Raw genomic sequence first — 72,089 nt, 5'->3', positions numbered from 1 at the left:
GATTGGTCACCTCGATCATAGCAACGATGGCAGAGTCTCGTTATAGTTCCAACTGCTCATTGTTAATCTACTGCTTGCTGATCACTTATAGGGCGTGGTGCTCATGGGCCCTCAATTCTGTAATCACCCCATCCTACAATAGGTGGAGTGCTTCACCAAGGAGCACTACCAGATTCAACCCTACTCCCTTCAGGATGCTGACAGTGGGCTTATCAGCTTCATTCTCCATGGTCAGTGCTCCATCAGGCAGCACTATCGCACTAGAGGCCTTCGTGCACAACATCTCGGCAGCTTCTAAAGTGTCGATAGAAAGGCTGGTAGACACCGTGCTAGCCTATGACATGCAAGTCTGTAGCTCCTACAGATGTGTCTGGATAGCCCCCAATACTAGTTGTTATTGCTACTCAAACTGTTGCAGTTCTTCCACGGTGACATCTTGCATCGTGTCACCGATGTCATGAAAATCACCCTCGGTGAGGGTGATTGGGTCCAGAAATGTTTTAGTAGCCTTTGATTTATTCCTAGACACCACTTTCTCCTGCTCCCTTCGATGCTTGATGTGGGTGGACATTGCCTGTGGGTCCGCGCCATGATGTTATGTCTACTCTTCCATCTCCTCCTATTTGCTTTCCTTCTTGTTGAGCAGCATCGTGCTTTGCCTAGGCCTTGTTAGTAGCCTCTTCTTTCTCTTTTGGGCCAACTACGTCATCTTTAGCTTGGCCTCCTCCTTCTTTCTTTGCACAGCAAACTTGCTCCCTCCCACCGCTAAGTATATTGTGGTGTGCCACTCTGATAGCCATCGATCAAGTACTACATCAATGGTGTCATCTGTTGCCAGGTAAGGCAATTCATACAATTTCTACACAGGGTCCTTCCACGTGCTAATGGCCACATGGTGAAAATATGCTTTGAACTCTGCGTAGCCCTCCAGGTTGGCAAACATCATAGGAAACAACCGTTGCTTGCATCTCCATCAAGATCTAGAAGATCTTTGGTGAGCTCCAGTATTGCAGCAATAATGCTGCAACTCCTGGGGCTGCCTTCTTTACTTTTATCAACCTGGTAGTTCGTAACAAACTTGGAAGCGACGGTGCTGTATGCACAAGTACTAGCTCTTACTGCAGGCTGTCACTTGGTCAGTTGGCGCAAGATCACTAGGAGCTCAAGCCAACTTCTATGAGTTCTCAGAAGAAGATTTTAACTGTGATGAAAGAAATCTAACTCTACAAAGGCTATTCTATTTGCAGAAAGAGAAGGAAAACTGAAATGAAACGCAAACCCTAACAAACCCTAGTTTACCCACTAACCCTACTTTTGCCAGAAAAGAGCTGGAAACTGATGAAATGAGTGCCATTGACTACTGAAAAGTTAAATTGCATTTATTCAAGCTACTTCAAAAAATAAATGAGAAGAACACATATTTTTGTGCTTTTAAGGGTTTTTATGTGAAAGTATTATGCTTGTGATTTATCTGGTTGTGACTATGCAGATGGTTGGTGGCAAAGGAAGATGGAGTTGGCTTCTGCAGAGGGTGAGGAAGGTATGGAGAGGTCCTAAGAAGCCCCTAGTACCCTTCTGAAGACTTCCATAGCGATCAGACTTTGAAAAATCACTCATAGGAAGTTCTACAGGAGGCTACAGGGGATCTACAGAAGGATCTACAGGAGGAGGCAGGGAGCTATTTTTGGAGTTTTTAAGGTGGAAAAATGATGGGAAAGGGGGACTAAAGGCTAGATGAAGGTGTCTAGGTGTCTAGAACTTGTCAAGGAAGATCAATAATGAACGTGATGGTTGGATTTGTTCAAAGGGAAAGAAAGAAGCATATGAAGAAAACACAGAAATTAGGGCAGATTGGCGAAATGTTGCGAATGACTTGGGAAATCTATGAGAAGTGAATTGGTGCCATCTATTTTATGGATGGATGGTGAGTTGAGATGTCCTACAAGAGATCTGCACATTTACTTATCAAAACTGATCAAAGAAAGAACTAACTATAGCATGAAAACATAACTTTTTCTAGCTTGACCTAATTTTTGACCTACAAACAGAAAATGTTGAATAGTAACTTGTGAACAGAAAAGAATGCAGAGAGAACTATGGTAAAAGATCAGAAAATGATCTAAGAAACTGAATCTGAACCAATATATCAATATTCCCAAATCAAGTTATCACAATAGTAGTTGCATGGAAGAGTAAAAACTGTGTTTTTGGTGGCAACAGAAGTGCCTTGACCTCAAATCATAGTCCCAGGAAGGGAGAAAGGAGATTAGGGCCTACTGTTGGCCTTTTTGAATCTTATTCTATCACTGCAGTAACCTACTTGAGCAACTGAAACAAAAATAACTATACTAACCATCAAAAGCAACCTAATCTAACAAAGTAAAATGAATCTATGCAACAGAAATTAACTGATGAACTGAGGCAGAAACATATAAGTACATAGTAGGAGGTGTCGGGCAGCTTGGGTTGGGCCCTGACCCAAGAGCTTCATCCCTCTGAAAGAGATCAATTCTGGCTCAAAAACTGTTTCATCTTCATTATCAAAAATAGTTGTTACATTACATAAACTGTTCTCAAAAGGAACTCGAAAATGAGCTGAACACAATGCTGCAAAAAAGTGAAAAAATCAACTAATAACTCGCTAACCTACTGAGGCTCTAAGCCTCCTTATTTATACAAATGGATTCCTTCAACAGTCCTCCTAAAATCAAGGAACTCGGCTTTCTAGAACTGGAGATAATTAGCAGTCCTTCTTTACTTGCTCAACTGCCCTTTGGAATCATTAATGTGGACCTTTGTGCTCCGAGTTGCTGATGGAGGATTCAAGGAAAGGGGTCGTAAATGGAGGAGACACCCCCCTACAAATCCTCTTCCCTGTTTTCCTTGAGTTTTGGCTGCCATTTGCTCATAAATCCCTTGACTTTGTCCAAAATTGGCTAAAAAATCTGCATACAACACACATTAGACTACATGGAAAAGTGACTAACCCAATTCACTCTATTAGCATAAATATATTCAAAAACATGCATTAAAGTAATGAGGATGGTGGATTAAGTCGAAATAAGAGGTAGAATGAGCCCATATAATTACCCATTTCTGGGGCTCATCATCATCCCACTGCTGAATGGGTTGCTCATCCTCTGAGCAACTAATCTAACTCTTCATCCTTAATGGCTTTGACAGATTCCCTGACATCCCAAGCCTTTGATATGATGTCTTCCTCTTTATCATGGAAACCTACTTTCCTATCCACTTCTTCCCATTGTTTCTCTTCTTCCTCCTCCTTTACTCTTTCCAGCAGTCCTAGCAGCAGTGGAGCAAATGATTGTCGGGAACTACAAAGTACAGGGGCTGATCTAATGAGGTTACTCAAGCTACCTCTAGGGCACTTAGGATGTTTTCAAGTCAATTGTTCAGTTCATAAACAAACCTAGAGATTGACTGAAGCAGCATTGATCTACTTTGCACTTGCATAGAAAATGCAGTTCGAATGCTAGCTGGGTTAACTTCAGGCTCCGTCTGTGGTTTATGAATCAAACAAATAGAGACAAGAAATCAAACTAATCACTCCCCAGTAGAGTTGCCATTTTGTTACTAGGAAATCTAGTGTCTATTCAAAGCTGCTAGTCCCACTAAGATGGGTAGCTATCTTAGAAATGAACAGATTAAAGTCACTTGTTTTTCGTTTATGAGAGAGAGATGAGAAAGAAGCAAAGAGTACCAACCTCAATCTTCCGCTTGGCTCCTTGCTTGTTTCCTTTCCCCTTTGATAGAATCTTGCCACTGCTTCCTTAGTTGTCCCACTTCAAAAAGCACCCGTAGATTCACAACAGCATAATACCATCAAAGCATAGAGATCTTTCACTGTAAACAATATAGGATCAGATATATATTGACCATACAAATGCATATATCAACACAATATTCAGAGATACAAAAGAATATGGAGGAAAACTCAAATAGCTTTATTAGTAAAAGTAGTAGAAGAGATGATTACAACCACTTGGTTTGACCCAGCGCCATCCTCCCAGCTTTAAATCCCTCTTCACCTCACACAAAGCAAGATCACCCAACAATGTCTTCAAAGAGAAACCAACAACACCTCTTTGCAAATTACCAAATTCTAACCTTTGGATCTCTGGGATGAGGGATCCATTTATAGATATTTGCAGGGGGGTGAGTCAGCTTCTGGGATTTTGATTAGTGTCATCTCTCTGATAGTTCTTGGTTCCTTCAGTGAACTCAGGGAGGCAAGTGTCAAATGAGCAGCTTCTAGAAGAGTCTCAGGTTCTCCACTTAGCAAACTTCTTGTACCATTTTTCTGCTCTTTCTCATCACACACTACAGAAGGGCTTTTCAGTATGCGTCGCACTTTTTGCATGTGGCAGGTGAGATGCATCGTACCCTTTGCACTGGGAAGTCTATATGGTCCTGCTTTGACCAGTTCTGAGTGGTTTCTCATGGAAAACGTCTGGGAGAATATGTAATCAGCTGACCTTGCTCCTTTAGGGTATGAAACAACAGTTTTAGGGACTTAGAAGCCCTTGGTTTATGGACATATGTGATTGGGCTTGTAGTGCCCAAATATGTCTGTAACAGTTGCCCCCTAAAGCATGAGGTCGTAAATCTTTTGATGTCGGGTGAAATGCTTTATAATGAGGATCCGAGGTTTTTCGCACTGGAAGGTGACCTGTAATAAGATACAATACAATACATTATCTTCATAATATTTTCATGATCTAGCTGAGGCAGGCATTCCCATGCTCAGCTTTGATAAATTCATTTTCATGTACATAGGACAGACAACGGTTTGTGTGCAGACTAATGATTCTGGTAGAGCCATCATCCCTTAGTTTGGATGATTATTTGTGCAGCAATGATGTACATTTGATGTTTTTGTTTTCCTGAATATATCGTAGCTCGGATGGATGAAACTAGATCCGAGGTCTTCAAAACTCGTCCAATCTTCGCCCAAAAGTACAAGTCGATCCATGTGAAAAGATGTTTTGATGTCGAACATGGAAGGACATTGCCTGATTACTAGCCAATGGTGTGAGGTGTTAATAGGTGCGAGAGGAATCACCGATAATGATGATGACCCTCAAGGTACTACAGTACAATTCATGTGGTGCGAATACATGAGCTGACGTCGAACACCACACAAAATCTTTCGTTCGAAGGCCATTAGTGTAAACCTATCGCCGGAAGTGAGAAACTTGCCATTGAGGCATACAAGCTTCAAAGTACTGGAAGGATTGTCGCTAGGTCGGCTTCTTGGATAATGAGCTGATGTCGACAAGAAGTGACCCGTCATAGGAAGGAATTAATGGATCCCACATCTATGACACAGAATGGAGCAAATGATTTTGTAGAGGTGAAAACGATCTGATGATACAAGGTTCAGGGTGGCAGTCATGAAAGAATGAAGCGTGAAGGTATTGTAGTAGATGAGACACAAGCTGGGTAGGTGAATTCTCTGAGTGACTTCTATTGAACATATCAACGACACTAAAATGGATTGATAGAGTTAACCCCAAAAGTGGATGGTAGGGTGGATCAATGGTGATATGACCGGTGAACGGAATAACCCAACCCGACTCAATCATGGTGATGGAGTGAAAGTGTCATGTTCAAGAGCGACCCGCTACCAATAAAGTTTCTTCAAGTTTTCTTCCCAATTTTCCCCAGTCATTTCTGACCAGTACCTCTTTATTTTTGTCAAGCTTGAGGAGGATAACATATGATTTTTCTATAATTTTCCCTTCGGACAAACCCGTTGCTATGTTTTAACGAACCTAGCAACAATGAAACTCGCTCTTGTCTAAATGGACAAGTTTTTCACTATTGTTTTAATGAGTTTAATGACAAGGTTAACTCAGTTCTTTTCAATTTTAGAGATTCTGAAAAGAGACGGAAAGAAGACTCCAATATTCCTTTTTCGTAATATAATCCCTTAAGTCCAAAAATGTATAAAACAATGCGAAAGGGATGACTTTTTGATAGTTTTAACGAGCCGAACAAGAGAAATGCTCGATCTTTTTGTGTAATAATCCCTCAAGTCCAAAAAGATTAAAATCTAGACGAGGGATAACACTTCCAATCACTTTAATGAGCTGGAGAGGCCAATTGCTTGGAAATCTTTTCATATTTTATTAGTCAGATGAAAAGAGCTTAAAGGAGACTCATTTTTTGAGGAACGAGTGATGTTTTTAGAAAGTAGCTGGTTCCAGGTAAGGTTTGGAACTTTCCAATCATGGTAGTGTAAAGAAGGTGGCTAATAGGATCACTCGTCGTAGCTGTTTTTCAAAAGGGGTAAACAATCAAATGGAGGCAAATGATTGTCTAAAATAGAGTGGAGGTGATGGTAAGAACACGACCAAGGCTCAAAAGCTGATGATAATCATTCACAATTGTTATTTACTAGAGGTGGGTTCATTTTTTAATGAGCTTAAACTCTAGTGGAACATATGCTCATTGTTAGGTTTAATTTTTAACGAGCTTGAACTTCGCGTAAAACTGCTCATTGTTAGGTTTATTTTTTAACGAGCTTGAACTTCGCGTAAAATAGCTCATGGCCTGGTTCATTTTTTAATGAGCTTGAACCATGCAACAACATGTGCTCAGATTTGGTTTCATGTTTACACAAGCTGGAAATGAGAAACTATGCTTGTTATAAGTTCTCATGCCCCCAGCATAATGATGCAAATCGAAGTTGTTTTCGAACTACTAGATTGATCAATAGCCTTGTTGTTCGACATTTGTGGATTCCCATAATCTTTATTCCTTGTCGATATCAAAGCATCATTTTGTTGTTTTGAAATGGACAGCATAAGGACTTGGGATGGGGAAGCATTGTCACTAGCAACTAGATTGGTTCTTGGGTTTGAAAATGAATCAATCAATATTGCTGAGGTTTTTGAATTCTTAAAGAATTTCTTAACTTCATCTTTATATGGAAAATCTCTCATCCAATGATCCTCATCGCATATGAGGCATGGTTGAGTAGGTTTCCTTTGCCCAGAAGGGTTTACAGAAGATTTTTCAACGGAAAAATCATCCCGTTTCTTCTTTTTTCTCTTCCCTTTATTCTTTCCTCCTGGTTTCTTCGGTTCTGCGAAACCACAGATTTTGGGTTCGATCCCTAGTGGATTCGCCATTTTGTTACTAGGAAATCTAGTGTCTATTTAGACCTGCTAGTCCCACTAAGACGGGTAGCTATCTTAAAAAAATAGATTAAAGTCACTTGTTTTTCCTTTAGGAGAGAGAGATGAGAAAGAAGCAGAGAGTACCAACCTCAGTCTTCGGCTTGGTTCCTTGCTTGTTTCCTTTCCCCTTTGATAGAATCTCGCCACTGTGTCCTTACTTTTCCTGCTTCAAAAAGTACTTGTAGATTCACAACAGCATAATACCATCAAAGCATAGATATCTTTCACTATAAACGATATAGGACCAGATATATGTTGACCATGCAAATGCATATATCAACACAATATTCAGAGATACACAAGAATATGGAGGAAAACTCAAATAGATTTATTAGTAAAAGTAGTAGAAGAGAGGATTACAACCACTTGGTCTGACTCAGTGCCATCCTCCCAGCTTGAAAGCCCTCTTCACCTCACAAAAAGCAAGATCACCCAACAATTTCTTCAAAGAGAAACCAGCAACACCTCTTTGCAAATTACCAAATTCCAACCTTTGGATCTCTAGGATGAGGCATCCATTTATAGATATTTGTAGGGAGGTTAGTCAGCTTCTGGGATTTTGATTAGTGTCATCTCTCTGATAGTTCTTGGTTCCACTTGGAGATTTCATGATCTCTTACCCATCCTTGGGCGAACTCAGGGAGGCAAGTGTCAAATGAGCAGCTTCTAGAAGATTCTCAGGTTCTCCACTTAGCAAACTGCTTGTTCCATTTGTCTGCTCTCACTCATCACACCCTACAGAAGGGCTTTTCGGTATGCATCACACTTTTTGAAGGTGGCAGGTGAGATGCATCACACCCTTTGCACTGGGCAGTCTCTATGGTCCTGCTTTGACCAGTTCTGAGTGGTTTCTCATGGAAAACTTTTGGAAGATGATGTAATCAGTTGACCTTGCTCTTTTAGGGTATGAAACAACACTTTTAGGGACTTAGAATCCCCTGGTTTATGGACATATTTGATTGGGGTTGCAGTGCCCAAATACGTCTATAACAGTTGCCCACTAAAGCATGAGGTCGTAAATCTTTTTATGTCGGGTGAAGTGCTTTATAATGAGAATCTGACGTTTTTCGCACTAGAAGGTGACCTGTAATAAGATACAATACAATACATTATCTTCATAATATTTTCATGATCTAGATGAGGCGGGCATTCCCATGCTCAGCTTTAATAAATTCATTTTCATGTACATAGGATAGACAATCGTCTGTGTGTAGACTGATGATTCTGGTAGAGCCATCATCCCTTAGTTTGGATGATTATCTATAGAGAAATGATGTACATTTGATGTTTTTATTTTCCTGAATATATTGCAGCCTGGATGGATGAAACTAGATCCCGGGACTTCAAAACTCGTCCAATATTCGCCCAAAAGTACAAGTCAATCCATGTGAAAAGATGTTCTGATGTCGAACATGGAAGGACATCACCTGATTACCAGCCAATGATGTGAGCTATTAACAGGCATGAGAGGAATCATCGATAATGATGATGACCCTCAAGGTACTGCAGTACAATTCACGTGGTGCGAATACATGAGATGATGTCGAACACCACGTAAAATCTTTCGGTCGAAGGCCATTAGTGTAAACCTGTCGCGAGAAGTGAGAAACTTGCCATTGAGGCATGCAAGCTTCAAAGTACTGGAAGGGTTGTCCCTAGGTCGGCTTCTTGGATAATGAGCTGATGTCGACAAGAAGTAATCCGTCGTAGGAGGGAATTAATGGATCCCACATCTATGACACGGAATAGAGAAAATGATTTTGTAGAGGTGAAAATGATCTGATGATACAAGTTTCAGGGTGGCGGTCATGAAAGAATGAAGCGTGAAGGTATTGTAGCAGATGAGACACAAGCTGGGTAGGTGAATTCTCTTAGCGACTTCTCTTGAACATATCGGCGACACTGAAATGGATTGGTAGCGTTAATCCCAAAAGTGGATGGTACGGTGGACCAATGGTGATATGACCGGTGAACGGAATAACCCAACCCGACTTAATCATGGTGATGGAGTGAAAGTGTCATGTTTAAGAGTGACCTGCTACTAATAAAGTTTCTTCAATTTTTCTTCCCAATTTTGCCCACTCATTTTTGACCAGTACCTCTTTATTTTTGTCAAGCTTGAGGAGGATAACATATGCTTGTTCTATAATTTTCCCTTTGGGAAAACCCGCTGCTATGTTTTAACGAGCCTAGCAACAGTGAAACTCACTCTCGTCTGAATGGACAAGTTTGTCGCTATTGTTTTAACGAGTTTAACGACAAGGATAACTCGGTTCTTTTCAATTTTAGAGAGTCTAAAAAGAGATGGAAAGAAGACTGCAATATTCCTTTTTCGTAATATAATCCCTTAAGTCCAAAAAAGTATAAAACAATGTGAAAGAGATGACTTTTTGATAGTTTTAATGAGCCAAACAAGACAAACGCTCGATCTTTTAGTGTAGTAATCCCTCAGGTCCAAAAAGATTAAAATCTAGAGGAGGGATAACACTTCCAATCACTTTAACAAGCTGGAGAGGCCAATTTCTCGGAAATCTTTTCATATTTTACGAGTCAGATGAAAAGAGCTTAAAGGAGACTCGTTTTCTGAGGAATGAGTGATGTTTTCAGATAGCAGCTGGTTCCAGGTAAGGTTTGGAACTTTCCAATCACGGTAGTGTAAAAAAGGTGGCTAATAGGATCACTCGTTGCAGTTGTTCCTCAAAAGGGGTAAACAATCAAATGGAGGCAAATGATCGGCTAAAACAGAGTGGAGGTGATGGTAAGGACACGACCAAGGCTCAAAAGCTGATGATAATCATTCACAATGGTTATCTACTAGATGTGGGTTCATTTTTTAATGAGCTTAAACTCTGGTGGAACATATGCTCATTGCTAGGTTTAATTTTTAACGAGCTTGAACTTCGCGTAAAACTGCTCATTGCTAGGTTTATGTTTTAATGAGCTTGAACTTCGCGTAAAACCGCTCATTTATAGCTTTAATTTTTAACGAGCTTGAACTTCACGTAAAACTACTCATTGCTAGGTTTATTTTTTAACGAGCTTGAACTTCATGTAAAACTGCTCATGGCCTGGTTCATTTTTTAATGAGCTTGAACCACGCAACAACGTATGCTCAGATTCGGTTTCATGTTTACACAAGCTTGAAACAAGAAACTATGCTTGTTATAAGTTTGCATGCCCCCAGCATAATGACGCAAAAAGAGGTGCATGCCCCCCAAGCTTCATTGCATTCATCGCGGTGGTTGGAATGAAGAGTTACCTTCGAAATCTTTGAAAGACTTGACTTGGATTTTACGAGATCATAATCAAAGACTCGATTTGGAAAGGGAGTTGTTTCATTTTTTAATGAGGTTGGCACAGTAAAATAACTATCATCATAATTCACCGTATTTACAGTATTTGATAGAAAATCAAAAACTGAGGGATGATTAAGGTTGCTGGAATAATCTTCGCGGTAATCTGGAAGACGGGAATGATGGTGGTAATCTTCGCATGGTGCCCCCCTATGATCATTGACTGAACAATTCCTTCTTCTGTAGAATGTACATGTGACCAAGGATCTGAAGAGGTGCCATATTCCTTAGACTTATCTATCCAAACACTCGATGAGCGTTGATTTGGGTTTGCCCTCCAGGCCAAGAAAATTGATTGCTACAATATTTCTAAAATGGCGATGATCCATGCTGACAAAATGTTCGGGAATCTTCTGAATCTTTTAGATATAGAAGATATCATATTGCAGGTTTCCACCATGGCCACTTCTGCCAGATTACTTGGAGGCGTAAGGGCAAAAGTACCCATCAATGTAGGGTCTTTTAGCAGGCCTACTCCGATATTTTGAAGTGAATGAGAGCTTCCATGGATCATCGAGATGCTTCCCTGTTGTGGGGAAAAATGCCTATGCAGGACGATCCTATCCACCTAAGGTGTGACAGTGCCTTAGCAACAAATAGAGACGGCTATTCTAGTATTCTTCCTCTATGAATTAAGAATGAAGAGAGATGGATGGACTAACCGGTGTCTTCCGTTTGTCCCTCAATCTGGTTTCTCTTCTCTTGGAGAGTTCCCAGCTACTTGCCTTCTCGCTCGCCCAGCTTCAAGAGGTTTCTGCAAGATCACAAGAAGAGAACACTACGCAAGACATTGATTCATATTCATGACTAGTTCAGGATTAGAAATAAACTAAACATACTAATGCAATCATACATCAAAGATACACCAGTATATAGGAGAAACCAAGATAGCTTTATTGATGAATAACAAGGTTCAGGAAGAGATACAACCCAGAGGGCTCCAATCCAGCATCTCCTTCCCAGCAAATGGAATTCCTATCTTCACCCCCTTCAAAGCATTAAGCACCCAATGATTCAAATCTCAAACCAACAACAATTCTTTGCAATAACCAAATTCCAGCCCCTAGATCTCATGGAGGAGAGATCCATATATAGATGTTTGGAGAGAGGATGAGTCAGCTTGAGATCTGACTAGTGTCCTCTCCCTCTGACAGTTCTTGATTCCACTTGGAGGTTCTTGCTTCCACTTGGAGATTTGGAACCTCTTACTCATCACCAATCGAATTCCCTGAGGCAAGTGTCATTTTGGAAGCTTCTTGGGTTTTGACACCTTGTAGAATGAACTTGCCACATGTCCACTCTCGCTCAGCGCAGGTAGCCAGTGTTGCCTTTGACATTCAGCGTAGGTAGCCAGTGTTGGCTTTGACATTCAGCGCAAACAGCTAGTGGAGCCACTGAATTGATCCTGAATTGACTTGTTTTTGAGCAGTTTCTGGTGGAGAACTTCTGTGAATTGCTGTGGTTTGTTAGCCTTGTTCCTATAGGGGTAGGAACAACATGTTTAGGGACTTTGGATCCCTTAGATTATGGACATTTCATGCTCAATGCTGTAAGGCACAAAAATGTCTATAACAGTTGCCCCCTAAAGTATGAGGCTATTTATCGGGTGAAATGCTTTATCAGGGGGATCTGAAATTCATCCAATGCTGGGAGGAGACCTGTAATAAGATACAATACAATACATTATTTTTCATACTGCTTTCATGATCTAGCTGAGGCAGGCATTCCTATGCTCAGCTTTATAAATTCATTTTTCTGTACATAGAACAGACAATCGTCTGATGGTAGACTGATAATTTTGATGAAATTATCATCCTTTGAGTAGGATGATTATCTGCTGCAATGATGTACATGTCAATGTCTTTATCTTTCCTGAATATGTATCGCAGCCCGGATGGATGAAACTAGATTCGGGGTCTTCAAACTCGTTCGATCTTCACTCTAAGTACAAGTCGATCCATGTGAGAAATGTTCTGAAGTCGAACATGGAAAGACATCGCTTGATTACCGGTCAATGATATAAACTGTTAACAAGCGCGAGAGGAATCACCGATAATGATAATGACCCTCAAGGTACTGCAGTACAATTCACGTGGTGTGAATAAAGGACTTGGCGTCCAACACCACGCTAAATCTTTCGGTCGAAGGTCATTGATGTATACCTGTCGCCAGAAGTGAGAAACTTGCCATTGAGGCATGCAAGCTTCAAAGTACTGAAGGGGTTGTTCCTAGATCAACTTCTTGGATAATGAGCTGATGTCGACAAGAAGCGATCCGTCAAAGGAGGGCCTTAATGAATCCCACATCAGTGACACGGAATGGAGCTAATGATTTTAATGGAGGTGAAAACGATCTGTGACATATGATTCAGGGTGGCGGTCATGAAAGGATGAAGGATAATGTATGGCAGTGGATGGGACACGGTTGACTTTTCTGAATGACTTCTCTTGAACATATGGCGACACTGATGCGATGGATCGGTAGCATTACCCCAAATATGGATGGTATGGCGAGACCATGGATGTGACCGGTGAATGAAACAACCCAACCCGATTGTGGTACGGAGGAAAAGTGTCATGTTCAAGAGCGACTTGCTACCATCAAAGTTTTCTTGAGTTTCTCCCAATTTTTCCCCAGTCATTGCTGACCAGTACCTCTTTATTTTTGTCAAGCTTGAGGAGGATAACATATTCTTGTTCTATAACCTGCCCTTCGGGCAAGCCCATCGCTATGTTTTAACGAGCCTAGCGATAGTGAAAGTCGTTCTCGTCTAAAGACAAGTTTGTCGCTATTTAATGATTTTAACGAGTCTAATGACAAAGATAACTCGATCCTTTTCATTTTTAGAGAGTCTGAAAAGGTACATAAAGTTAACTCCAAAAGTCCTTTTTCGTCATCTAATCCCTTAAGTCCGAAAAAGTATAAAACAATACAGAAGGGATGAGTTTTCGATAGTTTTAACGAGCCAAATAAAACAAGTGCTCGATCTTTTTGTGCAATAATCCCTCAGGTCAAAAAAGATTAAAATCTAGAGGAGTGATAGCTCTTCCGGTCGCTTTAACGAGCTGGAAGGCCAAAACTCGGCAATCTTTTCATATTTTACGAGTCAGTTGAAAAGAGCTTAAAGAAGACTCGTCTTTTGAGGAACGAGTGATAAAACAGGTTAGCAGCTGATTCCAGGTACAGGTTGGAATTTTCCAATCACGGCAGTGTCACAAGGATGGCTACGTGAAATCACTCTTCACAGCTGTTCCTCAAAATGGGTAAACAATCATATGGAGGTGAACGATCGGCCAATGGAAAAGTGGAGGTGACGGTGCAAACACGACCAAGGCTTTAATGGCTGATGATATTACATTCACAGTGGTTATTTACCGGGATAGTTCATTTTTTAACGAGCTTAAACGCGGGTGGAAACATTTGCTCGATCTTATGTTTATTTTTTAACGAGCATGAACTATGTGCTAAAACTGCTCGGATCTTGCGTTTATTTTTTAATGAGCATGAACTGTGTGCTAAAACTGCTCGATCTTATATGGTCGAATTTTTTATTTTTACCATGACTAGCTTTGCCCTTTTCAAAGATAGTACTGTATCCTCAATTGCTGCATCAAACTAGTTAGAAATGAATAACATTTGCTTGAAAATGAGATTAAAACCATAATATTTTGCTTTGAACTATGTAAAAAGCAATTAAAAAGTGTTTTTACCTCTCATTTTACCATTTCATTTGAACTTGGTTTGTTGGAGCTTGGGAGGTGCCTCTCCCCCCTTGATTTTCATCAGCTGATTCCGGGAGATTCTGCGGACGATTTTCGGCGCCGTCTGGACCAGGTAGGAGCTAAACCCTAGCTCTTTCTCTTCATGGTTTCTTTTTTCCATTCCGTGCCTGTTTTCCTATTCCCTTGAGCCCCTGGGATTTTGTTAGGGCTCTCTGCCATCAGCACAGGTAGTTCACAGGAAACCTGCATTGAATGTCAAGCTTCATGAAGGCAGTTTGACCTTCAACGCATGTGGAACACTAGCCAGTTGCGTTGGGCATAGAAAAACAGTTTTGTTGCACAGTTTTTGATGAAAATTTTGCCCGTTTCTCATCAAATCCAGGATCTTACTCTTTCTCTTGTTTGTTTTGCAGGGACTTTTGAGCTAAATGACCCTTACATGGCGAGAACGAGAACATGAAGAAGAGGACATGATTGCCCTCCATGACCCTGTCACGGTGAACGCGTTGCGGAACTGTGGCCTGCTGAAGTTCTTCCGTATCTCTAGTATGAGAGCACAGATCTCCTTACTGCAGTATATGCTTGATGCTTGGGATCCTATCAACCAAGTATTTCAGATTAGGGGCAAATCTATCCCCCTGACCGTAGTAGACATTTACTTCTTGACTGGCTTGTCGAGGCGGGGTGCTCCCATTTCTTTGTCAGGTTCGGCCCAAGGGAATGACTCCGTGAGAGATTATGTCTGCCAGTACTGCAGGGAAGGATCTCAGCCGAGCAGAGACGGCAAGGTCGTTATCCATGAGATTGCTGACATATCTCTCAGGTCCATTCTGTATACCATTGGTAGGATGGCCGGTAGCGCATCTCTTCATGTTGCCAACAGGTCCTATGTGCAGCACGCCTTGGAGTGCCTCCAACCGAAAATATTCAACTGGTGTGATGCAGTACTTCTTCAGATGAAAAGTCAGTTGAACAAGGTAAAGGACGGGAAGCTGAAGAACTTTGGATTTGGTTCTATTTTGACTGCCTTTGCCTTGGAGAAAATACCACTGATGCAGCCTCAGTATATCGCACTCGACTTGCCTTCTCCTACCGAGCCACGCATGCAGAGATGGGTTGATCACATGTCTAGGCATGCTGGTCAATCTCAGATTTCTTTCATTGATACCTTCTTCAGGTGGTTTGAGCGTCAGGAGATGGTCTATTCCGAGTATCCATATGTTGGTATGGATTTCCGAGGTGATCCGGACTTGGTATTGCCGGATGGCGAACAGTGGGGCGCTATTGGTAAAATCTTCGACCATATCACTGTTTATTGTTTTTATTTATAATGTCCTTGTGCTTTATTCTATCAAGACTTTAATCGAACTCATGTGTGCATGCAGATGTTGGTCCTGTTCGTCCAGCAGTTCGCCCGAGAGCGCCAGTCGCTGCCCCAGCAGGGGAGACTGCTGGGAGGGTTATTCTCCGCGACCTTGACGTGGCCGAGACCCTTACAGTTGTGCAGGAGCAGGTTGAGAGCCTTACTCTCGGCATTCCCGATGTGAGGATTGATGAGTTACCTTTACAGTTGCAGCGACATACTACTGGTGTGCCTAGACGATGGACTCGTCTCTTACGCATGATTGCACAGGCCGTGACGTGCTATCATGAGCATGACTAGACTAGGGTGCCCCCTAGCATTTTTGAGTTTTTGGGTCATGCGACCGATTTTTGTCTTGGTTACAGAACATTATGTATAAACGATAAACAACTTATATATATATATATATATATTTTGATTTTCGGGGTTTATTTTGGTTGAGTTATATGATCCATATGTACTACATTGATGATGTGTCTCTTTTTATAAATGTCGCAAATGTCTATCTAACACATAGTTTGCTAATGAGTCGGTTAATGTGTTTAAGTTTATGGAAATATGCTGGTATTGAATTAAATCAAATTGTCTTTCCAAAATCTTAACCCTTAGGAACATGCGATAAATAGTTGGGTTGCGGACGGAATATATACCATTGAGTTGTAGTATTACGAGTTGTGAGTCTAGCCTGACGATTAGTCGACGTATACCATGGGTGATGGCATCAGAGAGTAGTTCTATCAACGCGCTATACTCAGTGATGTTATTCGTTGATTTCCCGATACATACACCTCTGAAACTTACTAACTCGTCGCTTGGGTCAAAAATGGCCCAGGCTGCGGAGGACAGGTTCCGCGAACTACGACTTGCTCCGTCGGCATATCCAACACATGTCTCCAGAAGGTTTGACATCTGCAATAAATGTAAAAAGGTGGATTACTCGACCAAAACAAACACTTTAGCGAAAACAAAATACAATAAAAGCATACAGGTTACTATTTAAGCATAGTAACGCTTGAGGTACAACCCATTACGAGGTTGCGCCAGTGGAATTCCGTCATAATCCATTAACTCGTAGGCTCCTTTTGCTAACACTCGTTTAACAATATAGGGGCCCATCCATAAAGAATTAAATTTACCTGCTCCCAATTTATCAGATTCTTGGTCATAAAGCAAGACCAAGTCACCTTCTGAGAAGACACGGGGTTTGACATTTTTGTCGAACTGCGCCTTGACTCATTTCTTATGGGCTTCGTTAGCCAAAGTGGCGTCACGACGGGTTTCATCCAATTGAATTAATTCCAAGAAACGGGCCTCTTCTTCTGAAGTTCCGGGGAGGAGATCAATTGCGAGTTTAAGACACGAAATTTCACACTGGATTGGCAAGACTGCTTCCAGGCCATACACCAGTTGGAAAGGTGTGAACCCGGTCGCATTCCTTACCGATGTTCGGTAAGCCCACAAGGCTGAGTATAGGATTAGGTGCCACCTTCTTTTGTGAACTTCGATCATCCTTTGCAACATACGCTTCAGGACTTTGTTGATTGCTTCAACTTGTCCGTTGGCTTGCGGATAATACGGGGTAGAGCTGTCGTGAGATAGCCCTAGCTTGGCAGCTAATTCAACCATCATGTGATTGCGAAAATGCGATCCATGATCTGTAACTATAGCCTGTGGTACGCCGAACCTGGCGACTACATGATTGAAAAAGAAAAGGGCAGCTGTTTCACCAGTGTTATCTAATGTAGGCATCGCCTCGGCCCATTTGGTAAAATAGTCAACGGCGACTATGATATACCCATGCTCCCCAGTCGAGGTGGGGTTACATGTCATGAAATCGATGCCCCATTTGGCGAAAGGCCCAACAGAAACTATTGGCTGTAAGGGTGCGGGTGGTCTTCTGGTTTTGCTATCAAAAATTTGACAAGCATGGCAACTTCTGACTGCGGTTATGCAATCTTTGAACATGGTTGGCCAGAAGTATCCTGCTCGTAAGATTTTTTGTGCTGTAGCATATCCAGATTGATGCCCCCCACACGCGCCTGAATGACACTCATTCAGGGCTTTTTCGGCCTCCTCATGGGTAAGGCACCTTCTCAGAACTGTATCGATACCACAACGGTAAAGCGTATCATCGACGATCATGTAGTCTTTCGCTTGGTATCGTATACGTTTCTGTTCTGAGTGAGAGGTGTCAGGCCTAAATTTTTGGGTTTGGAGATAAATTATTATATCCCCATACCACTCATTGCTTGCAGATATCAGAAACAAACTTTCGTCCACGATTGATTCTTCGGATGTTTCATCGTTGGACGACGATGGGAGATCGCACAATAATTCTGCGAAAGCTAAAGCTTTCTTTGATTTGGATTTTACAAATTCTAGATCAAACTCTTGAAGGATCGCTATCCATTTTGAATATTTTCCCCCCAGCAACTGTCGCGACAATATATAAGTCATGGGGTTGCAATTTGATAAAATGGTAGTTTTCCGAAAGAGGACATAATGTCAAAATCTTTGTATCGCTTGAACAGCAGCGAGTGCTAGCTTTTCAACGTAAGAATATTTGCTTTCTGTATCATTCAAGTTTTTACTTAAATAATATATTGGATGTTCAGTTCCATCGACTTCTTGAACTAAAACCATCGCAATGGTCGTATCTGCTGCAGCCAGATACAGGTTAAAATCTCTTTGATAGTCCGGGGCATACATTAATGATGCTTTTACTAGAGAATTTTTCAGAGCGTCAAAGGAAGCTTGCGCCACCTGATCCCAGACAAAAGGTACATCCTTTTTCAAAAGACGAGTATAACCTTTAGCAAGTTCTGCGTAATTTGGAATGAACCTCCTCAGAAAGTTTTCTTTCCCTTGGAGTTTCTGAATCTGAAGCAAATTTGAAGGTGGAGGCAAATTAATGATTGCCTGGACCTTGCAAGGGTCGAGACGAATCCCATCCTTAGAGACTACAAAGCCAAGTAAACGACCAGAACCGACGCAAAACACACATTTGTGTGGATTGAGTCTTATCTTGTAGTGTCAGCAACATAGAAATATCGCTCTTAAATGATGCGGATGATCAGTCCGCTTTCGCGAATGAGCCGGAAGGTCGTCGAGATATGGTTGAACGATGTTCTTGATGTCATGGAAGGCATAATTCATTTCCCTCTTAAACGTCGCCCCTGCGTTCTTTAAACCAAAGGGTAATTTTCGATAAGCGAATGTGCCCCACGGACAAATGAATGCAGTCTTTGACTAGTCCTGTGGGCAGATATTTATTTGATTATACCCGGAAAATCCATCCATGAATGAAAAGATTTCACATCCGGCGCATTCATCAATTATCTGGTCGATGAAGGGTGTAGGGTAGTTGTCTTTCGGACAAGCTTGGTTTACATCCCTATAATCGACACACACTCTAATTGTCCCTTGTTTCTTCATAACAGGGACAATATTCGATACCCAATCGGTTAGAGGAACCGGGTAGATGAAACCAGCATGGAGGAGCTTTTCAACTTCTGCTTTAATGGTAGCGCCTTTCTTGGGGTGCACCTACCGAAGCTGTTGTCTTACTGGTTTGACATCAGGATACATCTTAATTTCATGTTCAACGATACTCGAGTCAATGCCTGGCATTTCATCATATGACCAAGCAAAGACATCTATGAACTCGCGAAAAAGAGCGTTATATATTTCCAGTTCTGAAGGAGAACATCCTTTGCCGACATAAATATTCTCTACAACATTTGTTTTAGTCGAGATATTTATGGCTATAGTCTCTTCAATATTGGATAAGTTTCGCTCGGAATCCACCGTATTTACAGTGTTTGATAGGAATTCAAAAACTGAAGGGTGGTAAAGGTCATGTTGAGTATCTTCTTCATATTCTGGAAGAAGGGAACGATGGTGGAAATCACTCCATGGTGCCCCCTCAATGAACATTGATTGTAGGATTCCTTCGTCAGTCCCATGCACTTTCGACCAAGGATCCAATGGGGTACCATATTCTCTAGACCTATCTACCCAAACGCATGACGAGCGTTGATTTGGGTTCGCCTCCCATGCCTGAAACATTGATTGCTACAATATTTCTATAGGGTTTGGGGGCAAAACCATTGCATGATCCATGTCGATATCGTCTTCTGATATCTTCGTGGAAGATATCATGTTGCAGGCTCCTACCAATGCTACTTCTCCTATATAGATTGGAGGTGGAATTGCGAAAGTTCCCATTAATGTGGGGTCTTTCAGTAGGCCTACTCCGATGTCTTGAAGCGAATGGTTGCTTCCATGGATCATGGGAATGCTTCCTGTAACTTTTGAACCATTAGGGAGGAAATATTGTTGGTCGACGATCGTAATCCCTCCTTGAAAAGGGAATGCGATCTTCCTAAAATAAGTCGACACTACATCTACCATGGCATATATCCACGGTCTTCCCAGTAGGATGTTGTAGTCAAGATTCCCATCGATGACTTCAACATCCATTTCTACTGTTTTTCCCCCCATTTCAACTTTCAAGTTATGAAGGATACCACACAGGGTATAGGTCCTTTCGTCGAATGCTTTCAATTTCGTCGAAGATAGCGACAAGGTCGGAGACCCTAAAGTTTTCCAGCAACTCATCGACATAATACATGTAGATGCCCCCTCATCAATGATTGTTCGGTGAACAGTTTTGTTGAGGGCTTTCACTTGGATAAGGAAATCTAGTTGAGCTGGTAACTGAGGATCGTATCCTTTATGGTCGAAGGATACAAGATTTGAATCCTTAGGATCAACCCCACCAATAGCCGATAACAAAGCCTGCCTTTGGGATGGACAATTTTGTAGCACTTCAAGAGTCGACATAGCGGATGGCGATTGGGCCAAATCTTCCACTATGTTATAATGCTGTGCCGCTCTGGCGCGAGGATTAAATGTCGACTTGTGTACTACTCCCTTTGGCAGTTTTATTGTTAATTCAGGAATGATGGCCGGTACAACTTCTGTCGAAGTTGTTGTCGAACTCCTTGGTTGATCTTTATCCTTGCCGTTCGACAGCTGCGGATTCCCGTAATCTTTGTTCCTTGTCGAAATCAAAGCATTATTTTGCTGTTTCGAAACCGACAACATAAGCACTTGCGACGGGGAAGCATTTCCACTATCAACCAGATTTTGACCTGGATTGGGAAACGGATCAGTTAACACAGCTGAGGTTTGCGAACTTTTGAAGAACCTTTTAAGCTCAGCTTTGTATGGACAATCGGCTGTCCAATGATCCTCGTCACATATCATGCATGGACTTTTTGGTTTCCCTTTCCTAGGAGGGTTTGAAGAAGTTTTTTCAGGGGATGACTCACCCTGTTTCTTCTTCTTCCCTTTGTTTTGTTTCTTCTTGCTTCCTGGTTGATTGGTTTCTTTGCCTTTATCTGCTGATACAGCATTTACTTCCGAAGCAAGAATTTCTTCTTTTGCATTTTGATCTGAAGTCTTACGGGCTTTCTTGGAGTTGGCCTTTGTCGACTTCGCGTTTGTCGTGCCCATCACGCCATCACCGGCATGAGAGTCACTATTTGATTTAGGAGGAGGAGGAATTGAGAATTCCGGTCTAGGGGCGTCAGGTATTTTATCGTAGAGCGTGCCAGATTGAGTGTAGACTAAGTCTAGATATTGTGCACGAGCAATAACTTGCTCCTCCGTTACGACTCCCCCCTTGGCCACATCTTCTGTTATGGCAGGAAGTAACGACTCGATAAACCATTCAGCTAATAGCTGATAGGGAACGTATGTTTTCACCATCCTACGACGACGACGCCACTCATGTATATGATCGGATATATGAGTGGCCGTTATCTGCTTGAAGTTGGTTAAGATTTCCGTTCCCATTTCATACCTTATCGGTAATTGAAAATGGGTTAAGAAAGTCGTGGCTAGGGAGCTGAAATTGTCGAAAGAGGCTCTAGGTAATTCAATATACCATTTTTCCGCTGGACCCGTTAACTTCCTCTGGAAAAGGCGAAGCCTTATCGAATCATCGTTTAAGGTGTTTGATGAACACTATAGATGAAAGGTCATCACGTGATTCGATGGGTCTTCACCCGGATTTCCATTAAATTTAGGAATGTCCGAAGGAAGTTTGTGAGGAATTGTTGGCCACCAAGGGGCGTAAGCAATTGGATCGTTTGTTAACCAGTGTAAATCGGGTAACTCTAAAGTTGCCACGAATGGTAACTGTTGATTCAGGTTAGGTGAAGCATACCCAGGGTACGATGGAATTGCCTGAGCAGTTGGCCTTTGCATACCAGCATAATGTAATTGATGTTGGTACGACTGATACGGTTGGTGGACTTGACCACTGTAAAGCGGTTGGTTTTGACCGTTTTGAATGTAAGGTTGTCCACTGTTCGCAAAGATCTACTGCTCAGAACCTTGGTACACTTGCTGGAATTGTGGTTGTTGGTATTGCAGCAGCCACGGTTGTGAAGCCATGTTATGTTGTGCTATACTAACCGTTGGACCAAGGTGTGGGGTAATTGTACCCGTTTGGACTTGTGTCGCCCCACCAGTTGGCGATTGTGGTTGTGTCATAGGGTCAAGGGGCTGTTGCATTACAACCTGAGAAATTTGAGGTTGACATACAACAGGCAACGTTTGAACTTGCGACACTGTCACAATAGCCGGTGTGGTCGGGATGTTTGACATAGGTACACATTGTTGCATAGAATACACAACCCTTGGTTGTTGAGGTAGCATAGGTACCCAACCACTTGATGTAACTCCAGTATAACCTGAATACTGTTGTGAACTCCCGTATGGATACCCTCCCGGACCGGGTAATGAAAGGGCATACTGCCCCCCATACGGTAGCAATCCAGAACTCAAGGGGATTGTTTGTCCTTGGGGACTGGATTGCCCAAATTGACCTCCAAATGGATCAATCTGGCGAGTTTCAACATAAGAGTTTCCGGATATTATTCCGGAGGAACAAACTGGAACGGACCACACTGTCGAAATAGTCCCTTGGTGGACTCCTTCTAGCGGTTGTGAGCTAGTCGGGACAGATGGTATGCCGACAAACATTGTCAGAGTGACGGCAGGGGCTTCTGCTGTCGCTGTGTCATTTGACACAGTCCTAGATGTTGACGGTTGTTCAGACATTTTGAGTCTATCCAATAGATTGCCTAGCGATTCTACAGGAACTTCCACTGGTGATAGACTAACTTCTGATGTCGAAGGAAATAGAGTGACCCCGACCCCAAAATGAGTTGGAGTACTTGCTTGCGGATCTTCTACAATTTCCTCTATCGCAATCAAACCAGGTGGAAGAGGAAGACCGTCAGGTCCGTAAAATATTTCTGGTGCCGAAGAAGGGGTTGAATTGACAGCGAAGTTGTTTGAGGAGCAAGACTCTCTGAACCGGTTACAGAAGGAACTGGTTCAGTAACGCAAGTATTTGCTCCCAGACTAGGATCAGTGTTACTATCCCTCTGTGGCTGTTGAACTTCTTTTATAGAGGCAGGGTTTCCAGAAATGTTTGGAGTAACCGGAATCTCAGATGTCGTCGGAACACTTGTTCTAACTTTGATAGGAGATTTTGAACCGATTAAACAAGTTCACTTTGTCGGTACTGTTTTCGATTCTGAAGACAAAGACGGTTGACTCGTAAGCCTCCGAGAACGACAGGGTTTCAATTGACTTTCTTCCACGATTGCGGATTACTCGATCAACCAAAATACAAAAGGGGAAAGTGTGTTTCCGAATTAAATGAATTTTTTAGACGCTTTTAGACACAACTTGCTTTTTCACTTTTAAAGAGTCGAGAAAAAGCTAAAGATGACTCTAGTCTCCTTCGATGTTTTAACGAGCCCGAAGTGACAAATGCTCGGATGGAATTTTTCCATTATAGAGTCTGAAAAAGGCCAAAAGGAACTGCTCTAGAGTTCTAGGCAGAGGGTGTGCCAAACTTTTCGCAAAACCGCAGAATACTTTTTAGGGTACGGGCGGTCGATCATCTTGAATGCTGTGTTCAGTGCATTGCGATCAGTAGGGCGGCCGACACGGCTTCCTAAGGATAAAGGTTTTATGCCTATAGGGGTCTCCCAATATATACGCGATGGTACATGGGAGCACAATCCGTACTGGCGCTATCGTCCCTCAGGAGGAATCACCCACCATCCACGAGATCGACAGTCACCAGGCTTTACGACGCCGGAACATGTCTCTAGCCTAGACCTCTATGTTGTGCGTTATGTTGCAAAGTGTTGTTAAGTTCATTCAATTTATTTTAGGTTGATCTTTTTAGAAGTTTTCCTTTTGAGGTTCACCACGAGATGTATGATACAATTCCTAAATGCAGTCTAAAGATGATAAGCAAGCTTTATATCTTTTCAACTTTGAAAATCCTAGCTACTAAGGGAAAAGAAAGACACCATCTTTTCTCAAAGAGCAATCAGCACAAGCTAATGCACTTTTCCTAAATCAAACATGCAAACTATCAAGATGCAAATGCAAAATGCAGGTGTTTGTTTTCCACTTTCTTAGTATTGATGCCTACAAAAGAAAGCTTTTTGTACAACTTTGAATTCGCTTTTAAATGACAAGTACAAACAAGTTTATTTTTTCGAAATCAGAGAGGGTAGAAGAGATTACAACACTTAACTATTTCCGAAATGAACACTTGTTTTGACACTTAAAAGAGACAAACTCAAACCAGTAAGCAAAAGCAAATGTATAATCAACTGCAAACAGCCAATGAACTCTCTCCTAAGATCACAATCAACAGATCTGAATCAAGGGCTACAGGATGATTATTTCACTCATGCAAAGGAAAACTGCAAATGATGCCACAAACACATAAAAACACTCACAGTCTTTTTGTAAAAAAGGAGGCAGAATTTAAGCAGAGAAAAGGAGTTATCAGACTGGTACCTATGCTGGTTACAGGCTGCAAAAATCAGAGATCAAAACAAGGCAAAACAGAGCAGAGAACCCCAGCTGCACAAGGCCAAACTGGTTCAGTGCAACCTCAACACAGGGGTTTTGACATTCAGCGCAGGTAGCCTTCACGGGACCTGCGTTGAAATGTAGAACCTCTTCACAGCTGTCGCGCTGAAGGAGAAACTCTCGTTTCTCACTGGGTTCTGGGTCACAGATTGCTATTTAATCTACTGTTTCAGGCAAAATAAAAGCAACAAGCAAGGTACAATCAAAGGGATGCTTTGAGGGAGTACTAAGATCTATCACAAAGGATCATCAAATCATTTGTGAGTCCATTGTTCAGATCATAGACAAGTCCAGTGATTGGATCAAAGCAACAACTGTCTACTTTGCATCTGGGAATAGCAGATGCAGTTCGATTGTTGCTGTCAAGTCTATGAAACAAACAATGATAGAAACACAAATAAAATGACTAAACAGATCTCCCTAGTGGAGTTGCCAATTTGTTGTGGGAAAAATGCCTATGCAGGATGATCCTATCCACCTAAGGTGTGACAGTGCCTTAGCAACAAACAGATACGGCTATTCTAGTATTCTTCCTCTATGAATTAAGAATGAAGAGAGATGGATGGACTAACCGGTGTCTTCCGTTTGTCCCTCGATCTAGTTTCTCTTCTCTTGGAGAGTTCCCAGCTACTTGCCTTCTCTCTCGCCCAGCTTCAAGAGGTTTCTGCACGATCACAAGAAGAGAACACTACGCAAGACATTGATTCATATTCATAACTAGTTCAGGATTAGAAATAAACTAAACATACTAATGCAATCATACATCAAAGATACACCAGTATATAGGAGAAACCAAGATAGCTTTATTGATGAATAACAAGGTTCAGGAAGAGATACAACCCAGAGGGCTCCAATCCAGCATCTCCTTCCCAGCAAATGGAATTCCTATCTTCACCCCCTTCAAAGCATTAAGCACCCAATGATTCAAATCTCAAACCAACAACAATTCTTTGCAATAACCAAATTCCAGCCCCTAGATCTCATGGAGGAGAGATCCATATATAGATGTTTGGAGAGAGGATGAGTCAGCTTGAGATCTAACTAGTGTCCTCTCCCTCTGACAGTTCTTGATTCCACTTGGAGGTTCTTGCTTCCACTTGGAGATTTGGAACCTCTTACTCATCACCAGTCGAATTCCCTGAGGCAAGTGTCATTTTGGAAGCTTCCTGGGTTTTGACACCTTGTGGAATGAACTTGCGACATGTCCACTCTCGCTCAGCGTAGGTAGCCAGTGTTGCCTTTGACATTCAACGCAGGTAGCAAGTGTTAGCTTTGACATTCAGCGCAAACAGCTAGTGGAGCCACTAAATTGATCCTGAATTGACTTGTTTTTGAGCAGTTTCTGGTGGAGAACTTCTGTGAATTACTGTGGTTTGTTAGCCTTGTTCCTCTAGGGGTAGGAACAACATGTTTAGGGGCTTTGGATCCCTTAGATTATGGACATTTCATGCTCAATGCTATAAGGCACAAAAATGTCTATAACATTCCCGTAACTTGTGAACTGTTGCGGAGAAAGGTTTGTTGGTCGGCGATTGTAATTCCTCCTTGAAAAGGAAATGCAATCTTTCTGAAGTATGTCGACACAACAGCGGCCATAGCATAAATCCAAGGCCTTCCCAGTAGGATGTTATAATCGAGATTTCCATCGATAACTTCAACATCAATTTCTACTGATTTTCCCCCCAATTCAACTTTTAAGTTACTCAAAATCTCGTATGGAGTGTATGTTCATCCATCAAATGCTTTTAATGTCGTCGATGATCGCGACAAGGGTAGTGAGCCTAGGTTTAATTTTTAACGAGCTTGAACTTCACGTAAAACTGCTCATGCAGTCGTATAATAAAGATGTCTCATCGATAGGTTCATTTTTTAGGGAGCTTGCACCATTCGAAATTATGCTCTCGCGCCTGTTAACAGCTCACATCATTGGCTGGTAATCAGGCGACGTACTTCCATGTTCGAAATCAGAACATCTTTTCACATGGATCGACTTGTACTTTCGGGCGAAGATTGGACGCGTTTTGAAGATCCCGGATCTAGTTTCTTCCATCCAGGCTGCGATATATTCAGGAAAATAAAAACATCAAATGTACATCATTGCTGCACATATAATCATCCAAACTAAGGGATGATGGCTCTACCAGAATCATCAGTCTGCACACAGACGATTGTCTGTCCTATGTACATGAAAATGAATTTATCAAAGCTGAGCATGGGAATGCCTGCCTCAGCTAGATCATGAAAATATTATGAAGATAATGTATTTTATTGTATTGTATCTTATTACAAGTCACCTTCTAGTGCGAAAAACCTCAGATCCTCATTATAAAGCATTTCACACGACATCAAAAGATTTACGACCTCATGCTTTAGGGGAAACTGTTATAGACGTATTTGGGCACTACAACCCCAATCACATTTTTCCATAAACCAAGAGCTTCTAAGTCCCTAAAAGTGTTGTTTCGTACCCTAAAGGAGCAAGGTCAGCTGATTACATCATCTCCCAGAAGTTTTCCATTAGAAACCACTCAGAACTGGTCAAACCAGGACCATACAGACTGCCCAGTGCAAAGGGTGTGATGCATCTCACCTACCACATGAAAAAAGTGCGATGCATACTAAAAAGCCCTTCTATAGGGTGTGATGAGCGAGAGAAGACAAATGGAACAAGCAGTTTGATAAGTGGAGAACCTGAGAATCTTCTAGAAGCTACTCATTTGACACTTGCCTCCCTGAGTTCGCCCAAGGATGAGTAAGCGATCATGAAATCTCCGAATGGAACCAAGAACTATCAGAGAGATGAAACTAATCAAAATCCCAGAAGCTAACTCACCCCCCCTGCAAATATCTATAAATGGATCCCTCATCCCAGAGATCCAGAGGTTGGAATTTGGTAATTTTCAAAGAGGTGTTGCTGGTTTCTCTTTGAAGACATTGTTGGGTGATCTTGGTTTGTGTGAGGTGAAGAGGGCTTTCAAGCTAGGAGGATGGCACTGAGTCAAACCAAGTGGTTGTAATCCTCTCTTCTACTACTTTTACTAATAAAGCTATTTGAGTTTTCCTCCATATTCTTGTGTATCTCTGAATATTGTGTTGATATATGCATTTGTATGGTCAATATATATCTGATCCTATATTGTTTATAGTGAAAGATCTCTATGCCTTGATGGTATTACGCTGCTGTGAATCTACAGGTGCTTTTTGAAGTGGGACAAATAAGGAAGCAGTGGCAAGATTCTATCAAAGGGGAAAGGAAACAGGCAAGGAGCCAAGCGGAAGACTGAGGTTGGTACTCTCTTCTTCTTTCTCATCTCTCTCTCGCAAACGAAAAACAAGTGACTTTAATCGATTTGTTTCTAAGATAGCTACCTGTCTTAGTGGGACTAGCAACTTTCAATAGACACTAGATTCCTGGAAACAAAATGGTGACTCCGCTGGGGAGCGATTAGTTTGATTGCTTGTCTCTAATTTTTTAATTCATAAACCATAGACGGAGCCTGAAGTTAAGCCAGCTATCCTTTGAACTGCATTTTCTATGCAAGTGAAAAGTAGATCAATGCTGCTTCAGTCAATCTCTGGGTTTGTTTATGAACTGAACAATTAACTTGCAAACATCCTAAGTGCCCTAGAGGTAGCTTGAGTAACCTCATTAGATCAGCCCTTGTACTTTGTAGTTATTAACTATCATTTGCTCGGCCTAAATCCCTGGACTAAGTTGCAAAATGTGACCAAAAAAAAAGTTAAAGTCTCGTCCCTAGACCATCACACCTTGTCTTCTTAGAAATCTAGATGCATCGCACTTCCTGTGTGCAGTAGGTGGGATGCATCCCTATTTCCCTGTCTTATAGGTGCGAGGATCAGACAAGACTAGATCTACCTCTAGATTTTGGTTTTTTCTTCATTCTCTTCAGCTTTATTCAGGATTTTTTCTGTCTGTGATCAGTAGACCACTGTTGAAACCCCCTTTCTTTACATCATCCAACCTCCATTGTGCAAAAATTTGTGAATGTTTTTATGTATTTTTCAGCATTCACAGTTCTCATTTAGAAAATGGTAGCTTAATCGAACTATCGTCTTTGGATTCGAAAGTGTTGCAAGTTTCGTTTTCAGTCAAGGAAAAGAATCCTTCACTTTTTGACAGTCAATGACACTGTTACTCTTGTATTTGATCTGAATTAGTAGTATTTCAAGTGTCGAAAGTAGTTTTCAATTCAAAAGCATAAAGTGTCGTCTTGTCTCCTTTTCATTTTTTGAAAACAAAATCGTTAGTATTGTCGCTTTCGAAAAAGGAATAATTAAGATTTGTACTTAGCATTCTTTTTATCATTCACACATTAAGAAAGCGAAAACAAATACATTGCATGTGCATTTTCATTTAGACTGCTTGTTGATTGTGATTTAGGACAATGCATCTAGTGTGTGCTCTTTGCTCTATGTTGAAAAGATTTCATTTCTCTTTCCTTAGTAGCTAGGATTTTCATTGCAAAAAAAAGATTAAACGACTGTTTATCATCTTAGATTGAATTTTAGGAATTGTATATCTACATCACACGGTGAACCTTAAAGGTAAACTTCTTAAGAAAGATCAACTATAAAATAAATTCAACGAACATAAAAATGCTTTGGAACCTAAAGCACAACATTTAGAAGTCTAAGCTAGAGATGTATTCCAGCGTCGTAAAGCCTGGTAACTGTTGTTTTCATTGTTGGTTGGGTGATTCCTCCTCTTTGAGATGATAAGTGCTAGTACAGACTTGTGCTCCCACGTACCGTCGAGTATATATTGGGAGACCACAATAGGCTATATCCTTTATCCTTAGGAAGCCATGTCTGCTGCCCTATCGATCGCAATGCACTGAACACAACATTCGGGAAGATTGACTGCCGTACCGTAAAAAGTATTCTGTAGTTTTGTGATTGGTTTGGTAATCCCTCTGTCTAGATTTCCAGAGAAGTATCTTTCGTCCCTTTTCAGACTCCTTAAAGGAAAAGGTCCATCTGAGCACTTGTCACTTCAGGCTCATTAAAAATCGAAGGTGACTAGAGTCTTCTTTAGCTTTTTCTCGACTCTTAAAAATTGAAAAAGCAAGTTGTGTCAAAGCGTCTAAAATTCATTTAATTCAGAGTAACATTTTTCCCTCTTATTTTGAGTTGATTGAATAATCTACAGTCGCAGAAGAAAGTCAATCAAAACCCCCTCATTCGTGGAGACTGACGAGTCAACCGTCTTTGACTCTGGAAACAAAACCATTTCGGGCCAAGTGAACTTGTTTAATTGGGTCAAAGTCTCCTGGTTTGTTTGAGACTTGTATTTCAACATCCTCTGAGACTCTGGTTACTCCAACCATTTCTGGTGTCCCTACCTCTATAGAAGAAGTTCCACAGTTACAAGAGGACATTGGAACTGATCCCAGTGTAATAGTAAACACTTCAATTCCTAAACCAGCTCCATCTAGAATCGATTCAGAAGGTGTTACCCCTCCAGCATCTGTCGCTACGGAATCTGTACCTTCTTTGACACCAAAATATTTTACAGACCTGACGGTCTGCCTCTTCCACCCAGATTGACTGCTATAGAAGAGATTACGGAGGATCTCCCATCCAGTATTCCATCGCATTTTGGGACTAGGATCCACCTATATCCTTCTACTTCAGAAGTTAATACCCCTTCATCGCAAGTTCCTGTAGAATCGCTAGGAAGTCTTTTGGATAGACTCGATATGTCTGGACAACCATCAACATCTAGGACTGTGTCATCCAATACAGCAGTAGCAGAACCTCCTGCCACCACTCCGATGATGTTCAATGGTATACCATCTGTCCCAACTAGCTCTCAACCGCTAGAAGGAGTCCACCCAAGGACTGTCTCGATAGTATGGTCTATTCCTGCTTGTTCATCCGGAATAGTATCTAGAATCTCTTATGTTGAATCTCAACAAATTGATCCTTCACAACAATATCAATTTTGGTAGTTTGGTCTCCAAAGGCCAATCATTCCTTTGAGTACTGGATTGCCACCTTATGGAGGGTACTACACCCTTTCATTGTTCCCTCCGGGAGAACAACCATATGAGAGTTCACAACCGAATTCAGGTCAAACTAGAATCACATCCAGCGGTTGGGTGCCAATACTGCATCAACAACCAAGAGTTGTATACTCAATGCAACCAAGTCTACCTGTGTCAAATATCCCCACTACACCGGCTATTGTGACAGTGTCACAAGTACAAGAATTGTCTGTTGTATGCCAACCTCAAGTTTCTCAGGTCATTGTACAAAATGGTTATCACCAATCATCTCAAATTGGTTATGCCCAACCACCTTATCAAAGTTATCAGCATGAAATGCATTATGCTGGTATGAAAAGACCCACTGCGCAGGAAATCCCATCTTATCCTGGGTACGCTTCGCCGAACCTGAATCAACGGTTTCCCTTCATGGCGACTCTAGAATTACCAGATCTAAATCGGCTAATGAACGATCCAATCGCTTATGCCCTTTGGTGGCCGGCGATTCCTCATAAACTTCAGTCAGATATTCCTAAATTTAATGGAAATCCAGGTGAAGACTCGTTGAATCATGTGTTGACCTTTCATCTGTGGTGTTCGTCCTACACTCTCAATGACGATTTGATTCGACTTCGCCTTTTTCAGCGAACGTTAACTGGGCCAGCAACAAAATGGTACATCGAATTACCTAGAGCTTCATTCGATAACTTTAGCACCCTTGCCACAACCTTTTTAACCCATTTTCAATTACCAATAAGGTATGAAACATGGACAGAGCTTCTTACCAATTTCAAGTAAACGACGGCCACTCACATATCCGATCATATTCATGAATGGTGACATCATCATAGAATGGTAAAACCATATGTCCCTAATCAACTACTAGCTGAATGGTTTATTAATTCTTTGTTACCTTCTATAACAGAAGATGTGGCGAAGGGAGAGGTTGTCACTGAAGAGCAGGTCATTTCCCATGTGCAATATCTAGACTTGATCTACACTTTGTTTGGCACGCTCTATGACAAAATCCCTAATGCTCCGAGACCAGAATTTTTCGTTCCTCCTCCTCCTATATCAAACAAAGACTCTCATGTCGGCGATGGCGTGATAGGTACGACGGGCACGAAATCGACAGAGGCTACATCTAAAAAAGCTTGTAATATTTCTAATCAAAATACAAATGAAGAAATTCTATCCTCAGAGGTTAATGTCGTGTCAATTGACAAAGGCAAAGAACCAAAGCAACCAGGGGGCAAGAAGAAAGAGAAAAGCAAAAAGAAGAAACATGACGATTCGTCTCCTGAAAAATCTTCTGCAAACCCTTTTGGGCAAAGGAAACCTCCTCCGGGATGTCAGATATGCGATGAGGATCATTGGACGAAAGACTGTCCCCATAAAGCTGAGATTAACAAATTTTTCAAGAACTCAGAAACCTCACCGGTATTGATTGATCCATTTCCAAACCCAGGAACCAATATGGTTGCTAGCGACAATGCTTCCCCATCCCAAGTCTTTATGTTGTCCATTACGAGACAACAAAATGATGCTTTGATATCAACAAGGAATAAATATTACGGGAATCCACAACTGTCGAATAACAAGGCTACTGATCAACCTAGTAGTTCAACAACAACTTCGACCGAAGTTGTGCCACCCATCATTCCTAATCTAACGATAAAGCTGCCAAAGGGAGTAGTACACAAATAGACATTTAATCCTTGTGCCAGAGCAGCACATAATTATAATATAGTAGAGGACCTAGCCCAATCGCCATCCACTATGTCGACAATTGAAGTACTGCAAAATTTCCCCTCCCAAAAGCAAGCTCTATTATCAATAATAGGTGTGATTTAACCGACAGATTCCAATCTTGTGGCCTTTAGTCATAAACGATATGAACCTCAGTTACCAGCTCAACTCGCTTTCCTCATTCAAGTGAAAGCCCGCAACAAACTATTCATCGAACAATTACTGATGAGGGGGCATCTACATGTCTTATGTCAATGATTTGCTCAAAAACTTTAGGATCACCACCCTTTTCGTGATCGTCAATGATGTTAAAAGCATTCGGTGGATGAACATACACTCCATACATGATTTTAAGTAACTTGCAAGTTGAACTGGGGGGCAAAACAATAGAAATTGATGTTGAAGTTATCGATGGAAACCTCGATTACAACATCCTACTGGGAAGGCCCTAGACTTATGCTATGGCCGCTATTGTGTTGACATACTTCAGAAAGATTGCATTTCCTTTTCAAGGAGGAATTACAATCATCGACCAACAAACCTTTCTCCCCAACAATTCACAAGTTACGGGAAGCATCCCAATGATCCATAGAAGCTCTCATTCGCTTCAAAATATCAGAGTAGGCTGCTAAAAGACCCTACACTGATGTGTACTTTTGCCCTACCACCTCATAGTAATCTGGCGGAAGTGGCCACAGTGGAAACCTGCAATATGATATCTTCTATATCTAAAAGATTCAGAAGATTCCCGAACATTTCGTCAGCATGGATCATTGCCATTTTATAAATATTGTCGCAATCATTTTTCTTGGCCTGGGGGGCAAACCCAAATCAACGCTTAATGAGTGTTTGAATAGATAGGTCTAAGGAATATGGCATCTCTTCAGATCCTTGGTCGCATGTACATTCTACAGACAAAGGAATCATTCAGTCAATGATGATAGGAGAGGAACCATGGGAAGATTACCACCATCGTTCCCATCTTCCACATTACCACGAAGATTATTCCAGTGACTTTAATCATCCTTCAGTTTTTTATTTTCTATCAAATACTATAAATATAGTGGATACCGAGGACAATTCTTATCTCATGTCGACCTCACTAAAAAATGAAACAAGGAGTAATGAGGATAGTTCTTTTACTATGTCAACCTCATTAAAAAATTAAACAATTCCCTTTCCAAATCGAGTCTTTGATTATGATCTCGTAAAATCCATGTCGATTCTTTCAAAATCTTGAAAGTGAACCTTCATTCCAACCACCTCATTGAATGCAATGAAGCTTGGGGGGCATGCACCTTGATTTGCATCATTATGCTGGGGGCATGCGAACTTATAACAAGCATAGTTTTTTGTTTCAAGCTTGTGTAAACATGAAACTGAATCTGAGCATATGTTGTCGCATGGTTCAAGCTCATTAAAGAATTAACTAGGCCATGAGTAGTTTTACGCTAAGTTCAAGCTCGTTAAAAAATAAACCTAGCAACAAACAATTTTACACGAAGTTCAAGACCGTTAAAAATTAAACCTAGCAATGAGCATATGTTCCACCAGAGTTTAAGCTCATTAAAAAATGAACCCACCTCCGGTAAATAACAATTGTGAATGATTATCATTAGCTTTTGAGCCTTGGTCGTGTTCTTACCATCACCTCCACTCTCTTTTAGCCAATCATTCCCCTCCATTTGATTGTTTACCACTTTTGAGGAACAACTGCGATGAGTGATCCTATTAGCAACCTTCTTTACACTACTGTGATTGGAAAGTTCCAAACCTTACCTGGAACCAGCTGCTATCTGAAAACACCACTCATTCCTCAAAAAATGAGTCTCCTTTAAGCTCTTTTCATCTAACTCATAAAATATGAAAAGATTGCCGAGAAATTGGCCTCTCCAGCTCGTTAAAGTGACTGGAAGTGCTATCCCTCCTCTAGATTTTAATCCTTTTGTACCTGAGGGATTATTACACAAAAAGATCGAGCGTTTGTCTTGTTCGGATTGTTAAAACTATTGAAAATTCATCCCTTTTGCATTGTTTTATACTTTTTCGAACTTAAGGGATTATATTACGAAAAAGGAATATTGGAGTCTTCTTTCTGTCTCTTTTCAGACTCTCTAAAATTGAAAAGAACCAAGTTATCCTTGTCGATAAACTCGTTAAAACAATAGCGACAAAGTTTTCCATTCAGACAAGAGCGAGTTTCACTGTTGCTAGGCTCATTAAAACATAGCAACGGGTTTGCCAAAAGGGAAAATTATAGAACAAGCATATGTTATCCTCCTCAAGCTTGACTAAAATAAAGAGGTACTGGTCAGAAATGATTGGGGAAAATTGGGAAGAAAACTTGAAGAAACTTTATTGGTAGCAGGTCGCTCTTGAACATGACACTTTCACTCCATCACCATGATTGTGTCAGGTTGGGTTATTCCATTCACTGGTCATATCACTATTGGTCCACCGTACCATCCACTTTTGGGGTTAACGCTGCCAATCCATTTCAGTGTCGCCGATATGTTCAAGAGAAGTCGCTCAGAGAATTCACTTGCCCAGCTTGTGTCTCATCCGCTACAACACCTTCATGCTTCATTCTTTCATGACCGTGACCCTGAACCTTGTATCATCAGATCGTTTTCACCTCTACAAAATCATTCTCTCTGTTCCATGTCGTAGATGTGGGATCCATTAATGCCCTCCTACGACGGGCCACTTCTTGTTGACATCAGCTCATTATCCAAGAAGCCGACCTAGGGACAACCCTTCCTGTACTTTGAAGCTTGCATGCCTCAATGGCAAGTTTCTCACTTCTGACGATAGGTTTACACTAATGGCCTTCAACAGAAAGATTTTGCATGGTGTTCAACATCAACTCATGTATTCGCACCGCGTGAATTGTACTGTAGTACCTTGAGGGTCATCATCATTATCGGCAATTCATCTCGCGCAACCCCAATCACATATGTCCATAAACCAAGGGCTTCTAAGTCCCTAAAAGTGTTGTTTCATACCCTAAAGGAGCAAGGTTAGCTGATTACATCATCTCCCAGAATTTTTCCATGAGAAACCACTCAAAATTGGTCAAAGCAGGACCATAGAGACTGCCCATTGCAAAGGGTGTGATGCATCTCACCTGCCACATGCAAAAAGTGTGATGCATACTGAAAATCCCTTCTGTAGGGTGTGATGAGTGAGAGCAGACAAATGGCACAAGCATTTTGCTAAGTGGAGAACCTGAGAATCTTCTAGAAGATGCTCATTTGACACTTGCCTCCTTGAGTTCGCCGAAGGATGAGTAAGAGATCATGAAATCTCCAAGTGGAACCAAGAACTATCAAAGAGATGACACTAATCAAAATCCAAGAAGCTGACTCAACCCCCTTGGAAATATCTATAAATGGATCCCTCATCCTAGAGATCCAAAGGTTGGAATTTGGTAATTTGCAAAGAGGTGCTGCTGGTTTCAACAGTGGTCTACTGATCACAGACAACAAAACTCCTGAATAGAGCTGAAGAGAGTGAAGAAAAAACCAAAATCTGGAGGTAGATCTAGTCTTGTCTGATCATCACACCTGTAACTTAGGGAAACAAGGATGCATCCCACCTACTGCACATGGGAAGAGCGATGCATCCAGATTGCTAAGAAGAAAAGGTGCGATGGTCTAGGGACGAGACTTTAACTTGGTTTTTGGTCACAATTTTCAACTTAGTCTAGGGATTTAGGCCGAGAAAATGATCGTCAGTAACTACAAAGTATAGGGGCTGATCTAATGAGGTTACTCAAGCTACCTCTAGGGCACTTAGGATGTTTGCAAGTCAATTGTTTAGTTCATAAACAAACCCGGAGATTGACTGAAGCAACATTGATCTACTTTGCACTTGCATAGAAAATGTAGTTCGAAGGCTAGCTGGCTTAACTTCAGGCTCCATCTGTGGTTTATGAATCAAACAAATAGAGACAAGCAATCAAACTAATCACTCCCTAGCGGAGTCGCCATTTTGTTACTAGGAAATCTAGTGTCTATTCAAAGCTGCTAGTCCCACTAAGACGGGTAGATATATTAGAAACAAACAGATTAAAGTCACTTGTTTTTCCTTTACGAGAGAGAGATGAGAAAGAAGCAGAGAGTACCAAAGTCAGTCTTCCGCTTGGCTCCTTGCTTGTTTCCTTTCCCCTTTGATAGATTCTCGCCACTGCTTCCTTACTTGTCATGCTTCAAAAAGCACCTATAGATTCACAACAACATAATACCATCAAAGCATATAGATCTTTCACTGTAAACAATATAGGATCAGATATATATTGACCATACAAATGCATGTATTAACACAATATTCAGAGTTACACAAGAATATGGAGGAAAACTCAAATAGCTTTATTAGTAAAATTAGTAGAAGAGAGGATTACAACAACTTGGTCTGACCCAGTGCCATCCTCCCAGCTTGAAATCCCTCTTCACCTCACACAAAGCAAGATCACCCAACAATGTCTTCAAAGAGAAACCAACAACACTTCTTTGCAAATTACCAAATTCCAACCTTTGGATCTCTAGGATGAGGGATCCATTTATAGATATTTGCAGGGGGGGTGAGTCAGCTTCTGGGATTTTTATTAGTGTCATATCTCTGATAGTTCTTGGTTCCACTTGGAGATTTCATGATCTCTTACTCATCCTTGGGCGAACTCAAGGAGGCAAGTGTCAAATGAGCAGCTTCTAGAAGATTCTCAAGTTCTCCACTTATAAAACTGATTGTGCCATTTGTCTGCTCTCACTCATTGCACCCTATAGAAGGGATTTTCAGTATGCATCACACTTTTTGCATGCGGAAGGTGAGATGCATTGCACCCTTTGCACTAGGCAGTCTGTATGGTCCCGCTTTGGCTAGTTCTGAGTGGTTTCTCATGGAAAACTTATGGGAGATGATGTAATCAGCTGACCTTGCTCCTTTAGGGTATGAAACAACACTTTTAGGGACTTAGAAGCCCTTAGTTTATGGTCATATGTGATTGGGTTTGTAGTGCCCAAATATGTCTATAACAGTTGCCCCCTAAAGCATGAGGTCTTAAATCTTTTGATGTTGGGAGAAATTCTTTATAATGAGGATCCGAGGTTTTTCGCACTGGAAGGTGACTTGTAGTAAGATACAATACAATACATTATCTTCATAATATTTTCATGATCTACTTGAGGCGGGCATTCCCATGCTCAGCTTTAATAAATTCATTTTCATGTACATAGGACAGACAACCGTCTGTGTGCAGACTGATGATTCTGGTAGAGCCATCATCCCTTAGTTGGGATGATTATCTATGCAAAAATGATGTACATTTGATGTTTTTATTTTCCTAAATATATCACAGCACAGATGGATGAAACTAGATCCGGCGTCTTCAAAACTCATCCAATCTTCGCCCGAAAGTACAAGTCGATCCATGTGAAAAGATGTTCTGATGTCAAACATGGAAGGACATTTCCTGATTACCAGCCAATGATGTGAGCTGTTAACAGGAATGAGAGGAATCACCAATAATGATGATAACCCTCAAGGTACTGTAGTACAATTCACGTGGTGCGAATACATGAGTTGATGTTGAACACCACGCAAAATCTCTCGGTCGAAGGCCATTAGTGTAAACCTGTTGTCGGAAGTGAGAAACTTGCCATTGAGGCATGCAGGCTTCAAAGTACTGGAAGGGTTGTCCCTAGGTCGACTTCTTCGATAATGAACTGATGTCGACAAGAAGTGACCTGTCGTAGGAGGGCATTAATGGATCCCACATCTACGACACAGAATGGATCAAATGATTTTGTAGAGGTGAAAATTATCTAATGATACAAGGTTCAGGGTGGCGGTCATGAAAGAATGAAGCGTGAAGGTATTGTAGTGGATGAGACACAAGCTGGGTAGGTGAATTCTCTGAGTGACTTCTCTTAAACATATCGATGACACTAAAATGGATTGGTAGCGTTAACCCCAAAAGATGATGGTACGGTGGACCAATGGTGATATGATCGGTGAATGGAATAAACCAACCCAACTCAATCATGGTGATGGAGTGAAAGTGTCATGTTCAAGAGCGACCTACTACCAATAAAGTTTCTTCAAGTTTTCTTCCCAATTTTCCTCAGTCATTTCTGACCAGTACCTCTTTATTGTTTTCAAGCTTGAGGAGGATAGCATATGCTTGTTCTATAATTTTCCCTTCGGGCAAACCTACTGCTATGATTTAACGAGCCTAGCAATGGTGAAACTCGCTCTTGTTTGAATGGACAAGTTTGTCGCTATTGTTTTAATGAGTTTAACAATAAGGATAACTCGATTCTTTTCAATTTTAGAAAGTCTGAAAAGAGACGGAAATAAGGCTCCAATATTCCTTTTTCTTAACATAATCCCTTAAGTCTAAAAAAGTATAAAACAATGCGAAAGGGGTGACTTTTCGATAGTTTTAACGAGCTGAAGAAGACAAACGCTCGATCTTTTTGTGTAATAATCCCTCAGGCCCAAAAAGATTAAAATCTAGAGGAGGAATAGCACTTCCAATCACTTTAACGAGCTAGAGAGGCCAACTACTTGGCAATCTTTTCATATTTTATGAGTCAGATGAAAAAAGCTTAAAGGAGACTTGTTTTCTAAGGAACGAGTGATGTTTTCAGATAGCAGCTGGTTCTAGGTAAGTTTTGGAACTTTCCAATCATGGCAGTGTAAAGAAGTTGGCTAATAGGATCACTCATCGTAGCTGTTCCTCTAAAGGGGTAAACACTCAAATGGAGGCAAATGATCAGCTAAAACAGAGTGGAGGTGATGGTAAGAACACGACCAACACTCAAAAGCTGATGATAATCATTCACAGTGGTTATTTACCGAGGAGGTGGGTTCATTTTTTAATGAGCTTAAACTCTGGTGGAACATATGCTCATTGCTAGGTCTAATTTTTAACGAGCTTGAACTTATCGTAAAACTGCTCGTTGCTAGGTTTATTTTTTAACGAGATTGAACTTCGTGTAAAACTCCTCATGGCTTGGTTCATTTTTTAATGAGCTTGAACCATGCAACAACATATGCTCAGATTCAATTTCATGTTTACACAAGATTGAAACGAAAAACTATGCTTGTTATAAGTTCGCATGCCCCCAGCATAATGATGCAAATCGAGGTGCATGCCCCCCAAGCTTCATTGCATTCAACGAGGTGGATGGAATGAAGATTCACTTTTGAGATTTTTGAAAGACTCAACTTGGATTTTACGAGATCATAATCAAAGACTCGATTTGGAAAGTGAGTTGTTTCTTTTTTTAATGAGGTTGACACAATAAAAGAACTATCCTCATTACTCCTTGTTTCATTTTTTAACGAGGTCAATATGAGATAAGAACTATCTTCAGTATCCACCGTATTTACAGTATTTGATAGAAAATAAAAAACTAAAGGATGATTAAGGTCATTGGAATAATCTTCGTGGTAATCCGGAATATGGGAACGATGGTGGTAATATTCCCATGGTGCCTCTCCCATCATCATTGACTGAATGATTCCTTCGTTTGTAGAATATACATGCGACCAAGGATCTGAAGAGGTGCCATATTCCTTAGACATATCTATCCAAACACTCGATGAGCGTTGATTTGGGTTTCCCCCCAGACCAAGAAAATTGATTGCTACGATATTTCTAAACTGGCGATGATCCATGCTGACAAAATGTTCATGAATCTTCTGAATCTTTTAGATATAGAAGATATCATATTTCAGGTTTCCACTATGGCCACTTCTGCTAGATTACTCTGAGGTGGTAGGGCAAAAGTACCCATCAATGTAGGGTCTTCTAGTAGGACTACTCTGATATTTTGAAGCGAATGAGAGCTTCCATGGATCATCGGGATGCTTCCCGTAACTTGTAAACTTTTGGGGAGAAAGGTTTGTTTGTCGATGATTGTAATTCCTCCTCGAAAAGGAAATGAAGTATTTCTGAAGTATGTCGACACAATAGTGGCCATAGCATAAATCCAAGGCCTTCCCAGTAGGATGTTGTAATCGAGGTTTCCATAGATAACTTCAACATTAATTTCTATTGTTTTGCCCCCCAATTCAACTTGAAAGTTACTTAAAATCCCATATGGAGTGTATGTTTATCCATCGAATGCTTTTAACATCGTTGACAATCACGACAAGGGTGGTGATCCTAAAGTTTTCCAGCAACTCATTGACATAATACATGTAGATGCCTCCTCAACAGTAATTGTTTAATGAACAGTTTTGTTGAGGGCTTTCACTTGAATGAGGAAAGCGAGTTGAGATGGTAAATGAAGTTCATATCCTTTATGATTAAAGGCCACAAGATTGGAATCCTTTGGGTCAATCCCACTTATTGCTGATAATAAAGCTTGCTTTTGGGAGGGGCAATTTTGGTAGTACCTCGAGTGTTGACATAGCGGACGACGATTGGGCCAGGTCCTCTACTATATTATAATCTCGTGCCGCTCTGGCATGAAGATTAAATTTTGATTTGTGTACAACTCCCTTTGGTGGCTTTATCATTAGCTCAGGAATGATGGGTGGCACAACTTCAGTCGAAGTTGTTGTCAAACTACTAGGTTGATCAGTATCCTTGTTGTTCTACAACTGTGGATTCCCGTAATCTTTATTCCTTGTCGATATCAAAGCATCATTTTTCTGTTTTGAAATGGACAACATAAGGATTTAGGATGGGGAAACATTGTCACTATCAACTAGATTGGTTCCTGGGTTTGGAAATGGATCAGTCAATACTGCTGAGGTTTTTGAATTCTTAAATAATTTCTTAACTTCAGCTTTATATGGACAATTTCTTGTCCAATGATCCTCATCGCATATGAGGCATGGCTAAGTAGGTTTCTTTTGCCTAGAAGTGTTTGCAGAAGATTTTTCAGGAGACGAACCATCCTATTTCTTCTTTTTTCTCTTCCCTTTCTTCTTGTCTCCTGGTTGCTTCAGTTCTTTTCCTTTGTCAGTTGACACAGCATTAACCTCCGAACCTAGAAGTTCTCCATTTACATTTTGATCAGAAATCTTACGGGCTTTCTTAGATGTAGCCATTGTTGATTCCGTGCTCGTTGTACCTATCACGCCATCACCGACATGAGAGTCTTTGTTTGATTTAGGAGGAGGAGGAATAGAAAATTCTGGTCTTGGAGCATTAGGGATTTTGTGATAGAGCATGCCAGACTGAGTATAGATCAAGTCTAGATATTGCGCACAAGCAATGACCTGCCCTTCAGTGATGACCCCTCCCTTTACCACATCTTCTATTATAGAAGGTAACAAAGACTTAATAAACCATTTAGCTAGTAGCTGATCAGGGACATATGTTTTTACCATTCTATGACGACGTCGCCATTCATGAATATGATCGGATATGTGAGTGGCCATCGTTTGCTTGAAATTGGTAAGAAGCTCTGTTCCTGTTTCATACCTTATTGGTAATTGAAAATGGGTTAAAAAGGTTGTGGCAAGGGTGCTGAAGTTATCGAATGAAGGTCTAAGCAATTCGATGTACCATTTTGTTGCCGGACTAGTTAATGTTTGCTGAAAAAGGGGAATCCGAATCGAATCATCATTGAGAGTGTTGGACAAACACCACAGATGAAAGGTCATCACATGATTCGATGGGTCTTCACCCGGATTTCCATTAAATTTAGGAATATATGATGGAAGTTTATGAGGACTCGCCGGCCACCAAGGAGCATAAGTGATTGGATCATTTGTTAGCCGATTTAGATCTAGTAACTTTAGAGTCGCCACGAAGGGTAACTGTTGATTCAGGTTCGGTGAAGCGTACCCAGGATAAGATGGGATCGCCTGAGCAATGGATCTTTGCATACCAGCATAATGTATTTGATGTTGATAACTTTGATAATGTGGTTGGGCATAACCAATTTGAGATGATTGGTGATAACCGTTTTGAATATACGACTGCCCATTACCTGCAAAGTAGGTTCTTGGTAAGCTTGCTGGAATTATGGTTGTTGACGTTGCACTAGACATGGTTGTGAAACCATTTGCTATTGCCCAATACTAGACATTTGACCAAGATGAGGGGTAATAATACCCGTTTGAGCCTGAGTCGCTCCAGTTAAGGAGCCACTAATTGGCGATTGCGGTTGTGTCGTGGAGACAAGAGGCTTTTGTACAACGCCCTGAGAAACTTGAGGTTGGCATACCACAGGAAATGCTTGTACTTGCGACACTATCACAATAGCTAGTGTAGTGGGGATATTCGACACAGGTGGACTTGGTTGCATTGAGTATACAAATCTTGGTTTTTGGGGCAGTATTGGCACCCAACCGCTGGATGTGATTCCAATTTGGCCTGAATTAGGTTGTGAACTCTCATATGGTTGTTCTCCTGGAGGGAACAATGAAAGAGTGTAATGCCCCCATATGGTGACAATCCAGTATTCAAAGGAATGATTGGCCTTTGGAGACCAGACTACCCAAATTGATACTGTTTTGAATGATCAATTTGTTGAGATTCAACATAAGAGATTCCAGATACTACTCTGGATGAACAAGCGGGAACAAACCATACTTTCAAGACAGTCCCTGGGTGGACTCCTTCTAGCAGTAGAGAGCTAGTTGGGATAGATTGTATACCACTGAATATCGTCAGAATTGTGGTAGGAGGTTCTGCTACCACTGTATCCGACGACACAGTCCTAGATGTCGATGGCTGTCTAGAAATATTGAGTCTATCCAAAAGACTTCCTAGCAATTCTATAGGAACTTGCGATGAAGGGGTATTAACTTCTGAAGTAGAAGGATATAGGTGGATCCCAATCCCAAAATGCGATGGAATACTGGATGGGAGATCCTGCATAATCTCTTTTATATCAATCAATCTGGGTGGAAGAGGGAGACCGTCAGGTCCGTAAAATATTTATGGTGTTGAAGAAGGTATAGATTCTACAGCGACAGATGCTGGAGGGGTAACACATTCTGAATCAATTCTAGATGGAGCTAGTTTAGGAATCGAAATGTTTACTGTTACACTGGGATCAGTTCCAATGTCCTCATGTAACTTTGGAACTTCTTCTATAGAGGCAGGGACACCAAAAATGGTTGGAGTAACCAGAGTCTCAGAGGATGTTGAAACACAAGTCTCAAACAAACCAAGAGACTTTGACCCAATTAAATGAGTTCGCTTGGCCCAGAATGGTTTCGTTTCTGGAGTCAAAGATGGTTGACTCGTCAGTATCTGTGAACGACGGGGTTTTGATTGACTTTCTTCCACAATTGTGGATTATTCGATCAACTCAAAATAATAGGGAAAAATGTTATTCCGAATTAAATGAATTTTAGACGCTTTGACACAACTTGCTTTTTCAATTTTTAAGAGTCAAGAAAAAGCTAAAGATGACTCTAGTTGCCTTCGATTTTTAATGAGCCTGAAGTGACATGTGCTCAGATGGACCTTTTCCTTTAAGGAGTCTAAAAAGGAACGAAAGAGACTACTCTGGAAATCTAGACAGAGGGATTACCAAACCAATCGCAAAACTGCAGAATACTTTTTACGGTACAACAGTCAATCTTCCTGAATGTTGTGTTCAGTGCATTGCGATCGATAGGGCGGTAGACACAGCTTCCTAAGGATAAAGGATATAGCCTATTGTGGTCTCCCAATATATACGCGATGGTACGTGGGATCATAAGTCCGTACTGGCACTTATCGTCTCAAGAGGAGGAATCAACCAACCTATGATGAAAGCGACAGTTACCAGGCTTTACAACATCGGAATACGTCTCTAGCCTAGACTTCTAAATGTTGTGCATTAGGTTCCAAAGCGTTTTTATGTTCATTGAATTTATTTTATAGTTGATCTTTCTTAAGAAGTTTTCCGTTAAGGTTCACCGCGTGATGTAGATATACAATTCCTAAAATGTAATCTAAGATGATAAACAGTCGTTTAAACTTCATTTTGGAATGAAAATCCTAGCTACTAAGGAAAAAGAAATGAAATCCTTTCAACATAGAGAAGAGAGCACACACTAGATGCACTATCCTAAATCTAAATCAACAAGAAGTCTAAACGCAAATGCACATGCATGTATTTGTTTTCGCTTTCTTAATGTGTGAATGACAAAAAGAATGCTAAGTAGAAATCTAAATTATTCCTTTTTCCAAAGCGATAGTACTAACGATTTTCTTTTCAAAAAACGAAAAGGAGACAAGATGACAATTTACGATTTTGAATTGAAAATTGCTTTCAACACTTGAAATACTACTAATTCAGATCAAATACAAGAGTAACAGTGTAATTGACTATCAAAAAGAGAAGGATTATTTTCATTGACTGAAAACGACACTTGCGACACTTTAAAATCCAAAGACGACAGTTCGATTAAGCTACCATTTTGTAAATGAGAACTGTGAATGGCGAAAACTACACAAAAAAATTCACAAATATTTGCACAGTGGAGGTTGGATGATGCAAAGAAAGGGGGTTTCAACAGTGGTCTATTGATCATAGAGAGAAAAACTCTTGAATAAAGCTGAAGAGAGTGAAGAAAAAACCAAAATCGGGAGGCAGATCTAGTCTTTTTTTATCATCGCACCTGTAACACAGGGAAACATGGATGAATCCCACCTACTGCACATGGGAAGTGCGATGCATCCAGATTGTTAGAAGACAAGGTGTGATGGTCCAGGGACAAGAATTTAACTTGGTTTTTGGTCACAGTTTGCAACTTAGTCTAGGGATTTAGGCTGAGCAAATGATAGTCAGTAACTACAAAGTACAAGGGCTGATCTAATGAGGTTACTCAAGCTACCTCTAGGGCACTTAGGATGTTTGCAAGTCAATTGTTCAGTTCATAAACAAACCCAGAGATTGACTGAAGCAACATTGATCTATTTCCACATGAATAGCAAATGCAGTTCGAAGGCTAGCTGGCTTAACTTCAGGCTCTGTCTATGGTTTATGAATCAAACAAATAGAGACAATCAATCAAACTAATCGCTCCCCAGTATGGTCGCCATTTTGTTACTGGAAAATCTAGTGTCTATTCAGAGCTGCTAGTCCAACTAGGATACGTAGCTATCTTAGAAACAAAAAAATTAAAGTCACTTGTTTTTCCTTTATGAGAGAGAGATGGGAAAGAAGCACAGAGTACCAACCTCAGTCTTCCGCTTGGCTCCTTGCTTGTTTCCCTTCCCCTTTGACAGAATCTCGCCACTACTTCCTTACTTGTCCCACTTCAAAAAGCACATGTAGATTCACAGTAGCATAATACCATCAAAGCATAGAGATCTTTCATTGTAAACAATATAGGATCAGATATATATTGACCATACAAATGCATATATCAACACAATATTCAGAGATACACAAGAATATGGAGGAAAACTCAAATAGCTTTATTAGTAAAAGTAGTAGAAGAAGGATTACATCCATGTGGTCTAGCCCAGTGCCATCCTCCCAGCTTGAAAGCCCTCTTCACCTCACACAAGGAAAAATCACCCAAAAATGTCTTCAAAGAGAAACCAACAGCACCTCTTTGCAAATTACCAAATTCCAACCTTTGGATCTCTGGGATGAGGGATCCATTTATAGATATTTGCAGGGGTTGAGTCAGCTTCTGGGATTTTGATTAGTGTCATCTCTTTGATAGTTCTTGGTTCCATTTGGAGATTTCATGATCTCTTACTCATCCTTGGGCGAACTTAGGGAGGCAAGTGTCAAATGAGCAGCTTCTAGAAGATTCTAAGGTTCTCCACTTAGCAAACTGCTTGTGCCATTTGTCTGCTCTCGCTCATCGCACCCCACAGAAGGGATTTTCAGTATGCATCGCACTTTTTGCATGTGGTAGGTGAGATGCATCGTACCCTTTGCACTAGGCAGTCTGTATGGTCCTACTTTGACCAGTTCTGAGTGATTTCTCATGGAAAACTTCTGGGAGATGATGTAATCAGATGACCTTGCTCCTTTAGGGAATGAAACAACAATTTTAGGGACTTAGAAGCTCTTGGTTTATGGACATATGTGATTGGGGTTGCAGTGCCCAAATATGTCTATAACAACCATCTACCTGGGGTCCCTCTTTCTGTTGTTTTCCTTTTAAGATTGACAGCTCATTTCCTCCTTGAGGTTCCATTTCTTGTAGCTACTTTTTCAACATTTCATTTTCTTCCTCCAATTGAGCTCTTCTGATACTTTTTGTATGCTTGACCATGCTCAATTCTTTGCCCATATCTCTCTACTTGTTTTCCATGTGCCCAATGTCTTCTACCCCTTTCGATTTTGTAATCTACATCCATGTATGGGTCCTGACTCTTTCCTTTTCTAGCTAAAAGAAAAGAGGCACTGCAAACTTTTGTGGGATGATCTTCCCACTTTCCAGAAGGTTGTAGTAGGAGCCTAAGTTAGGCCGAGGTCTAGGCTCTGGTATCTCTTTTGCCTTATCTTCCTCTTGGGTCTATTCTTCTACCTTCTTTTCATGTTTTTCAATTTCTTTGAGCTTTTCCAATGTCTCCTATAGAGAGGACTGTGCCTCCTGTAGGACTACTTTAAAGTCCATTAATTTGATCCTTTCTTTCCAGGTAGAGGTCTTAAGGACTTCCTCTCTCATAAGTGATGGATATTTTGGAGGGAGATTCCTCCTTTGTTATAGCAGTTACATCCTCAATGATGATGGGTTCCTTTGAAGGTGGCTAAGGCTTCCCCATCTTTATTCTGGTGCTCTTTCGAGCTTTAAAGTACATAGATGGTTGTCTTTTTCTTTTCCCTTTTTGCTTGGTTGGAGTACTAAGTGCAGCAAGAACAACTGCTGCTTCTCTTGGTAGTGTCTCAAGAGACACTTCCTCTTGCTATTTTTCTTCTTCTTCATCTGCTGTTTTGCCTGTGTCTGCTGTCTCTGATGTTGTTTTCTCCTCTACTTGTTGAGTTTCTGCCTTTCTTGTGGAAGCCTTTTTCTGAGTTGTCTTGGGCTTCTTCTTTTCAATTCTTGTCCTCTTCCTTTTCTCTACTGTTGTTTTCCCTTTTTCTTCTTTTGATGTTGTTTTCTTCTTTGCTTTAGGTTCAACTGTGGTGGTGTCATGTTTCTCCTCTCCTCTCTATTTTTCTTCTTTTTTCTTCTTCCAATTGAATATTCGATGCTTCTTCATCGATTTCTTTCTCAGGTTCCTCTTTCTGTTCCTCCTCTTCACTTCCAAATGGACTAAGGTAATTAGTGATAATTTTTATGTCATCTTCTTTAGTCATGTTCATAAAAATATCCCAGGCTATAGGGATTGTGTATGTGTGGAGGGCATTCTCCACTAGCAATTTAATGAGCCCATGGTGAGCCAACTGGTCTGGAACCCCTGCATTCAATTTGGTGCTACACTCTATCAAGGATTGGAGGAGAAAATATGGAAGACCGAGTTTTCTAGATGCAGGCAGGGCCATGCCATATCTTAGTTCATGTAATAGTCTGAAATGATAACCATAAATGATGTTGTATCTTCCTTCACAGGAGATATACTTCATGATCTAATAGTTGACCTCACCCCATGGATAAGGTATAATTGTTCTTCTGATCCCATTCTTATCCTCCATAGGATGTTCATTAGGCTGGAAAAAGGTCTTCTTAGCAACCTGTCCTAGTGGTTTTTCTTCCTTGCTCCAAGGGAGCCTATGTGGAAGACTTGTAATTTTGCTGATGAACTCTGGTGTAATTCCTATGGTTAGACCCCTGAAACTGACTGTAGCATGGGTTTTTGAGTGGGGTTTTAAAGACAATAAAAATTCCTCTGTAACTTCCTCATCATACCCATGAAATTTCTCAAAGAAAGGCATCCAATTTTCCTTGGTAAAGAGGGCTACTACTTCTAGGTGTTCATGCAATTTGGTGGAATTCAGAGGCTCCTTTCTCATAAAACCCCCTGTCATGATGTTTTAGAGACTGCTAGAAAATCTCGGGTGAGGAGGAAGGCAACAAATTTTTAAACCCGAAAATAGAGGAACGACTGAGGTTTTTTTTTTCTTTCTGGAACTAGAGAGGGAATTTTTCATGTTCTTATTTTTTCACAAAAGAAATTTGCAATTTTCCTTCCCTTCAAACCCTATTCTCAAACCTAATTTACTTCTCGGTCTGTTTGAGGGAAACAATATATATATATATATATATATATATATATATATATATATATATATATATATATATCTATATATATATATATATATATATATATATATATATATATATATATATATATATATATATATATATATATTTAAAACAGAGAGGATACTAGACAGTGCTTTTTCCTTTTCACAAAGTAAGCAGATCACCCAATGCAAATTCACTATTTTACAGGCTTAATTTCCTATGGTTGCATCACTTCTTCATATAGGAGAATACCATGGAGGAGAAGGAGACAAAATTTCAATGCAGAAAGTAAAATGAAGAGACTATATATATTTCAAAAAAAAAACACAAGCAGACTTCTGTTCTCACTTTTTCTTCCTTTTCAACTCAATACTTCGCTTAAAATCCCACCACCTTTTGTAGATATATAACATGCAGAGTGGGTTTTGTAGGAATTTACAGGGTAAGTTCCTCAGAAAGAATACCAAGAGGACACCGCTCACAACCAGATCTCAAATCAATACACCAGTATTTTTGACGTGGTTAAAACCCTCAGAGTGCAAGGAGGGAAACAGTCCACGGCCTGTCCCAACGTGGGTACAGACAATTTATTAATCAAAGAATGAAAATTTACATAAGCTTCTCTCATGCACGGATTACCCGAACAATGACCCTCCATGCGCTTTAAATAGAACTCATGGACCAATCGGGTGTCAAGCCACGGATCAAGTGTCGGTAATACCGAGGTGAGAGTGAACCGTCGGATCACTACATATCGTGACCGTCGGATTGTAAGTTACAAAATGTACAACGGTAAAGAAACACACTTTACCTAACTCTAACCTAACTCTATACTAGACCAAGTTGAACTTAACTATATCCTATGTGTCGGAATATCCTAACATCCCCCCTTAAGAACAACTTGGGATAGGATTGAAGGATTTACAAATATGACACAATAGGAGAAGGAAGGAGGCACTAGAGCCTATCCCCCCTTAGTGACAACTTCCTAAACTCCAAGCATATATCGAAGTTTAGTGAACTTCGCCTCTGTGAGAGCCTTTGTGAAGATGTCTGCAACCTGATCATCTGTTGGACAATATTGCACTTCAAGAACATGGTCATGAATGAGCTTTCTGATGAAGTGCATGTGTAGTTCAATGTGTTTGCTGCGCTGATGCTGGACTGGATCTTTGCATAGCTGAATGGCACTTTGATTATCACACCAAAGTGTGGTTGGATGCTGCTGCTCAAAGCCAAACTCTGATAGGATCTGACGAAGCCACAAGGCTTCCTTACTAGCTTCCACGGCACCACGATACTCTGCTTCTGCTGATGAAAGAGAAATGGCAGCCTGTTTCTTACAAGCCCATGTAATAGGTCCTGAACCAAGAGTGAAGACATAACCGGCAGTAGACTTCCGATCATCAAGGTCACCAGCCCAATCAGAATCAGTGAAACCAACTAACAGAGGAGCTGCTTTGGCACTGTAATGAATCCCAAACTGTACTGTACCTCGAACATAACGAAGTATTCTTTTAGCTGCTTTCCAATGACTTTCACGGGGGTTTTGCATAAAACGAGCAACAAGGCCAACAACAAAGGAAAGATCAGGACGAGTATGGGTTAAATACAAGAGTTTTCCGACAAGTTGACGGTATAAGGTAGCATCAACTTCAGGAGAAGTACAAGAGACTGAAAGTTTGACTCCAGACTGAAAGGGAGAAGTGGCTGGCTTACAGTCTTCCATGTGAAAATGACGAAGAATATCACAAGCATACTTGGACTGGGAAAGGAAAATACCCTCTTGGGATTGCAAGACTTGAAGACGAGAAAATAGTGTAAGTGTCCTAAGTCTGTCATTTCAAATTTCTTTTTAAGGCTGGACTTCACATGGTTTATAAGGTTGGGATCACTACCAGTAAGAATAATATCATCAACATAAAGAACAAGGATGATGAGAGAGTTGCCCACTTTCTTGGTGTAGACAGTATTGTCAGAATGACACCTAGAAAAGCCAGATTCTAAAAGAAAGCTATCCATTTTGGCATACCAAGCCGAGGAGCTTGCTTGAGGCCATAAAGGGATTTCTTAAGTCAACAAATGAGGCTGGAGTCTGTTTGTATGAAGCCAATGGGTTGTTCCATATAGATTTCTTCCTGCAAGTCACCATGCAAGAAGGCAGATTTAACATCCATTTGATGGACTTCCCATTTTAAAGAGGCAGCAAGGGAAAGAACAAGGCGGATAGAGTTCATTTTGGCAACTGGAGAGAAGGTTTCAGTGTAGTCAATGCCTTCAACCTGTGAAAAGCCCTTAGCAACTAGACGAGCTTTATGTTTATCAACTTTCCCATCTGGTCCATACTTGGTTCTGTAAACCCATTTGCATCTAACAAGTTTGCGTCCCTTTGGTAGAGGAACAAGATCCATGTATCATTTGTCATCAATGAATGATATTCTTCATTCATAGCTGTTTCCAATGTGGATGGCCTGAAGCTTCTGCAAAAGTGTCAGGATCATGATTTACTGGAGCTTGAGCCAGTAAAGAAGAGGCTCTTTCAAACTGAGAACGTGTACGTCGCTGATCTGTAGGATCACCGGAAAGATCACCTGCTGCATCCCGAGTAGCACGGACCCATCTTGGAAGTTGAGGATCCTGAGAAGGTGGGGAAGGATTATCATCCTCGCTTTCATCATCAGAAGAAGAAATGTTTTCAAAGAGAAGAGATAGGAAGAGGTGGCACATCCGCCGGACTAGGCTCGCAGGCCGATTTATTTTCATCAAATTTTACATCTCTTCTAATGATAACATTTTTGGACTTAAATGGAATAAGTCTATACCTTTTACATCTTCAGAATATCCAACAAAAGTACATTTCTCACTCTTAGGTTCTAAGGCTTTATGCTTTTCATCTGGAATATGGGCCCATGCTTCACTTCCAAACACACGAAAGTGACTTACATCTGGTTTAATGGAACTCCAGGCTTCTTCTGGAGTGATATTCTCTAGAACCTTAGTAGGAGTGCGATTGATTATATAATTTGCACAATTAATTGCTTCGGCCCAAAAACTGAGACTGAGTCCTTTAGATTGCAGCATACAATTAGCCATTTCCTTTAAGGTGCGATTTTTCCTTTCAGCTACACCATTTTGTTGTGGAGTGTATGGAACAGTATGTTGCATTTGAATTCCATTTTCGGTGCAAAAGTTGATGAATGCATTTTTAACATATTCTCCACCATTATCAATTCTTAGCTTAAGAATTTGATGTCCAGATTGTTTTTCAACGAATGCTTTGAAGGCCAAAAAGGTGGTAAATACTTCGCTCTTGAGTTTTAAGAAGTATACCCAAGTGCGTCTGGAGAAATCATCAATGAAAGTTAAGAAGTACTTGCAGCCAGAGAATGAAGCAACAGGAAGAGGACCACATAAATCACTGTGCACAAGCTGTAAAGGGGCTGAGGCGTGCCAAGAGGCACGTTTGTCAAAACTGTCCCGATGATGTTTTCCGAGTACACATCCGGAACAAACACCATCTTTGCAAGATACCATAGGAAGACCTGTCACCATGTTTTCTTTACATAGATGCTGAAGGGAGCGATAGTTTAAGTGACCATACTGCTCATGCCAAAGTTTGCTCACTTCATCATTATGAGCAACAAATACTGAGGGAAGATGGGATGACCCAAAGTTGTGAAACTTATACAACCTTTTGGAATCATCAGCAAGACCAGTAGCTAGAATCTGTTTAGGATCTTTTAGATCCTTGATTACAACATCATGAGGTGAAAATTCAACAATTTTACCTTCACCTGAATGAGTTATCTGATAGACAGATAGAAGGTTGCAGGATAAGTTTGGAACACATAATACATCATTGAACTGACCATTGTCTAGATGAACAGTTCCAGTCCCTACAACATTAAGAGATCTATCATCACCAACATATATATTTTGGTGTTACAATCATTTAAAGAAGAAAACATGGCTTGGTTTTTGGCCATGTGACAAGAGGCTCCAGAATCAATGAGCCACTCATGAGAATGAGAAGAAGAAGAAGATACATTTAATGCATAACCAGACTGAGATGATTGACGATGACATGCAGAAAGTGCCGTTCCGGAAGTTGAAGTTGAAGTAGGCTCCAGATGGATGTTATGTTTCTTCATTGCGGCTTCCAAGGCTTCCATCTTCTTAAAGCATTTAGATTCTAAGTGGCCATCTCGATTACAAAAGTTACAATGTCTGTCAGTCTTCTTCCATTTGTTTTTATTGGTCTTGTCATATTGCTGAAATGATCTTTCATTTGAGGCTGAGTTGGTTTAGGACCATTCCTTTGAGGATAAGACTTCTTAGGATTCTTTGAATTTGGTTGCTGCTGGGCGGCTAACGCTTTCGTGGAAGAGTTTCCAAGATTAAGAAGACCAAGGTGTAAGAGTTTTTCTTGTTCTCTTATTAAGGAATCACAAAAGGAGTCAAAGGAAGGGGGCTTGTAGTCTTTGCTTGACAAATGAAAGCTTCCCTGGTAGAATGGAAAGTGGAAACAAATACAGAGTAGGCTGGTCCCAACTTAGTAAGGATGGAATAAATAAGGTTACCATCTTCTTTCTTAACTTTAACACCTTCCAAGAGATATCTAAGGGTCTTGAATTTGGACAAGAAATCTTCAATGCAAGAAAAATTATTAGGATCCAAAGTAAGCAACTCATTCTCAAGTTGATGGGCTCTAATTTCATTTTTAATCCCAAAAACTTTAGCAAGTTTTTCTAATGCTTCATGAGGAGTTTCAATTTCTGCAATGTGGAATCTAAGATCAGGAGAAACAGACATTCCTATCAAACCACGTGCTTGATCTTGTCGATTTTCCCATTTTTCGGCCTTGTCTTCATCTTTGGGTTTCTTCTCTTGGTCTGTGGCTATTCTGAAGAGACCTTTACTTCTAAGTAAATCTCCCATGTAGGCTACCCATTGGAAGTAGTTAGTGCTGTCAAGAATGACTTGGCATGGACTTTCCATTTTTTGAAAAACAACTGAAGCTGAAGATGCTGAAAGTAAGTGGTCCAATGGATAGATCTCGAAAAAATAGGCGGTTTTAAAAAAAACGGCTCTGAAAAAGGCTTCCGGATGAAGAAGTTATGGCTTTTTGAAAAAAAAATTGTTGACGTTGCCGGCAAAGTGCGCGAATGTGCGGGAATGAAAAAATCCGCCCCCACAAAATGGAGACTTGAACCCAAGACCTCTACTCTCTTAAAAGGTCTTTGAACCAATTGATCTATACAAAATATTTGAGAGAGAGAGAGAGAGAGAGAGAGAGAGAGAGAGAGAGGGGGGGGGGGGGGGCCTCGATTTGCGTGCTTGCCTTGGGAAGACTCTTTTCCCTACAAAACACCAAACACAAAACCCAACACGAATATCCAAAGAAAAACGAACCTTACGGCTCGAAGTTAGCTTTAGCCAAAAAACTAGAAATTTTAAAAAAAATCTCAAAGTTAGCTTTTAGCCGAAAAACTAAATATTTTTCTCAATGTTTCTGATTTTCCGAGATCACACTAAGGTGCAGGGAAAAGAGCATACGCATGAGAAAAATCCTTTCTTTCTGTTTCTGATTTGCCCAGATCGCACAGAGTCGCAGGGCAAAGAGCATACGCAGAAATGAAAGGTATAGATCCGGAAAAAAAAAGGCTAAATAAACCGAAACCGAAATAAGCAGAGAGAAAATGACAGTAAACTGCAAAAAAAACACTGTATACCTCCCGATCTGAAAAATGACGCAGCTAGGGCTACCGGAAACCTTTTCGCGTGAAACAAAAGGGGTTCCTCACTGAAACAGATGCTCTGAACGCAACAGAGCAGTCCTCTCGGCCCGAAAGCAGTCAGAAACAGCAGATCTAGGAAACGACAGCCGCATGCAGTTCTACCGGCTTCAGATTTGGATCACCAACGGACGCGGCCCTCAAATAGCTCTGATACCATGTAGGAATTTACAGGGTAAGTTCCTCAGAAAGAATACCAAGAGGACACCGCTCACAACCAGATCTCAAATCAATACACCAGTATTTTTGACGTGGTTAAAACCCTCAGAGTGCAAGGAGGGAAACAGTCCACGGCCTGTCCCAACGTGGGTACAGACAATTTATTAATCAAAGAATGAAAATTTACATAAGCTTCTCTCATGCACGGATTACCCGAACAATGACCCTCCATGCGCTTTAAATAGAACTCATGGACCAATCGGGTGTCAAGCCACGGATCAAGTGTCGGTAATACCGAGGTGAGAGTGAACCGTCGGATCACTACATATCGTGACCGTCGGATTGTAAGTTACAAAATGTACAACGGTAAAGAAACACACTTTACCTAACTCTAACCTAACTCTATACTAGACCAAGTTGAACTTAACTATATCCTATGTGTCGGAATATCCTAACAGGTTTTCTGAGCCTACCTTTTTCACTCAAATTTGGCATAAAATCCCAAATTTTCCCTCTGCATAGCTGCTCACTGGCCTTCCTATAGAAATGCTCCTGTAGATTGTGTTTCCGCTCCTGTAGAGTGTGATAATGCTCCTGTAGAGCCCGATACGCGAAAGGGTTTCGAAACTGATAGAGAGCGACTGTTTCGAGGTTCTGAAGGTGGTAGGTAAGTTTTTGCAGTGGAGAGCACGACGATGCAAATGAAACAGAGTTCATGAAGGCGTCAACTACAGCGTACTTAAGCTTATGGCATGTTCTACAGTGACAAGGTGAGGTGGCAGAAAGGGTACATTATCTTCATCTGGAACGTTGGTCCCTTCTCCAGTGCCATTATGATACTTCATGCCGCCTGCCCGCAATTACTTCCATCATTCCCGTTATACGCCACCACCACTACCTGTTTTGAGTTTTCCTTCCCAAGTTAACTGAACACACGTGCCGATTGCACCCACGAACGTTGTTTGAATTGGATGGGGCTTGTTTGAACTGGACGAGGGTGGCCAGTTAGCTGGCCATCGATTTCATTTAATAACAACCATCTCAATGGTTCATGTAGTTTCTAAATTATACTCATGCAACAGAGCAATGGGTTTTGTCACTTACGTGTTAGTTGCTACTGTGCTTTGCATCCTCAGACTTTGGCACTCTATTCATGGATTGCGGCTGCTGTTGGTGCTCGTGGCTTCTGAACTAGTGACTTGGCTACCTCATGCTGGTGATATTCTAATTAGGAACGGCTCCTTGCGCATCATATACACTTGTGGCTGCACTGATCTCGCCTCTGGAGCTTGGTTTTTAAGGGGATCAGCAGTTACAAGAATCCTACAGGATTTCCTATAACTGCTTCTCCCTCTGAAATTTCTGGCTAATGCTTGAACAGGGACTGGAGAGATAGCTGACAAAGGTTTTGAAGGAAAAGGAAAAGCAGCTGGTATGTACTAGGTAAGAAACAAGTTAAGGATGTTGCTATTTTATTTTTCATCATTTAAAAAAAAAAACAAACAAACAAACAAAAGAAACAGAATTTCTGTGTTTTCTATGCAGGGAAGAAAGAAGCGAGTGGAAATGCAGTGGTGCAGGTATGGAATTGAGAGTTGGGAGGATGGATGGTGGCAGGGAGGTCCATAGGTCTTCTAGAAAAATTTCTAGCCCTCTGATTCTTTTCTGAACTTGATTTTGAGCTCTATGTGGTTTCTACAGGAGCCTCCTATAGAATGCATAGAGCTTCCTATGGGATGCATAATTTCCAGAACAAATGAGACCAGGGCTTGGGAATAGACAATGGCGATGGAGGAATGATCTATCAGGGGTGTATTCAGCCTGGCCATGTCCTTTTTTCTTCTGCGACCCTCCTGCAGTCTACAATGCACTCAAAAGAAGTTAGTTTTCCTATTTTTTGGCTTTTTCCTCTGTTTTTTCTCTCTCTTTTTCTTTTTTTTTTATTGTTATGAGATAGTTGGGGCACCTCCAGGAGGTTTTCACCTAGGGATCTTTTATTCTCTTTTTCTGTTTTTTTTTGTATTTTTATGTTTTTTTGCCTTTTTTTGTGTGTGTTTAGGGTGTGGGTGGAGTGGAGGCAGAGACTTGCTCCACTACCGACACTGTTTTACTCAGATTCTCAATGAATTCTTTCTTGGAGAGGGGATTCCTCTAGATCTTCAACTTATGCCCATTGACGAGCATGGGGATGGCTTCTTGATCGATGGTTTGGATTAGAACTGAACCATTGTCATTGCAATTTTCTACTGTGTACAGTCCCAACCATCTTGTCCTCAGTTTTCCATTGAAATCTTTATATCTTGAATCATACAATAGCGCCTAATCTCCTTCCTGGAATCGTTTCTCTTTAAGGTGTCTGTCATGCCTGTTGTTGGGAAAAGTATCCAATATGGAATGACCCTATCCCACTCTAAGGGTGACAGTACCTCAGCAACAACTGAATACAAAGCTATTCAATATTACTTCTTTATGAGATGAGAGAGAGAAGAGAAAAGGGATCCACTAACCGTTATCTTCCGCTAATGGTTGATCCAATCTTCCCTCTTTGCTGCTTGCTCCTAGCTCCTTGCTCTTTCACCGGCCCAGCTACACAAAGATCCTGCAAAAGCATAAGGAAAGGAAACTACAAGAAGCATACATCCATAACTGATTCAAGGATTAGAATAAATCAAATATACAAGCATCAATTCACCATAGAGACACATGCATATAGAAGAACCTCAAATACTTTATTAATAGAAGAAGTAAAGTTCTGAGAGTGTTACAACCATAATAGGCCCAATCCAGCAACACCTCCCAGCAGAAAGAAATCTCCTCTTCACCTCCTTCAAAGCAATCACCCAATAGTTCTATACACAAACCAACAGTACTTCCTTACTTGCACAAAATTCCAGCCTCCTTAGACCTCATGAGAGAGCTCTATATATAGGATATTTGGAGAAAGGATGAGTCAGCTTGAGCTTGGCATGAAGTTGACTAGTGTCCTCTCCCACTTTAGTTAATCTTTAGTTCTTGAGTCCACTTGGAGATTCTTGCTTCCACTTGGAGATCAAGACCCTCTTACTCATCACAAGGCGAATTCCTTGACCCAAGTGTCAGTTTGGAAGCTTCCTGGGCAGTTGACACCTTGCAGAATGACTGTGCCACTTGGCCAATCTCGCCCAGCGCAGGTAGCCTTCATTAGTTTTGACATTCAGTGCAGGTACATAGTGGAGCAGTTGACATTCAGCGCAGATTCTCAGTGGAGCAGCTGACATGATCCAGAAATAGCCTGTTTTTGAGTGTTTTCAGGTGGAGAACTGATTTTCAGTGCTGTGGTTTGCTGACCTTGTTCCTCTAAGGGTAAGAACAACATGTTTAGGGACTTTGGATCCCTCAGATTATTGACATTTCATGCTCCATGCTGTTAGGCACAAAAATGTCTATAACAGTTGCCCCCTAAAGTATGAGGTCGTTTATCGGGTGAAATGCTTTATCAGGAGGATCCGAAGTTCATTCAATCGCTGAGAGGTGCCCTGTAATAAAATACAATACAATACATTATTTTTCATTCTGCTTTCATGATCTAGCTGAGGCGGGCATTCCCATGCTCAGCTTTATAAATTCATTTTGGTACATAGAACAGACAATCGTCTGGTGATAGACTGATAATTCTCTGCTGAAATTATCATCCTTTGAGTAGGATGATCATCTGCTGCAATGATGTTCATAACAAATGTCTTTATATCCTGAATATATATCGCAGCCCGGATGGATGAAACTAGATCCGGGGTCTTCAAACTCGTTCGATCTTCACTCTAAGTACAAGTCGATCCATGTGAGAATTGCGCTGAAGTCGAACATGGAAAGACATCGCTTGATTACCAATCAATAATGTAAACCGTTAACAAGCGCGAGAGGAATCACCAATAATGACAATGACCCTCAAGGTACTGCAGTACAATTCACGTGGTGTGAATAAAGGACTTGGCGTCGAACACCACGCAAAATCTTTCGGTCGAAGGTCATTGATGTATACCTGTCCCGGAAGTGAGAAACTTGCCATTGAGGCATGCAAGCTTCAAAGTACTGGGGGGGGTGTTCCTAGATCAACTTCTTGGATAATGAGCTGAAGTCGACAAGAAGCGATCTGTCAAAGGAGGGCCTTAATGAATCCCACATCAATGACATGGAACGGAGCTAATGATTTTAGTGGAGGTGAAAACAATCTGTGAAATATGATTCAGGGTGGCGATCATGGGTGGATGAAGGATAATGTATGGCAGTGGATGGGACACGGTCGACTCTTTCTAAACAACATCTCTTGAACATATAATGACACTGATGTGATGGATCGGTAGCATTACCCCAAATGTGGATGGTTTGGCGAGGACCATGGTGATGAGACCGGTGAATGAAACAACCCAACCCGATGTGATACGGAGGACAAAGTGTCATGTTCAAGAGCGACTTGCTACCATTAAAGCTTTGAGGTTCTCCCAATTTTTCCCTAGTCATTTCTGACCAGTACCTCTTTATTTTTGTCAAGCTCGAGGAGGATAACATATGCTTGTTCTATAACCTGCCCTTCGGGCAAGCCCATCGCTATGTTTTAACGAGCCTAGCGATAGGGAAACTCGTTCTCGTCTAAAGACAAGTTTGTCGCTATTTAATCATTTTAACGAGTCTAACGACAAGGAAAACTCGGTCCTTTTCATTTTTAGAGAGTCTGAAAAGGTACAGAAAGTTAACTCCAAAATTCCTTTTTCGTCATCTAATCCCTTAAGTCTGAAAAAGTATAAAACAATACAGAAGGGATGAGTTTTCGATAATTTTAACGAGCCGAATAAAACAAGCGCTCGACCTTTTTGTGCAATAATCCCTCAGGTCCAAAAAGATTAAAATCTAGAGGAGGGATAGCTCTTCCGGTCACTTTAACGAGCTGGAAGGCCAAAACTCGGCAAACTTTTCATATTTTACGAGTCAGGAGAAAAGAGCTCAAAGAAGACTCGTATTTTGAGGAACGAGTGATAAACAGGGATAGCAGCAGATTCCAGGTATAGGTTGGAATTTTCCAATCACGGCAGTGTCACAAGGATGGCTAAGTGAAATCACTCTTCGCAGCTGTTCCTCAAAATGGGTAAACAATCATATGGAGGTGAACGATTGGCCAAATAAAATGGAGGTGGCAGGTGCAAAACACGACCAAGGCTTTTATGGCTAATAAATTTACGATCACAATGGTTATTTACCAGTACTGGGTTCATTTTTTAAAGAGCTTGAATGCACCAAAACACTGCTCAAAAGCTTATGTTTATTTTTTAACGAGCATGAACTATGACGCTAAAACTGCTCAGATCTCGCTTTTCTATTTTTTAACGAGCATAAATTCCGCGGTAAAACTGCTCGATATACCAGTCATAGGATAAGAAATGTCTCCTGTGAGATAGCTATTTTTTATGGAGCTTTATCTCACGAAGCTATGCTCCTCATTTGGCAAATTTTGACCTTTGCCCCACATCCTTTTTTTATGCAAGTTCGGAAAACGACTAATCCAAAAAACAGATAAATAACCACTCTTTGCTTACACTCCAAAAGGTTTGCATGCCCCCAGGTATAAAATACAATTTCAAGGCTGCAACTACTTATCCGATAAAACATTGTTTTAAAGGGTGAGGCTTGCCTCTTTCAGGTTATCCAAAAAATGGTTTTATTTGCTGCCGCAAATGAAACTCTTTCTTCGACGATGTCTATCATTAGGTTACTCAAAGATGGTTACAATTTGTTGCAACAAAGGAATCTCTTTCTTTAGAGGCTGCCCCTACTTATCCTTCAAAACATTTGTTTTGATGGGTGAGGCTTGCCTTTTACCTTAAGATGGTTACAATTTGCTGCCGCAAAGGAATCTCTTTGGTATTGCCTACCTATTTGGACAAAGGTGAATGACTAGAAATCATCAAACACATAACTTTGACAAAAGAATCCTGTTCTAGAACAACCCCTTTTCCTTCCACGGACGGGGTACAGACTAGTCATATTCTTTCGCGGAAATTCTACTTTATACCCAAGGTTTCCTCTGCCCGAAGCAGACCAGGATGCATGCCCCCTGGGTTCCAGTCCCATCTTTCCGAATCACTCGCACTCATCGGGAAGGAGGACTGGGGGTGGAGACATTTCTTGGGTGAATAGACCATTCAAGGTTGGTATTTGACTATTTGCGATTCGTGATCCCGGAAATGAAAGTTGGTCTACGAGCTTGACCATTCTTCCTTCGTGTGGAAAACACATTACTCTAAAGAGTGAGGAGACTATAGCTCCCATGCAATATATATAGTCTCGTCCAAGGAGTAGGTTATAATCCAAGGGTCCTTGAACGACCATCACGTTCATTTGAACGGTCTTCCCTTTCAATGTAACAGGCACATTGGGGAGGATCCCTAACGGTCGACTGGTTCCTTTATCAAAACCCGAGAGATTTCTTATCTCAGGCAAAAGCTCTGGGGAACCTAGTGCTTTCCAAGCAATAGAGGAAAGGATACTCACAGATGCCCCTTCATCAATGATAGTTCCAGCCATTACCATTCTGTAGATTTGGACTATGATTCTGAATGGTATACTGGCTGGTAACCGGGGTCTGCCTAGTTGGTTCCAATCAAAGGACACAACCAGGTTGCTTGGTGGTGGGACCGAATACACGGCCGGATACAATCCTAACGATGTTCCTTCCTGCGATAAAGGAATGGGCGCATTGCCCTGATGCTCATCAGAATCTGTGTTGATGAAAAGAACCTGGATGGTGTCATCCTTATTCTCTTCAGTGAGGGTGTCATTTGAAGATGAATCTTCAGTGACGGTGTCATTTGAGGATGAAACCTCTGAAGGAAGAACCGGGTCAACTGCCGTATCGACCTTTAGACTTTCGTCTGGTCTGGATTCAGTAGGTTCATTTTCAATGACTGACGCTTCAGCTGACCACTTGAGCAGGCCAGCTGTATTTTCAACCAACGAAGGACTCGGAACGAGTTTTTTGTATCCAGGAGGAAGTATTACCGGTGAAACCGGACGATCTTCCAAAACTCTCTTCGCTTCGTCTAAGAAGGGACAACGGTGTATGGCGTGATTGCCTTCACACAGTCTGTAGGGGGATTGTTACACAGTAATTTGTCACTGCCTTCCTGTCAGTCACCCTGCTGTGCCAATCACTAAGCTTCATGCCTTCTGAACTGGCCCAAAAAACCCACTTTCCTAAAGTTTTGTTCATCAGCGCGTCTGTTTGAAAAATACCCGCGATGACTGGCGCTCCATAGTGTATCCCGCGCGCTGCCAGCTCAGAAGGACATCACTTTTCCGCGCTGGTCGCCAGCGCGTGTTTCCCGTGTTCTTCCGCGCTGACATGACTGTCCTAGTTATGTGGACGCGGCGACATCGCGTCAGTTTCCTCATAATCCGCGTTGATCCAGTTTGGGCGAATTTGTTCAAATAGCCAGCCTTCCAGATTACTCCAGGCTCGGTTGTTAGCTTTGTGAATGTCGACTCCCTTCTATGGCATGTCTATTCCACCCTTTACAACTACTTCCCTTGAAGATAAGCTCATCCTTCCACCCTTATAGGAGACTCCTTCTCCTATATAAACTCCCACCATTACCATGAGCAGCTAGTTTGGATAGTTAGACATAGCTTGGATTGTATAGAGCTTATAGTGCTCAGATTGCTGCTACTATAGGTATTTGGTGTGCTAGGTGTGGAAGTGATTGATTGCTTAGGGAAGGTTGTTTTGTGTTGCTTGTATGTGAGAGAGAGTTGTTTGTCTTGGGAGAATCATCCTCAAAGGTGAATGCTTGAGATACATGCTGACTGGCCCCTCCTGAGAAGGTTACCGATGTCAGAACATTTGGTTGTACTCTTCTCTATTCTGATTAATAATAGATGACTGCTATTATTGTTCCATTCTCATTTGTACTTGCAATGGTTAAATGTGAATTACATCTTTTCTGACTGATGTATGGTTGCTTTTACTAGATTTCACGCTTGCGTTTGTTTCCTCTTCGTGTGTGCAGGTATCTATTCACGGAGATCGCGGAGGATTGTGACCAGCCAAAGCGAAGGAGCGAAGGCAACATCTCTTCGTCAAACGACAGCGCTGGAATCCAAGTAGGTGCTCTCTACCTCTTGTTTAATTGTAATTAGGAACATGCGTAGCAGCATTGTTTGATTGTTGCTAGACCCTTGCTGGGCTAGTAGGGATCGCCTCTATCTGTAGAGGGGATTTACCTCATCAACAATTTGGCGACTCCGCTGGGGATCAGCCTTTTTGTCTCTTGAGTCCACTTTTGTGTTTGACTTTGATTGATCTCTTTTCGAGTTTTTGGGATTGTCTCTTTGCTTATGAACTTTCTGGGTATTTCTGGGAAGCATTTTTATTGTTAAAAGGCTCTTGCCTTTGGTTTGGGGAGTTTTTATTTTTGGCCTTGCTTGTTTTTGCTCTCAGCGCGTTTTAATTCCGAACAGCCGCGCTGGCATCGTGACCCTGTTCTTTGGTTTTCTCTCCATCGTGCCTGTACGTCTAACAGTCGCGCTGACCTCGTTTTCAGAGACAGCGCGCTTTATTCATGTCCTTCTGCGCTGGAATCGCGGCCCCGCTTCTTTGTGGTTTTTGTCATCGCGTCTGTGTGCTTTCTTTCCGTGCTGACCTCGTTTTTCTGAGACAGCGCGCTTTATCCCTATCATTCCGCGCTGACGTCGCAAAGTTGCTACAGGCCTCCCCCTGTCAGCGCCGAGTTGCTGAAGGCTACCCGCGCTGATCCTGTAAAATTCATTTTTGACCAAATTGGCCTCCTGAACCTCTTGCTGTGACTTTCCCTTCTTCTCTCCACCTGTCTGATGACTTGTTTTTCATTGTCTGAACTCTGAACTGCTTGATTGCGGAGCTTGGTTCCATAGGGTTCCGTTTTTGCTCAGTTCTTAAGTTTGCAAATACATTCCCTTTTGCTTTCGCTGCTTGGTTCGTGTTTCCATCATTACTTTTGCAATTGCCGGATTGTGTTGAGTCTCTAATTGACTGGTTGTGGCTCTCGTCCTTCGGGTGTTCGCTTTTCTCTATTGATCTCGCACTCTAGCCCTAGGACATCTAGAGGCCGTGTGTGTGTCAAGCCTGCCGTAGGAATCTTGTTTGCTTGTTTGACCAGCTGATTTCAGATTTGTTTTCGCACTCGTTCAGTGATTGTTGGAGTGTTTTGGATTGTGTTTCCGAGTGGTTTCTTTTCGCTTCCTCCTTGCTTGCAGTCCTTGCTTGTCTTGCAAGAGCTTAGATCATATAGCTCGTGCGGAACTTTGTTTTCCTTTGATTTGGAAGCTTTGGCTGAGTGTTTCGGGAACTTTGTGTGCTTTCATTAAGTAGTTTACTTGGTGTTCCGGTTCCTCCAAATTCATTTAGATGCTTTGTGTCATTGAAAAGAAATCAAACTAGTAGCTTTGCTTTAAAAAATTGAAAAGGAAAAGAACATTTCATTGGTTTGCATCTTCAAAAAGAAAAAGTTTCCTTTCCTCGCTTTAGTTGCATTAATTGCTTGTTTGCTTGTACTTGTTTTGTTTGACTAAAAATTCCTTGCCGTCTCGTAGCTAGAATTCATCGAACAAAACGGAATTTTTTGGCATATAGATTGCATCTAGGTAATTGTGAGCGAACATACGATAGAGCTTGAAATCGAAACTTAATCTCAAGATCAACTGTAAAATGAACCAAATGAATCTAAAAACGCATTGGAACTAAGCACAAATATCTAGAGGTCTAGGTTAGAGACGTGTTTCGGCGTCTTTAAACATAGTCACTGTTGTTTCACATTAGGTTGGGTGATTCCTCCTTCTGTGACTCGATAGTGGTCTAACACGGACTGCGCTCCCACGTACCGTCGCGTATATAGGGAGACCCCACTAGGCTTTTATCCTTTATCCATAGGAAGCCGAGTCGGCCGCCCTACGATTCGCAATGTAGTGAACACAGCATTCACGAAGATCGACCACCCGTACCCTAAAAAGTATTCTGTGGTTTTGCGAAAAGTTTGGCACACCCTCTACCTAGAGTTCCAGAGCAGTCACTTTTGATCCTTTTCAGACTCCCTAAACGAAAAGGTTCCTGTGAGCGTCTTGTCACTCCGTGCTCATTAAACATTCGAAGGAGACTGGAGTCATCTTTTCGTCCTTTTCTCGACTCCTGAAACATGAAAAGGTCAAGTTTGGTTCTTGTGTCTTAAAATTAATTTGGCCACGATAACATCACCTATTTTAGATCTTGTGTGCGATAGTTTTGAGTAGGGTTTTATCGTTAGTTTCTTTTAGGTTTCCTAAGGGGTCTGGTCATCCTGGCTGACCCATCAACTCCCGGTCTAAGTGATCAAGGTTCTCCATCCTCTGTTGCTCCAGAGGTACCAGTTGTAAGCCGTACTCTTCCCATTGTTCTGAGTATCCAGCCTATCAACGTACGTGCCCCAGGCGACGAAGATTACATAGAGGATTGGAATCCCATCTGGGAGCCCGATTATACCCCCCGTACCCCTCGTACCCCTCTCGGTATGTCGTCTCCAATGTCTTCTTCCCGCATGGATGAGACAGCTTCCAGCACTGGTGAGACACCCGTGGTCACAGACATCGAGACCCCGATCCCGACTTCTTCTCCCCTCCCTCCACGATATCAATCAGTGAGGGATAGGTATGCCGCTAGAACGACTTCTACAACTATATGGGATCCTAGTCTTGTTGCCTCCACTGGGCCTTTTGTTTCACAGCCCCTTAGTACACCCCTTACAACAGGGCTTAACACGCCTGTCACCTCAGTTCCCACTCAACCTACTGTCTGCATAGCACGTTCGACTCCGGTCGTCAGTGTTGTACCGGTCTCCTCGTCTGGAAACCCTCAAGCTGGTTCCTTTGTTGGTGGAATTCCAGGATCAGGACCGTATGATGCTTTTGGGGAACCCATAACGGACCCAGATTACGAAGGTCCCTTCTTTTACTATGATGAAAACGGTGAGTTCCTTGAGAGCATCTCAGGTCTTCCTCATCGCCCTTTCGAAGAAAACGAGGAACCCTTGAATGTCACGTACGATCATGCTACTCATATGTTCAAGGGGAACCGGGATCCTCCCAGGCAGCCCATAGGACCACCCAATCAAGGCCAGCCACTTTACGTGCAAACCCCCCAGGGGCAACCACTTTATGGCCCGCCTGACCCAGGACAATCTGGGGGCCCTCAAGGTCAACCTTACCAGGAACAACCCATGGGCATTGGAGGTCCACCATATCCATGTCAAAATCAACCTACTGGACAACCAGAGCAACCTTCTTTCCAACAAGGCCAACTCGGTTTCCAGCAAGGGTACCCCTCTGGACAAACTGGCTCAGTTTACAATCCTCCAAATCAACCAGTGGTCCAGCAAGGGTATCCTCTTGGGCAGGGTGGACAACCCTATGTTCAACAGGGCCAACCTACCACCCAGTCTGGTCAATTCCCTGGGCAGAGTGGACAACCCTATGTTCAACAGGGCCAACCTACCCCTCAAATCACGAATCCTTATGGGCAAGGGGGGCAACCTGCTATACAGCAAGGCCAACCCTCTGCTCAGCCCATACACCAAGGAGGGCAGCCTGCCATACAGCAAGCCCAGCCCTCCTCTCAATCTGTTCACGCTAGGGGACAAACGGGCCAACCGTCTATACAGCCAAATCAACCCGTTGTCCACCCTCATCGTCAACCTGGACAAGCTGGCCAACCTCGACATCAACCAGCTATCTAGCCAATTCGACCATCCGTTCCGCAAAGACAACCCTTGGTGGCACATGGATAACCTGGTGCCCAGCAAGGCTACCCTGCTGGCCAACCAGGTCCATCTCGAATCCGACCAAGTCAACCTTCGGGACATATGGTTCAACCCCAGCCGGTTCAAGGACATTACTCTGGGCCTCAAACTCAAACAGGTTATCAACCCTCGTACCAAACGCAGCCTGCCTACCAGGCTCCGTATGGGACCCAGCAGTCATCTGGCTACCAGCAGCCCCAGGGGCAAAATCAGTATGCTCCTTATCAAAATTATCAGCAACCACAGGTCACTCCTTACCAAAATTATCAATATGGTCAACCTGTCGGGCAAGCTGCTAATACATGGGGAGCTGGGGGGTAGATACAGGGACAGCCATCCGCATACGGCCAAAATCCATACGGACAAAACTCCTACGGACAAACTCCCTATGCGCCAGGTCCTTTTGGACCAGGTCCATCGGGACAAAATTCCTACGCGCCGGGTCGTTCCGTCCGGACAAAGTTCGTGGGGGAAACCCCAATCTGGGTGGAACCCTAATATCACCTCGAATCCGCAGCCACAGATGTCCTTCAACCCGCAGCTACCATTTTTGGCAACGTTGGAACTACCTGATGTGTCCAAGTTAACAAATGACCCTATCTTGCATAATCCATATTGGCCACCGGTTCCAACCAAAATACCAGGTGACTGTCCAAAATTCGACGGCAAAGCCGGAGAGGATCCTCAGGCCCATGTAATGACTTATCACCTTTGGTGCTCATCTAACTCATGGCTTGATGATTCTATCCGACTTCGCCTCTTCCAGAGGACTCTCACTGGTTCAGCTGCTAAATGGTACATCGAACTCAATCGCAGCATGTTTTCAGATTTTAACTCGTTGGCTATGGCCTTTTTAACTCATTTTCAGTTACCCATTCGGTACGAGACTGGGACCCATCTTCTCACGTCTCTAAAACAGGATACGGCGATGCACATCTCCGATCATATACATGAATGGAGAAGGCGCCGTCGCTTGATTAAATTTTGGATCCCTGATCAACTCTGACCGACTGGTTTACCACGTCCTTTGTCCCTAAAATTGCCAAAGATATCGCAATGGGGGCGTGTGTAACTGAGGAGCAAGCAATCGCGCGAGCTCAATACCTAGACTTAGTGTATTCTCAGTCAGGTACTTTGTATGAGTATTTTCCAGATGCCCCGAGGCCCGGGCAACCCAAAGCTCCACCAAAGCCTTCTGTTGATGGAGTCATTGGTTCCGTAAATTCATCATCTAAGAAATCGGCCGCGAACCCTGGGAAGTAGAAACAAAATGCCTCTAACGAGAATGCTTCTCAGAGCCAATCTACTCCTGGGAATACCTCCGAGGTAAATGCCGTTCAGTCCACCGCGACAGACAAATCCTCGAAAGGTAAAAATAAAGGAAAGGCCAAAGAAAAATCTGGACAACCCAAGCAGAACCCTCCTAAACCTCCTTCCGAGGAAGGAGCCAAGCGGAAGCCTAAGTATCCTTGTCTCATTTGCGAGGAGGATCACTACACCAAGGATTGCCCCAGGCGGTCCGAGGTTAGTCGGCTTTTGAAAGGTGCTCCAGGGTCCCCTGCCGTGCTTAAAGAGCCTTTCCCGTCCCAGTAGACGCATCAGGTGGCAGATCCCTCTCAATCCTCTTCCTCGTTCGGTTCTCAAGTGTTCATGGCTGGAACCATCCCCATCCATGTCACGACTCGAGCAAAAGATTATCCATCTTCAGCCGGGAAAGAGCCGGAGGTCCCCTCTAGCGCTCCTCCGTCCAGTTCTGGTCCCCCTCACATTGAACGGCCCAGCACCGAGACGATCCCCCGACCCCCTCCCAAAGGTGTACTCAGGAAGTCATCTTATAACCCCAATGCTCGTGCTGCCCAGCATTATAGCATTGTCGAGGACTTAGCTCAGGCTCCGTTTGCTATGTCCACATTAGAAGTCCTCCAGAGCTGCCCCTCCCAGAGGAAGTCCCTGCTATCAGCAATTGGTGGCATAGACCCGGCAGATTCGGATTTAATCTCTTTTGATCTCGAGGGTTTCACGCAGAGATTGCCTCACCAGGTGGCCTTCCTTATACAGGTTCTCATCAACGACAAAACAATCCATCGTACGGTCATTGATGAAGGTGCCTCAACCTGCATCATGTCGGTTGCTTGTTGGAAGGCTATTGGTTCTCCTGCTCTGAGCCAGTCTCCTACCACCCTAGAAGCTTTCGATGGAAGAGAATCTTGTCCATATGGTATCCTCCCGCGATTGCCTATCTCTTTAGAAGGGAAAACGGTAGAAGTCGAGGTTGAAGTCGTTGACGCTAATCTCACTTACAACCTCCTCCTTGGACGAAGCTGGACATATGCCATGCAAGCCGTGGCCTCCTCTTTGTTCCGTGTCGTTCGTTTTCCCCATCAAGGGAAAATCGTCACAGTGGACTAGCTGTCCTTTTTCGCTTCCTCTTCTGAAGGGAATGTGCCATTCGTAGAGCATACCTCCAAATCGCTAGTGAGTGTGGGTGCTGGATTATTTAAAGATCCCTCCCTGATGGGAGTCTTTCCCCTCCCACCTCCAAATCTCACCTCCGTTAACATGATCGCAGTGCGTTCCGATCCATGGGTTCTCCCTCCCTTGAATCAGGAAGACTCTTGGGGCGAGATGATGCCGTTGAGTCCCGCCGAGCTCAACTACATCGAGATAGTCGCTGCATCGGCTCCACCTCCTGAACCTGCTTTTCCAAGCAGCGTTCCTGATTCATATGACCGCTTCCCTTGGTTGGGAGGAGAGGCCACTTCGGATCCCCTGAAGGAATCATTTCCCTCCGACGAGGCTATCATTGAGACTATGTCTCCCGAGGAGCTCCCTTGGTCAGATTACCACCATCGCTCTTCGTTTCTCCCTCCTCATTCAGAAATGGCCACATGTCTCGAGCGGTTTGCTTCATGTGTCCCATCTATCCCTCTCCAAACGCCTGTTCAGTTGTATCAAGTGTCTTCGGAAGGAAACATGGGTAACATTACACAAACTCTGGCTATCGACATCTCTGTCAAAACAGGGGTTGTCGAAAATATTTATATTGGAGTCACATGCACTCCTGAGGAAATTCAACTTTATACCGATTTATTTCATGAATTCCGTGACGTTTTCGCATGGTCTTACGAGGAAATGCCCGGCATTGATCCCAGTATCGTGGAGCACGAAATCCCTACTTATCCTGGCGCCAAGCCTGTCCGTCAGCGTTTACGCCCAGTGCACCCTCGAAAGGCTGCAGCCATCAAGGCCGAAGTTGAAAAACTCCTTCGAGCTGGTTTCATCTATGCCATTCCTCTCACGGAATGGGTATCTAATATAGTCCCTGTGAATAAAAAACAGGGTACTATTCGGGTTTGTGTTGACTATCGCGACATCAATCGCGCCTGTCCAAAAGATAACTTTCCTACGCCTTTTATTGATCAACTTATCGACGATTGCGCAGGAAGCAAAATTTATTCATTTATGGACGGCTTCTCTGGTTACAACCAGATCAACATAGCCCCTGCAGACCAGCACAAGACTGCTTTCATCTGTCCTTGGGGCACCTTCGCTTACAAGAAGCTACCTTTCGGTCTTAAAAATTCCGGTGCCACTTTCCAGCGTGCGATGTCGTATGCTTTTCATGATATCTGACACATCGTACAGCCTTACCTGGATGACCTACCAGCTCATTCAGCTAAACGTCAAGACCATCCATCTCATTTACGCGAAATCTTTCTCCGCTGTCGACACTACCGTATTCGACTCAATCCGCATAAGTGTGTCTTCTGCGTAGAATCTGGCCGACTGCTCGGGTTCATCGTCTCTCGGGAGGGTATCCGTCTGGATCCCCTTAAGGTCGAGGCCATTTTGAATCTTCCTCCCCCTGCCTCTCTCCAACAGTTACAGAGCTTGCAAGGGAAAGCTAATTTTCTCAGACGATTTATCCCGAATTATGCCGAGGTGGCTAAAGGCTTCACGCGGTTATTAAAGCGAGACACACCCTTTCGTTGGGATGCCATCGCCCAGGAGTCTTTTGAGCGCCTTAAAGACCTTCTTGTCTCAGCTCTGCTCCTAAGACCTCCGAACTATCACCGCGACTACATTCTCTATTTAGCTACCGCTGACACCACCATCGGTATGGTTCTAGTGCAGGACGATGATGCTGGCACCGAGCATGTTATCTATTATCTTAGCCGCAACCTTCTGGATACCGAAACTCGCTACGCATATGTTGAAAAGTTGGCATTGGCAGCTGTCTGTGCCATCCAACGATTCCATCATTATATCCTGTTGCGCACAACGACCGTGATCTCTGATTGCAACCCCATGACCTACATTTTGTCACGTCAGCTGCTGGGGGGCAAACACTCGAAGTGGATTGTAATCCTCCAAGAGTTCGACTTGGAATTCACTGCAGCCAAGTCTAAGAAATCTCTGGTCTTTGTTGAACTGCTCTGTTCTTTACCATCTCACTCTGCACCATCCCGCTCAGAGGAGCATATTTCGAATGAAACTTTGTTTCTCATCAGCACCCTCGACCCGTGGTACGGGGATATTATCGTATATTTACAAACGTCTTCGTTCCGTCCCAATGTATCGAAAGATGCTCGACGACGAATTCGTCACCAAGCTCAACCATATCGTATCTTGGGCGATACCCTGTACCGCCTCGGCGTCGATTCTGTTCTTCGCCGGTGCTTAACTCTCGAGGAGGCTGAGCGAGTCTTGAATGACTGCCACTCCGACGCTTGTGGTGGCCATATGTCCGGATATGCTACCGCCCAGAAGATCCTCCGTGCTGGTTATTTCTGGCCTTCCATCTTCAAGGATTGCATCCTTGCTGTACGTGCATGTCACGAATGCCAGGTTTACCACCGGAAGATGCGTGCACCTGTTGCACCACTGCACCCTGTCGTAACCGTAGGTCCATTTGCAAAATGGGGCATCGATTATACGTCTTGTAACCCTCGTTCGGCTGGGGGGCATGGGTACATTATCGTTGTTGTGGATTATTTCACCAAGTGGGCCGAAGCGATGCCTACATTAAACGAAGACGGTCATACAGCGGCGCAGTTTGTATTTAACCATATTATCACTCGTTTCGGAGTCCCTCAGGCTATTGTTACAGATCACGGAAAGCATTTCCGAAATCATATGATGACGGAATTAACGACCTAGCTAGGCTTGCACCAAGATAGTTCTTCATCGTACTATCCTCAATCAAACGGTCAAGTCGAAGCCGTGAACAAAGTTTTGATCACCATGCTTCAATGCACCGTCAATAGACACAAGTCGAACTGGCATCTTATGCTTTTCCCAGCCTTGTGGGCCTACCGGACTTCTGTGAAGGATGCCACCGGTTTCACCCCGTTTCAACTGGTCTATGGACTGGAGGCTACCCTTCCCGTCGAATGCGAGATTCCTTCATTAAAATTAGCTGTCGAGTTGCTTCCCAACACCACTCCGGTGGAGGAACGGCTTCTTTACCTAGAACGGTTAGACGAGACTCGTCGTTTGGCTTCTCTGGCTATCGAAGCACAGAAGAAGAGAGTCAAGGCTCACTTCGACCAGAATATTCATCCTCGTTCCTTTGTTGAGGGAGACTTAGTACTGCTCTACGATCAAGCCAAGGATAAGCTGGGGGCAGGAAAACTCGAATCCATGTGGTTAGGTCCCTACATCGTGAAAAGAGTTTTACAAAAGGGCGCATATGAGTTGATTGACTATGAAGGAAATCCTCTTGACAAGCCCTGCAATGGGCTGTATCTGAAGAAATACTATGCATAGCTTCACACATTCACTTTGTATATACGTGTGTTTTGTGTTT

Source organism: Pinus tabuliformis, chromosome 4_2 (assembly GCF_031772625.1).
Source record: "Pinus tabuliformis cultivar Carrire ecotype Pingquan chromosome 4_2, CPIR1, whole genome shotgun sequence".
Classification (NCBI taxonomy): Eukaryota; Viridiplantae; Streptophyta; class Pinopsida; order Pinales; family Pinaceae; genus Pinus; species Pinus tabuliformis.
This window is presented reverse-complemented; position numbering follows the sequence as displayed.